The sequence below is a fragment of the Cucurbita pepo genome, chromosome 11 (genome assembly GCF_057944985.1).
Source record: "Cucurbita pepo subsp. pepo isolate OVF chromosome 11, ASM5794498v1, whole genome shotgun sequence".
In the NCBI taxonomy this organism is placed as follows: domain Eukaryota; kingdom Viridiplantae; phylum Streptophyta; class Magnoliopsida; order Cucurbitales; family Cucurbitaceae; genus Cucurbita; species Cucurbita pepo.
This window is the reverse complement of record NC_141808.1, coordinates 11,665,444-11,737,532: the sequence shown is the minus strand read 5'-3', so window position 1 is coordinate 11,737,532 and position 72,089 is coordinate 11,665,444. Positions and strand designations below refer to the sequence as shown.

Below are 72,089 nucleotides of genomic sequence, written 5' to 3'. Positions count from 1 at the left end.
TAAGTCCCTATCCACGTAAAAACAGTATTAGAACTGGAGCCGGGACAAAAATCGAGAAAACAGAAAACAACCGGGCCAAATTGGCCGTTCCACGCGCGCTCACGCGCCCAGCAGCACGCTGGAAGTGAGTGGCCACGCGCGCGGGAAGGCGCCAGCCGCAGGCTGCACGCGCGCCTACCACGCACGCGCGCCTGCCACACGCGCCCGCCTCCGCGTAGTCGCGGGTCGGCCGGTCCAGTCGGCTCGGCTCGCGTCGCGGTTCGGCTTGGCTTGCAGGCGACACGTGTCGACGCCTCGCTGGAGCTGCGTTGCTCCAGCCGATGGTCGACGCGTGTCCGGCGCCTGTCGCAGCCGTCCGGCGCCTGTCGCCACCGTCCGCCGCTCGCCGGCCGACTCCCTTCTTTTTTTTTTTTTTTTCTTCTTTCTTCTCTGCCCTCCGAAAACCGAAACACAACCTCCTTTTCCGATTTTCATATCTTTCGATCCGTAGATCGGATCGACATGATTCCTTCAATAAAGTTTTAGATCGTGTTACTGGCTACGTTCTCGTATATTTTTTTTTTTGTAATTTTCGATTAACTACCGGACGAGTTAAGAAGGTCGGAATTTCGCTCACCGTTCTAGGACGACTCTCGGATCTCCGCCTTCGGGTCGAAGTCTCGGCCAACTTCTTCTCAGATCATGCGTAGAGTTGTTCCTAGATGAATATATCAAGATTTCAGATCTTGATTCACAAAGGAAAACCGTAGATCTGAGAAAACGTTCAAGATCCTTACCTTGCGGGTTTTCTGACTTCTTGATGAAAAATGGGACTCCGGCCACCCACATTCTCTTTTCCCTTCCAAGAAAGTCTCTTTGCATGATCTTCACCTCCTTGCATCATGATCTTCACCGGAATAGACTCCGACGGTAGTTTTCGGTGAGTCTTCCGGCGGTTCATCCTTTCTCCTCTCTCTAGGTTCTCTCTACCCCTTTCTCTCACTATCTCTCTTTTGCAGGATTATGGATGGGGTTTCGTTTGGACCCCTTAGGTGGTTGGAGGGGCAAATTTACCTATTTGCCCCTCTCAACTTTTCCTATATATATATATATATATTTTTTTTTCTTTTTCTTCTTTCTTCGGGTATTACAAATTCTCCCCTCCTTAGGAACTTTTGTCCCCGAAAGTAGCTATCTCTTGGAAGAGTTTGGGATAGGCCTCTCTCCCGTCTTCTTTACGTCCTCGAGTTGCCTCTTCATTAAGGTGGTTACTCCCACGAGACTTTTACTAAGGTGGTCGCTCTTTCATACCATGGTCTGACCCGATAGGGTCTGGTACCCGTATAGGCGTACCATCTCTTTGACATATAACTTATCTCATCGATCTACTCGATAAGTGGTCTCATCTGGGATGAGGTGAGTTGTCTTGGTTGGTCTACCCCAAGTATCCAAATCACGTTACGAGTCTGTTTAGTCTTTGGCAAACCCGAGACAAAACCCACACTCACTACTTCTCATTGAAGGACTGTAGCAATCTTGTTAGGCGCTATTTCGATGACTTAACCTGCTAGCAGCATCGTCTTACGAAACCCGCCATGTCTCTCTTCATTCCCAAGCCACCCATAGTATCTCTTCAGATAACTTCGTACATCCTAGGTGGAACGTATCAGATGTATTGTGGCTTCAGCTAAAATGTCTTTTAGGATTTCCTCGTCTCAGGGAACACCTAGGCAGCCTTGCCAGTGCAAGACCCCGTCTGAGGAGATAGAACACCTAGTTGGCTTTTCCACCCCAGTCTGACTCCACACTTTGTTAAGGTGTTCATCAGATCTCTGGGCATCAAAGACACGTTTTCATAAAGTGGGTTGCATGGTCATCTATGCTATCTTAGCGATATTACCATTAACTGCAACCCCAGTTTCTAGCATTCTTCCTTCCATCTTGTAACTTTGCTTGCTTGGTGATCATTGCAGATGTATGAACGGTTTGTGTCATTCCATCTGTACGACCAAGTACCCGAGGCTCTTTAGTCAGTGTATGCTTGCACTTTTCTCCATGCTCGTAATGTTGCCATGTCACCATGGCAAGCACGGTCAGTGCTAGTTAAAGGTCATGAGTAGGGTAATTTTGTTCGTGCTCTTTCTGCTTTCTTGAAGGGTAAGCTACTGCCTCACCATTCTGCGTAAGCACGCACCCTAAGCCCTTACATGAGGCATTTCTATACGTTACAAGGTTGTCCAGCCCATCTTGAACTGCTGCAGTCACCAACCTTTGCTTAAGTTCCTGGAAACTCTTTCCGCCTACTGGTATTCAATCGAAGGGTTTTCCCTCCTTGGTTAACTGTGCAGGCGCTGCAGAGATCTTGGAAGTATCACGTACGAGTCTTGATAAGCGCCTACACTGCTGGAATTTGCAAAGCTAGAGGTCCTTCTAGAATCCTTGCAAAACGCTCACAGAGAAAGCTAACTTAACGGATTGATTCCAACCAAGAGCTGGTTAGAAGATGAATGACTCTTAGATCGAACTTGGAATCTATGATGGTCACTCTTAGATACCAAGACAATTCACTCCAGAATTAGCTTGATCAAAACTAATTCAATGAATCGGTTTAAACATCAAACCTAAAGTAAGGTTTGAAAAAGAATAACACCAAAAGGGTATCAAGAAAACACAAAGGTTTTTTTTTTCTGTATTCAACAAAATTCCATTACATGCCTTTAAATAGGTCTAAAAGGTAACCCTAACATAATAAAGTTCAGCCACCAACTACAAATGCTATTAAATAAAAATTGAAGCAAATAAGGCATTAATAAATTTCCTTAATTGGTAATTCAACTACCAAAGGCAAGTCTTCTAATTACTTTCCATCCTTAATTGGTAATTCAACTACCAAAGGCAAGTCTTCTAATTACTTTCCAATATCAGCCACTCCATTATCTTCTTGATTTGATATGCTAATGCTATAAAGATTTTTGGGCTCAAAAGACTTTGTTTCAACCTGTACACTAGCTAGCTTTTGAAGATGCAATGTATAGGCCTCTTGAATCTTCTTAACTTTGCTTCTTGTAATCGGTCCTTCGAGTACATGCACGTGATCAGTTGTTGGGTTCATATCAAGTCTTTCGAAAGATTTCTAGAACTTTGTACCTTAGTGACTGTGGTCAGTTTTGGCCACCTCATAGCTACTTCAATCTTAGCGGTGTCTGCGATGAATTCTCCACTTGACACCATATAACTTCGGATGTCATCTCAGACAGCCAAAACTTGCTTTGGGGAACTTAGCGTACAATTGGTGTGTCCTTAACATCATCATAACTTTCTCCCGAGTGTTCCTTGTCAACTAATTCCATCTTGGTGTACAACGACACATTGTCATTGAAGTCGTCTTTGACGATAACAAGAAAATCTCTTAAACATTCGATTAGTCTAAACCTAATCCTTAGCAAGACATTGATCAGGTCGAAAGGCTTATCGAACAACTTTCCTTCCTCGTGATTGCTCCTAATAGTTGCCTTCGATATATCACTCTCCTTGATCCACATAAGAGGTATCCTAAACTTGTCGAGACCCTTACAATCCTTACTACTTCACCAAGAATGGTCTCGTAGCTACCTCCCAATTGGCCAACATAGGTCTTTCCTCATAACGAGATAACTTGTCATGTAACTTGCCTAAGTACTAATACTCATCTGAGCTAAATGCAGGCTCTTTTGAAAATAAAGGTTCCTTGTATAAGTCCTCTGCATTCACCTAGGCCAACTCATGTAGTGTCTTATGATTGATCAAGTCCCATTTCCTTTCGTAGTGATATCTTATATTGGCTCGTGTGTGTGCATCCATCAAGTTCTTGTAAAGGAGCCTATGGAACTCACTAAAAACTCTTGTTTGGTAACCAGTCTTCCTCAAGCTCTGAGGATACTTTTATCTATGTCCAAGGTTTTCCGCAAGACACATTATGTCTTCTGCTCCCCTTACTAGTGCACTATCACTATCTCACTACTCTTCAGGTAGTTTCTAAACTCACGTTATCTAGCATCTCTACCTCTGTCTGAGCATGCTTCACAAGTATTTTGTTACACTCATGTGTGAAACTGGAGTTCTACCCTTTTGTAGTCCAGATCACTTATACAAGGGTTGGTTCTTATTAACGCCCATCTAGACTTTCTTCCTTCAAACGACAAAGGCATGACCATAGCTTGGCCTCTTTTCTTGTTGTTCTCAACCCTGAGGTTCGCTGGACTTACCTTGACAGTTCCACGTCCCTCACCTTGTGAGTATACATGCCCTGACCAAAGGATAGGTTAGAACGCAGTTTCATGGTCCTGATAACCACGTACTGCTTTTTGAACTCGGTCCTCTCCACCAAGGTCCAAAGCGACTTGTCATCCATTAGGTGATCCTTTAGTAGGAATATCCTACACCCCATGACTCATTAGTGGCATAAAGCGCACATCTCACTCATGGAAGTCCATGAACCTGAACTTATATCATGAAGACTCCAACCAACCTGGAAGCCAGGGCCTCCACAGCTTCACTCTCTCTGTTGGTGAATCTTATTTCTCGACTTCCAACTTAACCAAACTCACCCGTGAAAATGGTTTGCTTGAGGGGTGCTTAATTCCTATAGTGGTCGCCCTTACTTGTAAGAACGATATTGTTTGGGTCTATTATGTGGTTTGTGCACCAAGACTGCTCTATACTGTCTAGGCCTACTACGTAGTCTCCACGGAGGCATGCTTGACATCTAGAATTATGGTTGTGGGAGGCTGAGCCATAGGTATACCATCTCTTACTAGACCTTAGAAGGTCTGATATACATTTCTATGGGTTGGACGTCACGCACTTTGCGAAGTCACCCCTTTGTCTTCCTAAGCTCAGTAAGTTATAACGTGAACCCTCTCGGCCTCCTCACAATAACTCGAATCTAGCATCGACAGTAATAGAGTGAACTTTCACTATTAAACACTCTAAAGTGTAATCATAGTTACCACTTTTCCAAGACAAACATCAAATTTTTACAGCCTTGCAACCACTCATATCCTACTAAACAGGGTTAAAATGCATACCTGGTCGCGGCGAGGCGTGTCGTTGAGTTGAGTCACAGAGGTGTACGACTCTCTATCCTAGAAAAAGTCTACAGAATCTAAAACCGACTGCTCTGATACCAATCTGTCACGACCCGATTTTCGAGGCTTCGAAAATCAGACCGTGACTAAAAAGACGAAATCGAAAACAAACAAAAGAAAAATAAAAGAAAAGAAAACCAAAGTAAAAATATAAAAACACTTTGAATTAAAACAAAAGAGAGAAATTTTGTTTGTTAATTATTACAAAAGAAATTGCAAATATAAAATGAAATATAAAAAACTCTAAAAGACCGAAAAGGGACTGACGCTCCGGAACGACCCCCTCTGTGACTGTACAACTCTCAAACGCTCCTCTACCTCGACCAGCAGCCAGTGAACACCTGAGAAAAATAAATGAGAACGGGATGAGTATAAAAATTATACTCAGTAAGCCACCTACTTGTAGGCTCTCTTCGCATCTTAATTTAACAGAACTCCCACGGTTTTCTAATTCGGTTCTAGGACATCGGGTTCTAACCTTAGTCTCTTGGGGCTTGCCCCTTGGGTTTCACCGGTTCATCGTCCTTTCATTAGTCACCTAGAGGTTCCTTATGCCAAGCTAATATGGTCGGTATCTCTCTATGAGGCGCTACCTTTACATGGCTATCTAGAACTACATGGTACCTAGCCTAGGGGTGTGCTGAATACCCCTACGCCCATATAGTCCTCCTATGGGGGGGCGCGACCCAACCCGTTCCCATGCAGCTAATGGGCTGTACGACGTGGGGACACATTTCCCATGCGAAATGGCTAAGAACAGTAAGGACTGATCAGGGACCCTTGGTCCTCCCACGAAGCTATAGATACCGTTCTCACGCTAGCAATCTGTGAACCCTCCTAGGTACTTTCTTACCGTGGTAAACCGCTAAGTTTCTAGGGAAAAATTAAGTCAGGCTAGAGCGGCATTTCGCTCCTAACCAAGATTCCCTAATCTTATCAAAGAAATGGGCCCTAGCAATGAACAGAGGGTGCATGCAATCTTCTTCTAACATCATAGTATGTAATTCATGCAAACTAGGCATACCGGCTCAACGGGGCGATGACCTTCATCAAGCACCCAGAGCACGAAGTTCGCGCTCAATGGGACGAATTCGTCCATCAAGCACCCGAAACCCGGCATACACAACTCTAACATAAATTAAACGCATGCATACGTACAACGGAAGCTTAAGGCATACAAGCAACACTCAGGAAATTCACCCAACACATCATAACAATCCATCTAATTAAGCTCATTCATGGAGAGCTAATTCAAGGCAAAATTACTAACATGCATACATACAATCCAAGCGAACACTACAAGTATTTCTTCCTAAATACCGGGTGGTGACTTACCTGGTTGACGCATGCCCTCTCGCTAGCGTTTCTTTGCCCGTGAGGTGTCCAAAAATACTGATTTCTCTAAATTAAGTCCCTATCCACGTAAAAACAGTATTAGAACTGGAGCCGGGACAAAAATCGAGAAAACAGAAAACAACCGGGCCAAATTGGCCGTTCCACGCGCGCTCACGCGCCCAGCAGCACGCTGGAAGTGAGTGGCCACGCGCGCGGGAAGGCGCCAGCCGCAGGCTGCACGCGCGCCTGCCACGTGACACAATCGCACTTTCGAAGGCAGCGGACTAGCGATTGTGCGGCACTCACTTTCCAGCGACAAGTGAGTTAAGCCAATTTGTTCTTGCGTCGCCTACGGCCAAGCGACGTACGGTCGAGCCTCTAGCCTCGGTTTTAAAAGAAGGTTTTATAAAACGAGGAGAGAGAGAGATTTTTGAAAGAGAGATTTTAGAAAGAGACGTTATATAAGCAAGCAAGAGAAAGATAACAACGGCTTAGCATATATAACCTTGGGTAGGGAGAAGTTGACGACTAGTCATATCCCCCTATAGTACATTCTGGGCCATTTTAGTTCTGGCAGGCCTAGACATGATTTTCTTGAGGTGTCATACGCTCTAGAATTACAAAGGGAAAAACACTAGAATGAAAAGACATGACAAGGGTTTGGCTTGTCATGGGCATGCGGCCATGGGCAACAGGCCCTGAACAGGCATGACCGTGACATCCTCCCCCACCTAATTGGTTGACGTCCCCGTCAACTGACTACTTTCATACCTTGCGATGTGGGTGGCGGCGGAGTTCAGATCTTCGGCGCGTTCCCAGCTTGTTTCCTCTGTAGGGAGATTCTTCCATTTGACAAGGAATTCACGAATCGTCCGTACAGGTCTTCCTATCTTCCTAACCCTGTCGGCTAGAATCTCTTCCACTTCCTTTGTCTCTTTTTGTTTCAGATCGATGCTCGGTCTTGTGGTTGTATTTCAATGGTCGTCGTCTGGATCAGGGTGATAGGGCTTCAAGTTGCTCACATGAATGACGGGGTGAATTTTCATCCATGCGGGGAGTGCAACTCGGTAGGAGGTAGCCCCAATCTTTTTAAGGACTTCAACCGGGCCTTCGTATTTACGAACTAATCTCTGGTCCTTTCGGCTACGAAATCTGATCTGTTCTGGTCTCAGCTTGATAAGGACTTGATCTCCTGCACGGAAATGAAGGGGGCGACGCTTCTTGTTCGCCCATTTCTTCATATGCTTGGAAGCCTTCTCTAAATATGCTCGGGCTATATCTGTCGTCTGCTTCCATTCTCTTGTAAAGTTGTGAGCTTGAGGGTTTTTTCCTGCATAAGGATGATCAATAATATGGGGTAAGGTCGGTTGTCGTCCACTTACAATTTCAAAGGGACTCTTCCCCGTAGACGAGCTTGTTTGACAATTGAAGCAAAATTGGGCGACATCTAACAATTGTATCCAGTTCTTTTGGCGAGCGTCGACGAAGTGACGTAAGTATTCTTCGAGCAAGCAGTTGAACCGTTCTGTCTGTCCATCGGTTTGAGGGTGATAACTCGAGGAGATGTTCAAGGTTGTTCCCAAGAAAGCGAATAACTCAGTCTAGAATGTCCCAATGAATCTGCCATCCCTGTCACTGATGATGCTCGACGAAATGCCCCATAACTTTACAACGTGTTTGAAAAACAGTTGGGCTGTGAGTTCCGCCGAACATAATTTGGGAGTGGGGATGAACGTCGCATATTTTGAGAACCGGTCCACAATAACCAAGATGGCGTCATATTCCCCGACTTTTGGGAGGTGTGTTATGAAGTCCAGAGATACACTTTCCCAGGGTCGTGTTGGCACAGGTAGAGGTTCCAAGAGTCCAGAGACTTTGGCTTTCTCGATCTTATCCTGTTGGCAGATGAGGCACGTCTTGGTGTATTGCATGATGTCGTCTCGCATGTTTGGCCAGAAGTACCCCTTCTTTATTAGGGCGTATGTTCTTTGCCATCCCGGGTGTCCGGCCCATAAGGTGTCGTGACATTCTTGAATGAGCTTCTTCCTCAGTTCTCCCATTCTTGGGACGTACAATCTGTTTCCTTTGGTTATCAGGAGGTCCCCCTCAACCCAAAACTGCCGTGTCTTTCCAGCCTTAGCTAGTTCGACAACGGCTTTGGCCGATGGGTCTTTGTGTAAATGTTCCTTGATGATGTCGCGCATCGATCCATCGATCTTACTTGAATGAATATGGGCTAACATGCACAAGGCCGCATGTTCGCCCTTCCGACTCAGCGCGTCGGCTGCTTGATTACTCTTTCCCGCTTTGTGTTCGAACTTGAAGTCGAATTCAGCCAACGACTCCTGCCACCGGGCTTGTTTTGCTGTTAATTTTGGTTGATCAAAGAAGTGGCAAGTGGCGCTGTTATCCGTCTTCACTACGAACTGCGATCCTAAGAGGTACTGTCTCCAGACTCGAAGGCAATGGACTATAGCCAGCATTTCTTTCTCGGAGACAGTGTATCTTCGTTCGGCATCGTTGAGCTTTCGACTTTCGTAAGCGATGGGGTGGCCTTCTTGAATAAGGACCCCACCGAGAGCAAAGTCGGAAGCATCGGTTTCCACTTCAAATGGCTTTGTGACGTCAACCAACCCGAGGACAGGACCCCTCGTCATGGTTGTTTTCAGATTTTCAAAGGCCATTTGACAATCATTCGACCACGACCAAGGGTGGTCTTTCTTCAACAGCTCTGTCAATGGGGCGGCTCGTCGTGAAAACTCTTCGACGAACCGCCTATAGTAGTTGGCTAGTCCTAAGAAGGACCTCAACTCAGATACGGAAGTAGGAACCTTTCATTCTTGGATAGCTTTTATCTTGTCGCTATCCATACTGATTTGTCCACATCTGACGACATGTCCAAGGAAGTGGATGCATGTTTGTGCGAATGCACATTTCTCCTTCTTCACATACAGCTGGTTCTGCCGGAGCTTGTCAAACACTAACTTCAAGTGCACTTTGTGTTCCTCGAGGGTTGTGCTGTAAACAACAATGTCGTCGAGGTATACTATGACGAACTGATCCAGGTATTCGTAGAAAACCTGGTTCATCAACGTGCAGAACGTAGCTGGGGCGTTTGTCAAGCCAGTCAAGCCAAAGGGCATTACTAGGAATTCGAAGGCCCCATATCTTGTTATGCACGTCGTCTTGGGTTCGTCCCCTTCGGCAATACGTACTTGATAATATCCCGATCGTAAGTCCAATTTCGTGAAGTACTTGGCCCCGTGAAGTTGGTCGAACAAATCAGATATTATCGGCAGAGGATATTTGTTGCGTACTGTCACCTTGTTTAAGGCTCTATAGTCTATGCACAGACGCAACGTCCCATCCTTCTTCTTCTGGAATAGTACGGGGGCTCCATAAGGGGCCTTTGCCAGGCGAATGAATCCCGCCTTCAGCAATTCGTCTAGTTGTTTCCTCAATTCGGCTAGCTCGGGTGGAGCCATCCGGTATGCATTCTTTGCGGGCGGCTTAACCCCGGGGAGGAGTTCGATTTCGTGGTCAATGCCTCGACGAGGTGGTAGTGTTTGTGGTAGACTCTCTGGCATTATGTCGGTATAGCTGTCTAATACATCCTTGATTTCCTCTGGGACAGTCTCTTCGGTGGTTGCCTCTTCTATCAGTGGTATGGCCATGAAGGTAGGTTCCTCTCGTGCGAGTCCCCTTTTCAGCTGTATGGCCGAGATCATCCGAAGATTACCTGGTTGCTTGATGCTTGCAGGTATTACTGTGGGGTTACGGTCGGTGATCACTAAGCATTTTGCCAATGACATTGGGATGACTTTGTGTTCTAGGAGGAACTCCATCCCAAGTACCACATCGAAGTCGTCCATGCGAACCACGACAAGGTCTAGCTCTCCAGTCCAATCCCCTATTTTGAAGGGGACTCCTTTGGAAACTCCCACAATAGGCAAGGCCTCGGAGTTGACAGCTTTCATTTTCCCCGGGTCCTTTCCTATGGTGAGTCCCAATCTTCTGGCTTCTTGATCAGCAATGAAGTTGTGGGTTGCTCCAGAGTCTATCAGAGTGCTCTTGCTCAGTCGAGAGTTTATGGTGGCATCTACGAACATAAGCCCTTTCTCTATTATCTCCTTCGGTTCGACTTTCCGTTGGAGGGCTGACAAGAATTTGAGGGCGCCCATTCGGGGGTTGTCGTGATCTTCTTTCTTGTCTAGCAAAGTCTCGACCCTTGCCTCATTGCTCTCTTGGATGGACACTTGGAGTGCAGTGAGAGAGGCCCGATGAGGACAGTAGGATACCTTGTGGGGGCCTTTACATAGCATGCATTGCAAAGGCGTCGTCGGGTGGTTCTTTTGGTGGTAAGGCCCTCGAGATGTCCCCGCTTGATTGTTCTGAGGAGGTCTATCTGTCCATCCATTCGATCTGTTGGGGCTTCCATTTCGATGGCCTGGTGGTCGGTATGGTTTGCCCCCATTGTTTGGGGCTGGTGTCGCTCTTCTTTGGGATCCTGCTTCGTTCCCACAGTCCACGAGTCTCTCGGTGCAGGCCATTGCGGCAGCTAGGGTTTGGACCCTGTTCTCATGTATCTTTGTTTTGGCCCACGGTTGTAGACCATTTATAAAGAAGAACACCTTGTCCTTCTCTGCTGTACCCCTGATATCCAGCATCAGGGTTGAGAATTGTCTGACGTAGTCCCGTATGTTTCCAGTGTGTTTCAGGGCTACTATTTTCTCCATTGCTATGTGTCCTGCGTTTTCGGGGAGGAATTGTTCCCTCAACTCTCTCTTGAGGTCCTCCCATGAGTCAATGGTGCACAATCCATCCTCGATGTCTTGCACCTTCGTACGCCACCACAGTTTGGCGTCGTCTACGAGATACATCGCAGCTACAGTCACCTTCTTGTCGTCGGTACAAGCCGTTGTGGCTTTGAAGTACTGTTCGACGTCAAAGATGAAGTTCTCCAACTCTTTGGCGTCCCGATTCCCTTTGAAGGCTCTAGGGTCTGGGAACCTTAGTTTGTTGGATCCTGTACTAGTTTGTCCAGCCGTGACACCTTCCACGGCTTTCATGGTAACTTCAATTCGAGTGCTCATGGCGGACATCCTTTCTTGGAGGTCGTCGACTGTTGATCTGAATTCATCAGCCAATCCATTGAACAAACTCATCATTGTGTTTTGTAGTATGTCGAACTCTTCGCCACGTCCCTCTTTGTGTGCGACAGAGCTATCCGGACTATCAGACGGTTTTGGGCTGCTCGTAGGAGCAACTCTTTCTTCGAGCGAGGTCACTCGAAATAACAGTTCTGCGATTGGCAACCCGTCTAGGCGGTTGCCCATTGCGTCGACTTGGACGACTTTCTCACTCAGTTCGGTCACCCGTGTTTCCAAGAAACGGAGGGTGTCAGGGACTTCTTTGAGGAACAGCATTTCCTCCTCTATTAGCGTAAGCCGATCGGCTTGTGCTTTGGGTGTCGACTTTGTCGTCGACATGATTTCGGTCTGTATGACGTTACGGAGCTAACAAAGCTCTGATACCACTTGACACAATCGCACTTTCGAAGGCAGCGGACTAGCGATTGTGCGGCACTCACTTTCCAACGACAAGTGAGTTAAGCCAATTTGTTCTTGCGTCGCCTACGGCCAAGCGACGTACGGTCGAGCCTCTAGCCTCGGTTTTAAAAGAAGGTTTTAGAAAACGAGGAGAGAGAGAGATTTTTGAAAGAGAGATTTTAGAAAGAGACGTTATATAAGCAAGCAAGAGAAAGATAACAACGGCTTAGCATATATAACCTTGGGTAGGGAGAAGTTGACGACTAGTCATATCCCCCTATAGTACATTCTGGGCCATTTTAGTTCTGGCAGGCCTAGACATGATTTTCTTGAGGTGTCATACGCTCTAGAATTACAAAGGGAAAAACACTAGAATGAAAAGACATGACAAGGGTTTGGCTTGTCATGGGCATGCGGCCATGGGCAACAGGCCCTGGACAGGCATGACCGTGACACCACGCACGCGCGCCTGCCACGCGCGCTCGCCTCCGCGTAGTCGCGGGTCGGCCGGTCCAGTCGGCTCGGCTCGCGTCGCGGTTCGGCCCGGCTTGCAGGCGACACGTGTCGACGCCTCGCTGGAGCTGCGTTGCTCCAGCCGATGGTCGACGCGTGTCCGGCGCCTGTCGCAGCCGTCCGGCGCCTGTCGCCACCGTCCGCCGCTCGCCGGCCGACTCCCTTCTTTTTTTTTTTTTTTTTCTTCTTTCTTCTCTGCCCTCCGAAAACCGAAACACAACCTCCTTTTCCGATTTTCATATCTTTCGATCCGTAGATCGGATCGACATGATTCCTTCAATAAAGTTTTAGATCGTGTTACTGGCTACGTCCTCGTATATTTTTTTTTTTGTAATTTTCGATTAACTACCGGACGAGTTAAGAAGGTCGGAATTTCGCTCACCGTTCTAGGACGACTCTCGGATCTCCGCCTTCGGGTCGAGGTCTCGGCCAACTTCTTCTCAGATCATGCGTAGAGTTGTTCCTAGATGAATATATCAAGATTTCAGATCTTGATTCACAAAGGAAAACCGTAGATCTGAGAAAACGTTCAAGATCCTTACCTTGCGGGTTTTCCGACTTCTTGATGAAAAATGGGACTCCGGCCACCCACATTCTCTTTTCCCTTCCAAGAAAGTCTCTTTGCATGATCTTCACCTCCTTGCATCATGATCTTCACCGGAATAGACTCCGACGGTAGTTTTCGGTGAGTCTTCCGGCGGTTCATCCTTTCTCCTCTCTCTAGGTTCTCTCTACCCCTTTCTCTCACTATCTCTCTTTTGCAGGATTATGGATGGGGTTTCGTTTGGACCCCTTAGGTGGTTGGAGGGGCAAATTTACCTATTTGCCCCTCTCAACTTTTCCTATATTTTTTTTTTTCTTTTTCTTCTTTCTTCGGGTATTACAACGATTACACAATCATTTTAATTAGGTTTATAATGATTTCAATTACGTTTAAAATGTTACCCACATTCTTTTCGTTAACATTTTTTTTATTATATTATTACATTTCAATATGTTATATATATATATATATATATATATATATATATATATAAAAGAATTTAAAATGTTTTGAATAATTATTTAAAATAATATATATATATATTTAAATGAAACATGTGGTCTATAATTTTTTACGATAAATTTAAAAATAAATAAATATTATTTTTTCGTGTCGACGTTTTAGTGGTCTACATCAATTCCTATTTTTACAACATTGCTATTTAAACTCATTACCTCTTCCTATTTTTCAACTTGATTGCTATTTAAACTCATTACCTCTTCCTATTTTTCAACTTGATCGCTATTTAAACTCATTACCTCTTCCTATTTTTTAAAAACACAGCACAGAACATTTCATAGTACAATAGACGAAATAGAATTGGAAGCTTTGTTGAGAGCAACAATGGAGGATTTTAAAAAAAAAATTTAGATCGAGGAAACTATGAAACTTGTGTATTGTGAGATGTTCTGTGTGTTGCGTTTTTAAAAAATACGAATAGGTAATGAGTTTAAATAGGGATCAAGTTGTAAAAATAGGAATTGATGCAGACCACTACAACGTGGACCACGAAAAAATAATATTTATTTATTTTTAAATTTATTGTAAAAAATTATAGACCACATGTTTCATTTATATATTATATATATATATATATATATTTTTTTTTAATTTTAAATAAATATTAAAAACATTTTAAATTCATTTTTATTGTCTGTATAAAACATATTGAAATGTAATAATATAATAAAAAAAATGTTAAATCAAAACAATGTGGGTAACATTTTAAAAGTAATTGAAAGTTTTATAAATCTAATTGAAATCATTGTAATTAAAATGATTTTGTAATTTCAAACTGTTTTCTTTTTCAAAATTAGTTTACATAAATGTAAATCATTATAATTTTTTTCCATCCATTTAAAAGTAAAAGTAAGGAACTAATTTTCATAAATATAAATAAAATTATTATAATTCATTTTTCATTATAATTCATTTTTCATTTAAAAGTAACCACTATGTAAATGAAATCATTATAATTTTTTCTATTTAAAAGTAATTGAAATTTTTTATAAATGTAACTGAAATGATTTTATAATTCAAATACTCCTCTGTAATGGAAATCTTTTATAAATGTAATTGAAAACTTCACCATATGTTACCCTACCAAATTTATAAATGTCATACTTCGATTGGTCTCTGATGTCAATTTTGCCGCTGGTTCATTATGTCAATTTTGTCACTACATCATCACGTCAGGTATCTTGAATTTGATTAGTCAATGATGTCAATTTTTCCACCACATCATCACGTCGGGTATCTTGTTTTGACTGAAACTTGTTCGTTTTATATCTAATTTGAGTGAACTAAAAAAGACGTTGAAATCGTTATAACCAACCTTACACTGTAGACAAAATACTGAGAATGGTTAATAATTGAAGGTAGGTTTGTTATCATCAAAATATCTATTAATTAATTAAAGATGAAGGGTCAAAAAGCCAACAATATCCCCCTTTGTTATGACGACAAACCATTTCAAAAAAAATAATATGAAATTCATAAAACTATAAAACTTAAAATAATGTACATATCCAAATAATAATATTGATGCATCATGATAGGCATTCTAATATATTATCATAAATTTGAAATTCACTCAAATTCACATTCTCCACCTATATGAATGCTTTAATGAATTATGAAATAACACAACAACAAAGTGATTCATTAATTATACAATAACAAATTTATAGCATATTTTTCCTAATTTTCTCCCACTTTGTAATCATAAAAAAGAACAATAAAACAATTATAAAAGAATGACATGCTCCCCTAACAACATGCCTATAATTAAGATTATAAAATTCAAGATATATCACACCGAGTACTACCAAATTCAAATTCAAGATATATCACATCGAATAATACCAAATTCAAATTCAACATATATCATACCGAATAATACCAAGTTCAAGTCGATTTTTGCAAAAAAAAAAAAAAAAAAAAAAAAATCATTTAACGGCTTGGTAAAAATATATGCTAATTGATTATTAGAGTTTACAAAATCAAGAATAATATGTCCATTTTGCACCTGCTCTCTAATAAAATGATGTATAAGGTCCATATGTTTAGTTCGAGAATGATGAACAGGATTTTTGGTTAAATTAATAGCACTGGTGTTATCACAAAAGATAGGCACACCATCAAATTTTAATCCACAATCACGAAGAGTTTGTTTCATCCAAAGAATTTGAGCACAACTAGCAACCGTAATATATTTCGCTTTCGTAGTAGATAAGGCAACCGAATTTTGCTTTTTACTAAACCAAGAAATTGACAAGTTCCACCAGTAATTTTACGATCAAGTAAACTTCCCGCAAAATCCGCATCAGAATATCCTACCAATTTAAATTCAACATTTCTAGGATACCACAATCCTAAATTAATAGTCCCAAGCAAATATTTAATTATTCTTTTAACGGCATGTAGATGAGATTCCTTAGGACAAGATTGAAACCTAGCACAAAGACATACACTAAACATAATATAAGGTCTACTAGCAGTCAAGTAAAGTAAAGATCCAATCATACCTCGATAAGATTTTATATCTACACATTTACCTTTTTCATCCCTATCAAGCTTGGTAGATGTACTCATTGGAGTTTTTGCAATCTTACCTTCATTGAACTTGAACCTTTTGAGTAAATCCTTGAGGTACTTCTTTTGATTTAGGAAGAAACCATCTTTAAGTGGTTTGATTTGAAGTCTAAGAAAGAAACTGAGCTCTCCCATCATACTCATCATACTCATCATACTCATCATACATTAATTCTTCCCATAAATAAGGATTAGTAGAACCAAATATAATATCATCAACATATATTTGCACTAATGGCATATCTTTTTCTTTAATTTTAATAAAGAGAGTAGTGTCGAGCTTACCCATTTTGAAATCATGCTCAATCAGAAAATTACTAAGTCTATCATACCAAGCTCTTGGAGCTTGTTTTAAGTCATAAAAAGCCTTTTTCAACTTATAGACATGACGTGGAAAATCAAAATTTTCGAATCCAAGAGGTTGTTTTACATAAACTTTCTCCATAGTATAACCATTTAAGAATGCACTTCTCACATCCATTTGATATAATATAAAATTTTTGTAAGAAGCAAATGCAAGTAACATTCTAATCGCTTCTAATCTAGTAACGGGTGCAAAAGTTTCTTCGTACCTTCCTCCTGACAATAACCTTGAGCTACAAGTCTAGCTTTATTTCTAATGATATTTCCATTTTCATCAATTTTATTTCTAAAAACTCAAGTCTAGCTTTATTTCTAATGATATTCCCATTTTCATCCATTTTATTTCTAAAAACCTATTTGGTTCCAATAATGGAACTACAAATAAACTCATTAGAAATATTATTATAAGATTCATCAAATACCTCATTTATAGATTCTTCTAAAGTTCTCTTATTGAAAACTCTATAAGCTATACTACTAGATGAATAACCAAGAAAAATACCAATATTTGTTTTAGAATCAAATTTTTCTAACTTTTCCTTGGTGTTCAAAATAAAACATTTGCAACTAAAAACTTTGAAATACCCACTATTTGGAATTTTATTATGCCAAAGTTCATAAAGAGTTTTATCTAAACAGGGTCTAATTAAAACTCTATTTGAAAAATAACTGGCGATATTAACCGCTTCCGCCAAAAAATATTTAGGTAAATCATATTCATTTAACATTGATCTAGCAAATTCTTGTAAAGTACAATCATCCGCGAAAAGTACATTTTCAGAGAGAGTACTAGAGTCATTACCTATAGTACCCTTACCAATTATTTTACCTCCTTGTTGTCGCCAACCGTTACTAAGCCACCATCCTTATTGGAAAGACTCACAAACTTGGATTGGTTTCCCGTCATGTGTCTTGAGCAACCACTTTCTAAATACCACTTATTTTTCTTGGATGCTTTCAAATAAACCTATAAACAAAGATATTCAAAATTGGCCTTTTGTTACCCATACTTGTTTGGATCCTAACAAATTAGTTCATAAATTTAGGAATCATGCTTGCATTCATATTAAAAAACTTACCACACCAAAAACAAACAGCATCATGCATGAATTTATTTCTTGGACTAAGTTTATGTATTCTATTTTCAATTGAAAAATTATTTCTTAAAACATTGCTAAATTTTACATTTTGAGAAAATTTTCTTCTCGAAGGAATGTTTTGAGAATTTTTCAATTTAAAGCAATTGGATCTAGTATGACCTTCAACACCACAATAATGAAATATAGGCACAAATCTAGATTTATCATGAGATACAAATTTGCATGTGTTAGGCTTGGGCATAATGGGGGATGGTTTAACAAATATTGTTTCAGAATTTGAAGGAGTAGAACATTCATCAACATAGCCTAATCCTCTCTTATCGCCATAAGGCTTACCTGCTCCAATTATTTTATCTAATTTTTTAGCACCTATAGTTAATTTTTGAATAGGCTCTTTAGCCTTACCAAGTTCTTGCACAATATTTGATTCCTTTTCTTTGAGTAATTTAATTAACTTATCTTTTTCACAACAATCATGCTCAAGAAATTTAATTTTATCAAGTAATGCAGTTTTCTCATCACAATCATTTACATGCTTTTCACAGGGTATATCAAATTTTACAACATTATGATAATTCTCTTTCAAGCAAGAAATTTCATTTAATAAAGACTCATCTTTAATAATTGAAGCTTTATATTTCTTTTGAAGCATAACATACTTTGAACCAAGTTTTTCTAAATCAAGTTGCATCTCCTCAAAAACTTTAAATAATTCATCATAAGAAGGAGATTCAAGAATTACCTCGTCTTCTTCATCCTCTTTGTTACCCTGAGCCATGACTTCATCCTCTTTGTCACCATGAGCCATGAAGTAAAAATTTGCTACTTTTTCATCCCTTAGAGATTCATTTGCATACATTTTGTTATGAGCCAACATGCTAATTTTTGTTTCTTTAACTTGATTTGTTCCCTCGTGAGTTAGTTCAAGAGTTTTCCAAATTTCATATGCTGAACAACACATGGATACTCTATTAAATTCATCATTACTTGGGGCACAATAAAGATAATTTATAGCACTAGCATTAAAAGAACATTTTTTTTATATCATGTTCATCAAATTCATTCTCTAATTTAAGCTCCTCAATGTTATTAACAATTTTTATTGGAATGAAAGGACCTTTACTAACATTCAACGATAATTCATAATCAATCCATTGCAAATAAATTTTCATTCTAACTTTCCAATACCAATAATTTGTTCCATCAAAATAAGGAGGTCTAGAAGTTGATTGTCTTTCTCTAATAGCCCAAAAATAAATAAAGAAATAAACAAATAAAAAAAATAGTCAAAATAATAATAATAATAATAATAATAATAATAATAATAATAATAATAATAATAATAAATTAATTAATTAAATAATTAAAATTAAAATTAAAAAAAAAAAAAAAAAAAATCTTTCCCCACCTCTCTCCACTAACCTCTCATCCATTCCCACAATTATCTCTCACCATCTTACGCCAACTGCAAAAAAAGAAAGAAACAGAAAAACAACTATGGGCAGATTTGAGAAGTAAAATGGCTTTCAACAGATTGTAGATTTAGAGTTTGTCAGTTATTATGGTAAAATAGATTTCCTTTCCCTTTACAGTTATGATTATAAGAAATTAATTTAGTTATGGTTATAAGAAATTAATTTAGGATCAAATCTTATTTCCTTTCTTACCGTCTGTAATAATCAGATCCCATATAGAATTATTAGATTTTTGTTAGCATTTTAGTTATACGAAATAAGGTTATAAGGTTAGATTCAATAAAATTTTAGGTGGCAGATCTATAAACTAAAAGATTGTAGCCTGTACTTAAAATTGGCCAGTAATATTTGTTTACACACCTGAAAAACCTATTTACAAAATAAAAAAAAAATGAGAGAGAGATTGAGGAAAGATTTGTTAAGCAGTATTTAACCATATCCCATATATAATTATTAGATTTTTGTTAGCATTTTAGTTATACTAAATAAGGTTATAAGGTTAGATTCAATAAAATTTTAGGTGACAGATCTGTAAACTAAAAGATCGTAGCCTGTATTTAAAATTGGCCAGTAATATTTTTTTACACACTTGAAAAACCTATTTACAAAATAAAAAAAATGAGAGAGAGAGGGAGATTGAGGAAAGATTTGTTAAGCAGTATTTAACCATATCCCATATATAATTATTAGATTTTTGTTAGCATTTTAGTTATACTAAATAAGGTTATAAGGTTAGATTCAATAAAATTTTAGGTGACAGATCTGTAAACTAAAAGATCGTAGCCTGTATTTAAAATTGGCCAGTAATATTTGTTTACACACTTGAAAAACCTATTTACAAAATAAAAAAAAATGAGAGAGAGAGAGGGAGATTGAGGAAAGATTTGTTAAGCAGTATTTAACCATATCAGAGGGCAGTGAGCTCTTTAGCTCCTTTCAATTTTGTCTGACAGAAACAATCAGAATTTCCTTTCAATTTTGTCTAAAAGAAAATATCATAATTTTTATCGTTTTATGAGAGGGCAGTGAGCTTCTTTCAATTTTGTCTAACAGGAAAGGTGAGAATTTTAAGATGGCCAATGTAAATTAGAGAAATAATTTTATAGAGTTCAAACTTGAAACTGATGTCATGAGCTCATATAGGTTGACTCGGATTTCAAAGGATGGAATCGAACTTTCATTAAAGATATATTTGTGACATAATTATTGTCTGTGGATCGATATGCTTCCTATATGTTATGTTATGTTATAATATGTGGATTGTATGATAATAATTATGGTACGATGTGCTCTAGGAGATGTTTGAGATAGGATACGAGAAGGATGCACAAAACGAAATGTAACGATAGGAGTAAGATACGTTCATGAAATGTTAAGGTTAGGTTACACACTGGAGTGCTATGGATAGGACAGATTGATGAAAGAATACAGTTAGGTTATGGGTAGAAAGGGATAGGTTTGTGATACATTGATAGAACGATGGCGTTAGGATACATTCTGGTGATGATATGACTAAGGTACGTTACGTAATGATATGTCCGTGATAGGTATAAGAACGTTAAGGCTATGGTAAGTTAGAGAACGATATGACTATGAAGTGTTTACGTTATGACTTGTTTATGAAATGATGCATTGTATGCTAGCTTATTGTGCTTAAGTACGTAGTTATGTAAACGTGAATGTATGATTTTAGTCTGATGTGATGTGTAATGCATGTAACGATGTGTGGTCCTTGAACGATTATGGCTTGTTGTATGAGTATTGGAATGTAACTGAATGAATTGTATGACATGAAATACGGTAAATTGCATGATACATAACCCCGCTAGGAATATGTATGATATGTAACGAAATGAGAATGAGAATGACATGTAAGCATGAAAACGTGACACGGGGTTATGTTCATTAAATGATGACGGTAGGACTAGTGGGACCTCATGCATATTGTGTGATCATGCATTTGGGGGGATACCCCTATCCCATCACGAGGGTACGGATGCGTACATCCAAATGGCAGGACAACGATCGTTATGCCCTGCGTGTTTTTCTAAACTTTATTTTTAGAGATTATGACGAATCTACGTGTTAAAAACGGTTTTTGTGAAAGACAATCAACTTCTGGACCTCCTTATTTTGATGGATCTAATTATACATGTTGGAAAGCTAGAATGAAAATTTATTTGCAATCAATTGATTATCAATTATGGTTAAATGTTAGTAAAGATCCTTATATTCCCATAAAAAAATTGTTAATAATATTGAGTAGCTTAAAATGGAGGATTATCAATTATGGTTAAATGTTAGTAAAGACCCTTGTATTCCCATAAAAAAATTGTTAATAAACTGTCTCTATTGTGTCCTAAGTAATGATGAATTTAATAGAGTATCTATGTGTTCTTCAGCCTATGAAATTTTGAAAACTTTTGAAGTAACTCATGAGGGAACAAATCAAGTTAAAGAAACAAAGATCAGCATGTTAGTTCATAATTATGAACTATTTAAAATGGATGCAAATGAATCTATAAGTGATATGTTCACTAGATTTACGAATATTCTAAATGTTTGAAAAATCTTGGAAAAGTATATTCTACTTCCGAAAATGTCAGGAAAATTCTTAGGTCTCTACCTAAAAGTTGGGAAGCAAAAGTGACGGCAATTCAAGAAGCAAAGGATCTCACAAAGCTTCCTTTGGATGAACTTGTTGGTTCTCTCATGACGCATGAGATTACCATGAAGGAGCGCATGGAAGAGGAGGAGCGCATAGAAGAGGAATCCAAAAAGAAGAAAACTATAGCCCTAAAGTCCATCACATCAGAAGTTGACTCCGACGATGATGAAGCCCTTGATGAAGATGATGTTGCCTACTTCACACATAAGTGTAAAAATTTCATCAAAAGAAAGAAACAATTTAGAAAATATTTCACCAACCAAAAAGGTGAGAAGAGCAAACATGATGAGATAATATGTTATGAATGTAAAAAGTCGGGTCATATAAGATCGGATTCTCCTCAAATTATCTAAGAAATCCAAGAAGAAAGCAATGAAGGCTACTTGGGATGTTAGTGATGAAAGTGCAAGTGACGTAGAAGTCGCAAATTTTTGCTTCATGGCTCATAGTGACAAAGATGATGAAGAAAATGAGTGGTTTCTCAAGACACATGACGAGAAACCAATCCAAGTTTGTGAATCTTTCCAAGAAGGATGGCGGCTTAGTAACTTTTGGCGACAACAAGAAAGGGATGATTTAGAAAGAAATTTTGGAGATTTACCTGTTAGTGACAAAGGAAAGGAAACTCTTTCAAGTAAAGAAGAAGTGAGCTTTAAATGAAAAGAAGGAAGAAAGTTCTTCATCAGTGCCAAAAGTATGGAGGTATGCCTCATCTCATCCCAAAGACTTGATTATTGATGATCCCGAACAAGGTGTGAAAACTCGTTCCTCTATTAATTTATTTAATAATCTTGCTTTTGTTTCTCAAATTGAACCAAAAAGTCTTAAGGATACCGAAAATGATGAGTTTTGGATTTTAGCAGAAGTGAATCAATTTGAAAGGAATAAAGTTTGGGAATTAGTCCCTATACCCTCTAATATTTCCATTATTCGAACCAAATGGGTTTTTAGAAATAAAATTGATGAAAATGGGAGTATCATTAGAAATAAAGCTAGACTTGTAGCTCAAGGTTATTGTCAAGAGGAAGGTATAGACTATGAAGAAACTTTTGCACTCGCTAGATTAGAAGCTATTAGAATTTTACTTGCATTTGCTTCTCACAAAAATTTTATATTATATCAAATGGATGTGAAAAGTGCATCTTAAATGGTTATATTATGGAGGAAGTTTATGTAGAACAACCTCCTCGATTTGAAAATTTTGATTTTCCACATCATGTCTATAAGTAGAAAACGACTCTTTATGACTTAAAACAAGCTCCAAGAGCTTGGTACAACAGACTTAGTAATTTTCTTATTGAGAATGATTTCAAAATGGGTAAGCTCAACACTACTCTTTTTATTAAAATTAAAGAAAAAGATATGCTATTAGTGCAAATATACGTTGATGATATTATATTTTTTTCTACTGATCCTTCTTTTTGGGAAGATTTTTCTAAATGTATGCATAATGAGTTTGAGATGAGTATGATGGGAGAGCTCAGTTTCTTTCTTGGACGTCAAATCAAATAACTGAAAGATGGTATCTTCCTAAATCAAGAGAAGTACGTCAAGGATTTACTCAAAAGGTTCAAGTTCAATGAATGTAAGATTGCAAAAACTCCAATGAGCACATCTACCAAGCTTGATAAGGATGAAAAAGGTAAATGTGTAGATATAAAATCTTATCGAGGTATGATTGGATCTTTACTTTACTTGACTGCTAGTAACCTTATATTATGTTTAGTGTATGTTTTTGTGCTAGGTTTCAATCTTGTCCTAAGGAATCTCATCTACATGCCGTTAAAAGAATATTTAAATATTTGTTTGGGACTATTAATTTAGGAGTGTGGTATCCTAGAAATGTTGAGTTTAAATTGGTAGGATATTCTGACGTGGATTTTGCACGAATTTTACTTGATCGTAAAAGTACTAGTGGAACTTGTAAATTTCTTGGTAGTTCATTAGTTTCTTGGTTTAGTAAAAAGTAAAATTCGGTTGCCTTTACGGAAGCGGAATATATTGCGGTTGCTAGTTGTTGTGCTCAAATTCTTTGGATGAAACAAACTCTTTGTGATTTTGGATTAAAATTTGATAGCGTGCCTATCTTTTGTGATAACACCCGTGCTATTAATTTAACCAAAAATCCTATTCATCATTCTAGAACTAAACATATTGACATTAGACATCATTTTATTAGAGAGCATGTGCAAATGGACATATTATTCTTGATTTTGTAAACTCTAATAATCAATTAACAGATATTTTTACCAAGTAGTTAAATGAAGAATTTTTTTGCAAAAATAGGCTTGAGCTTGATATTATTTGGTGTGATATATCTTGAATTTGAGTTTGGTATTAATCCGTGTGATATATCTTGAATTTTATAATCTTAATTATAGGCATGTTCGTAGGGGAGCATGTCATTCTTTCATTATTGTATTATTGTTCTTTTTTATAATTACTAAGGGGAGAAAATTAGGAAAAATATGTTCTAAATTTCTTATTTTATAATTAATGAATCATTTCGTTGTTATTTTATAATTAATGAATCACTTTGTTATTGTGTTATTTCATAATTCATTGACACACTAATATAGGCGGAGAATATGGATTTGAGTGAATTTCAAATTTATGATATTATATTAGATTTCATACTATTTTTCTTGAAATAGTAATAGTTTGTTATCATCAAAAGTGTGAGATGGTTGGCATTTTTGGCCCTTAATCTCAAATTAATTAATTTTAATTAATTAATTAATTAATGTTTCCATGATAACAAATCTACCTTTAATTATTAACTATTCTCAGTATTTTGTCCACAGGTTAAAGTTTTGTCCACAGGGTAAGGTTTGGAATAACGATTTCAACGTCTTTTTGGTTCACTCAAATTAGAGATAAAACGAAGAAGTTTCAGTCAAAGCAAGATACTCGACGTGATGATGTGGTGGCAAAATTGACATTATGGACCAATCAAATTCAAAACAAGATACCTGACGTGATGATGTGGTGACAAAATTGATATCATGGACCAGCGGCAAAATTGACATCATAGACCAATCGAAGTATGACATTTATAAATTTGGTAGAGTAACAAATGGTGGAGTTTTCAATTACATTTATAAAAGTTTTCGGTTACTTTTAAATGGAAAGAAATTATAATAATTTCATTTACATTTATGAAAACTAGTTGTTACTTTTAAATGAAAAAAAAAATAATAATTTCATTTACACGCCACTGTGGAAGAGTAATTTACAATTTTCTCACACTACAATAGACCTCTGTCTGAGAATAAGATAAACTATAGATTTACAATTTTCTCACCCTACAATAGACATTTCTCACCCTACAATAGACATCTCTCTCCGAATAAGATAAACCAGAAATAAAATTGAAAACTTGGAGAGAGCAATCACAGGCTTTTCAAAAAAAAAGTTTAGATAGAGGAAATTATAGAATTTGTGTATTGTGAAATGTTTTGTGGGTTGTGTTGTGAAAAATAGGAAGAGAATTGATACGGATCACTAAAACATGAACAAACGTGGACCACGAAAAATAATATTTATTTATTTTTAAATTTATCGTAAAAAATTATAGACCACATGTTTCATTTATATATATATAAATGTACCATGTAATAATATAATAAAAAAATGTTAATGAAAACATGATAGGTAATTGAAAAGTTTTATAAATTCAATTATAAATGTAATTGAAATGATTTTGTAATTTAAATAATTTTCTTTCTCAAAACTAGTTTTCATAGATTTCACATCATTTTTTCACATGATTTTTTTTTTTTAATTTAAATAATTTTTTTTCTCAAAATTAGTTTTTTTTTTTCATAAAGTAAATCAAATCATTATAATTATAATTTCTTTCCATTTAAAAGTAATAACTAATTTTTATAAATGTAAATGAAATCATTATAATTTTTTTTTCATTTAAAAGTAAATAAATGTAAATGAAATCATTATAATTTCTTTCCATTTAAAAGTAATCGAAAACTTTTATAAATGTAATTGAAAACTCCATCATTTGTTACTCTACCAAATTTATAAATGTCATAATTCGATTGGTCTATGATGTCAATTTTGCCACTCGTCCATAATATCAATTTTGTCACCACATCATCACATCAGGTATCTTGTTTTGAATTTGATTGGTCCATGATGTCAATTTTGCCGCCATATCATCACGTCGGGTATCTTGTTTTGACTGAAACTTCTTCGTTTTATCTCTAATTTGAGTGAACCAAAAAAGACGTTGAAATCGTTATTCCAAACCTTACACTGTGGACAAAATACTGAGAATGGTTAATAATTGAAGGTAGGTTTGTTATCATCAAAACATTAATTAATTAATTAAAATTAATTAATTTGAGATTAAGGGCCAAGAAGCAACACTAAGACACCTCAAGAAATTAAGGATATGAGACATATTCTCTATGTATCAGCAGTCGGTAGTCTGATGTATGCCATGTTGTGTACTTGACCCGACATATGCTATGCTGTGGGAATTGTCAGCAGATATCAGTCCAATCTGGAACATGTTCATTGGACTGTCGTTAAAAATATCCTCAAGTATCTCAGCAAAACGAGGGACTATATGCTAATGTACGGCGCTAAGAATCTGATCCTTACAGGATACACTGACTCAAATTTTCAGACCGATATCGATTCGAGGAAATCGACATCGGGATCTATTTTCACTCTGAATAGAGAAGCAATAATATGGAGAAGCATAAAGCAAGGTTGTATTGCTGATTCCACCATGGAAGCTGAGTATGTTGCTGCTTGTGAAGCAGCGAAAGAATCAGTATGGCTTAGGAAGTTCTTAACTGATTTGGAAGTCGTTCCAAATATGCATTTGCCTATAACTCTTTATTGTGATAATAGTGGAGCAATTGCAAACTCTAAAGAACCAAGAAGCCATAAGCGAGGAAAACATATTGAGCGCAAATATCATCTCATAAGGGAGATTGTGCAACGAGGAATGTGATCGTCACACAGATAGCTTCTGAGCACAATATTGTTGATCCATTTACAAAGCCCCCCACGGCTAAAGTGTTTGAAGGGCACCTAGTGAGTCTAGGACTATGAGTTATGTAATCTAGAGCAAGTGGGAGAAAATGCATGGGTATGTGATGCCCTAGTTCATTGTACTTATGTCTTTCTGTCTACTCAACATTATAAAACCCCACTAGAGTTTTAGTCCAAGTGGGAGTTTGTTTAGTCCAAGTGGGAGTTTGTTGGGTTTTATGTTCTAAAACTCATAGTTTGTAAACAAAAACATATTCTATTTTCAATAAAATTATTATTGATGTTTATTAGTAAAGATTGTTATTGAATAAAGTGAATGTTACCATCATTAATATAAATTCAATAAACTAAGAACACTATGGCTATAGTATGATTACTTGAAATATATGTAGAGACATAAGAGCGGATCAAGTTCAAGTATAAAGTCAAAATTATCTATAGTACAGGGATAAGACTGAGTACCTTATTCTGGAGACACTATGGATGCGGCCCAGTTTTGTATATAATATAAACAATGTGATCACTAAATTGTACATGTGGAGACATGTGAGTGGGGGCATCCTATGCAATGAGTATTGCATAAGATCAGACCATGAAGAAAACCACTCTCACTTTATAATGTCATTTACTATTGAGACTAATTTTTTTCATTCGATGACCTAGGTAACTCAATCTTAATCGTGAGCTAACTATGAACTCCTGTTTATTTGGAATTATTTTTAGATTTGCATGGGTGAGAGTGGCCCGAGTTCGCCGACTCAATAAGCCTCCCATTTCAGGGGGTAAGATTGGGTGAATAGTTGGGGACTCACTCCTACCCGCTTTTAGGGATAGTAGAGAGGTTGTTCCCTTAAGTACTAACTCCAAGTCTTGAATAAGGGACCCCACCCTCTCACTGGCCCGAGAGGGATTCGGTTTAGTGATTGGACCACAAACCAATTGTTCATTAGAGGATCAGTGGGACTTAAGGACCAAGAAGTAACTTTAGGGGTAAAATGGTAAATTAACCCAGCTCTAGTTACAAACAACCTGTGAAGGATCGACTTACTAATCATGGTTATAACAAATGGACAGAAATATATCTATAGTGAGGGGAGTGCAACTACTAGACTATAGTTGAGTGTCCTCGTAGTTAACGAATGTTGGTTAACAAGGTTAATGAGTTTAGCTGGTTAATCTAGGATTGTTGGAGCCCATGATCTATAGGTCCATTAGGTCCCCCTGCTAGCTCGTATCGGACTAAACCTTAGAACAGTGTGACGAGTGAGTTTGAAGTGTTCGAATCCAAATTAGGGTATACAGCTAAATATATAAAATATATTTAACCGCATTTTGTTTTAATTATGAATTAAACAAAAAGAGAGAATTGGAGATATTTAAATAAGATTTAAATATTTTAATTATGAATAGGGATTCATAATTAATATGTGCCGGAATTCATTAGGATTGACATTTTATTTAATGTAAAATATTAATTAAATTGTTTATTTAATCATTTAATATTATTTTGATTTGAAATTAATTGTTGAATTAAAATAAAGAAAGTCAAAAGGTTGACTTTACCTAATGAAAAGTACATGCTTGAGTTAGTGGAATATTGAGCGTCAAAATTTGGTTTAACCAAACATGCATGTTTGCCAAATAAACCCCATAAATTTGAATGAAATTTTGAGTGTCAAAATTTGGTTAACTTAATCCCACCAATTTGAGTAGAATTTTGAGTGTCAAAATAGAGTAATCAAGTTGCATGCAAAGTTTGCATGAAAAACCTTGAGAAAATCTCTCTTCCTCCACATTATCCTGATTCTAAAGCACAAAAATTATAAGCCATGGTTAAATTAAGTGTAATAGCCAAATAATAATAATAATAATAATAAAATAAAAAAATAAACAAATAAAAATAATTATATAAAAAAAATATATATGTCAAAATAATAATAATAATAATAATAATTCATAAATAAATAACTAGAAATGATTACTTAAAAATAAAAATAAAAATAAAATTTACCCACCCCTTCCCCACAAAACCATAAATAAATAACTAAAAATGATTACTTAAAAATAAAAATAAACATAAAATTTACCAACCTCTCTCCACTAACCTCTCATCCCAATCACATCCTCTTTCCTCCACCCCACAATATCACAAAATGGCATATTTAAGAAAAAGTAAAATGTGTTTCAACCAAAGTAGATATGATGCAGATTTACCTAGAGAGATTTTGGTATGTTATTACGGTAAAATCCTATCTCATTTTTTTTTCCTTTGTATATAGTTATGGTTAAAAGAAATTAATTTAGGATCAAATCTTTTTTCATATTTTACTAGATAATCGTATCCCATATTCAATTAATTAGATTTTTTGTTAGCATTTGGAGTGATAGGACATAATGTTAGAATCAATAAAATTCTAGTTGGCAGATTTATAAATCTATAAGATGGTAGCCAAACAATCGATTAAAATTGGCCAATAATATCGGTTTACATAATGAAAATAAATATAGGGTTAGAGTAATATCTTGTTTACAGACTTGAAAAGGTTTACAGAATTGAAAATCTATTTACAGAATGAAAATAATTACAAAGACGTAGGAGGGAAGATTGAGGAAAGATTTGCCGAGCAGAATTTAAAAATAAAACAGGAAATATGGGCATGGAACTCCATCAATTTTTGTCTAACAGTAAATATAAGAATTTTAGGATGGCCAATGTAAATTAGAGAAATAATTTTATAGAGTTCCAACTTGAAACTGATGTCATGGGCTCACATAGGTTGACTTGGATTTCAAAGGACGGAATTGAACTTTCATTAAGGATATATTCGTGACAACGACTTAAGTAACCAGGTAAGTGGCCTTACTATCGGAATGGTTATATTTGATGTTGACACGTGCCTGTGGTTCTGCACGTGTCATATATACTGATATGTGTGAATTATCTGTGAATCGGTAGGCTTATATTATGTTTGTGTTATGTTATAATATGTGAATTGTATGATAATAAGTGTGGTACGATGTGTTCAAGGATATGTTTGAGATATGATACGAGAATGATGCACAAAACGAAATGTAACGATAGGAGTAAGATACGTTCATGAAACGTTAAGGTTAGGTTACATACCGGAGTGCCATGGATAGGAGAGATTGATGAAATAATATGGTTAGGATATGGGTAGAAAGGGATAGGTTTGTGATAGATTGATAGAACGATAGCGTTAGGATACGTTCCTGTGATGATATGACTAAGGTACGTTCACGTAACGATATGACTGTGATAGGTATAAGAACGTTAAGGCTATGATAAGTTAGGGAACGATATGACCACGAAGTGTTTACGATACTCAATGTTTATGATACGATATATTGTGATGTGATGTGTCATGTTTAGATTGTTTTGTGTGACCATTGAGGTAATTGTTGTATGAATTGCACATTATGAAATGACATGTTAAAAGCATGGAGTGTTATGTTATGTTTTCTAAATTGTATGTATACAGCATGTTATGAATGACATGATATCACAACAAATGAAATGAAATGAAATGAAATGTAACCCCGTTAGGATTATGTATGATACGTAGACTGAAAATGAGAAATGACATGTTAAGCATGAAAGATGATAGTGGGGTTATATTCATTAATGATAAAAGTAGAAATATTGGGGACCCCATGCATTATGTGTTCTCATGCATTTGGGGGATACCCATATTCCATCACGAGGGTACGGACACGTACATCCAATGGCAGGACAACGATCATTATGTTTGCATAGCGCTGTCATGACGGTGACTAGTTCTAACGAGTGTCCAGCCTAAGGAGCTCCCAAAGTATGCTCGCCGAACAAGGAAAGTGGACCAGCGGTGTGCGAATTGACTTGTGAGCCCATACTCGCATGTATGGGCTGTGTGTAGAGTATATGATACACGTCCAAATTACCCGTTAGAATAGCACCGTAGGAAGACAGATTGAAAGATAGGTCCCATCATCTCATTTGCATGTGATTGTTGCATTTAACTCCAATAATAGGGTCACTTACTGAGTATTCTTTAAATACTCATGTCATGTGCTACTACATTTTTAAGGTTAAGGCAAGGTATTCCTGTACGGCTGACGACGACATCGCAACTCAAGACCATGACACATGCATATGATAGTGGTATTTATTTTCTTAGACTTACGCTAGAATAAGATGTTTTTAACTTAAACTCTTATTTATTTGATTTAGTCGTTTGTTGTGTCGTTTTAAAGATGTTTTCGAAACACATAAGTTCATGATTGTGTTTTAAGATAAAGGTTATGTTTTAAGGAATTGAAATGAAGTCTTCTGCATTCAATGTTTATGGTACATATGTACTAGCGACCTTAAATTCAGTAGAAAATTTCGGGTCGTTACACTAAGAGTGGTAAAAAAGTTGTGATTTAGCTATTGGAAGCAAAATGACACAGGGTAAGACTCATGTGTTTGGGATTGATATGGTGAAAAGTGTTGTGGAAGCTGTTTTTGATTATGGCGTTACTATGCACCTCTATTTATTGTGAAATCTTTGATATAAGTGTTTCACTTCTACAAGCTACAATTTGGAGATGAAACTAACATGAAACAGACCTGCTAAAGATGGAAATACTTGCAGTCTGAATAATATTCAGTTATGGAATTAACATTCCCTTCTTTTGTCTACTTGTAAACTTGTAGAAGCTACAATTTGAAGACAACATGAAACAAAAAAAATTATTATTTTTTTCACCCTTAACTATTATAATTCAAACATAATGAACTAATTATAATTTGTACCTCTAATAAACTGAACTAAAATAAATGAATGTTTGAGTTTTACCTGTTTATAAACAAAGGAGGTGCTCCGACAGTTAGTTATCGAGTTTCTTCCCTTTTGAGGCCACAAGCCATGGATTGTGAAGGAATTTATCCCTCCTCCTACACATTGTCCTAATTGTAAAGCACAAAAATTATAAGGCCACTGCTCGACAAACTAAAAGTTGTTAAAAAGCTGTTATGTAGCTATTGGAAGCAAAATGACACAGGGGAAGACTCGTGTGGGAGCTTTTTTTAATTATGGCGTTACTATGCACCTCTATTTATTGTGAAATCTTTGATATAAGTATTTCACTTGAACAAGCTACAATTTCAATTTGAAGATGAAAATAACATTAAACAGACCTGCTAAAAATGGAAATGCTTCTAGTCGAAAGAATATTCAGTTCTGGAATTAACATCACTCTTCATTGGTCTACTTGTTCACTTGTACAAGCTACAATTTGAAGACAACATGAAATAAGAAAATTATTATTTTTTCCCCTTAACTATTATAATCCAAACATAATGAACTAATTATAATTTGCAGTTACCAAGTTTGTTCCGTTTTGACGCCACAAACCAGTGAATAAATTTATCCCTCCTCCTACGCATTGTCTTGATTATAAATGTAACGACCCTAATCATAAATGCGGGTCGACACTCATAAACGATACCTTCGGGTCAATACTATACCTTAAATGCGGAATTTGCATTAAATGGGCCCTGATCATAAATGCGACTTACACTCGCCTTTTATTACCTCGTGAAAGAGAAAACGAATACAAGAGAAATAAAGGAAAAACAACAATATTGAAATAAAGAAAAAGAAACAAAACTGAAATCAATGTCTTACTTATACTAATGATGCAAACTGAATGCAACCTAGACTACACAATGGAAAAACAACTATCCTATGCATGTGCTACGGTTCCGGGGTGTTCGATGTCGCCGTCGATGTCACATGGGTGCCTTGCCCTTATCTAAAAAAGTAAAGTAGCACGAGGCTTGAGTAATACTCACTAAGTGGTCCCCTATCGGGGTTATGCAACAAACACATGCAATGATATGATGGAACTTATCTTTTTGTTTCGTTTTCCCTACAGTGCTGTCCTAACGGGTAAACTTTGTACGTGTACCATATACTCTACTCACAGCCAGTACGTGCGAGTATGGGCTCACCAGCTAGTATGCACACCGCTGGGCCACTTTCCTTATCTGGTGGGCATACTCTGGGAGCTTCTTATGCTAGAACCTGTTAGAACTAGTAACCGTCGCGGCAGCGCTATGCAATGCATAACGGTCGTTGTCCTACCCTTGGATGTACGCGTCCGTACCCTCGTGATGGGATAGGGGTATCCCCATATATGCATGAACACACATAATGCATGAGGTCCCCATTACTTGTACATCTAACATTAATGAACATAACCCCCCTTGTCATGTTCCATGCTTACATGTCATTCTCATTTTCAATTTACGTATCATACATATTTCTATATTTTAAATTGCATTATCTACATGCTTAATTTAATTTTACTTTTAGTTTTATTTTCGTTACGGTTCGAGATTTGAAGCCTCGAAAATAACGTAACGAAAGACTCAATGACTCTTCGTCTAGCAAAAACCGTCTGTTGGACCAATCAACCTAGACCTCTGATACTAAGTTGAGTTCATAAATTGGCTAAATCCAGCATATGACGTGCTCACAATCATTCCACCCTAGTCCTTGTTGATTCGTCCATGTATTTCTTCAATAAAAGTCCAAACAATTAACTACATGCTCAATGTGTGTTCGAGGGCACGGTTCTCGGGCCTATAAGCTCCAAGGCTCTTAAACTTTCACGTAGAGGTCCAAAATGAATCCAGATTATTATTATAAAAATAAAAATTGGAAAGATGGCGTCGCCCAGACTTGAATTGGAGACCTTCAGTGTGTTAGACTAACGTGATAACCAACTACACCACGACACCGTTGGAAGCCTCACTAGAAGGTCAGCCAAACTATAGAGTTAAGCCCAAACTTCCTAGAGCCTAAAGAAAAGCCCGTGGAAACCTACCAGGAACTGGATGCGATGACAGCCTACAAGTAGGCTGCTTACCGAGTACTTTTTTACTCACCGCATTTTAGATTTCTTTTTCAGGTCTTCGCTACATGTCGCTCGAGGTGGGGGAGCGTTCGAGAACTGCATTGTCACTTGAGGGTCGTTTATGAGTGTCGACCCGATTTGTGTACTTCGGGTCTTTTATATTTCGTTAGAAACAGTATCCCGAACTCTTTCTCCGTTTGTAACAAATTTTAACAACACTTGTTTGTGTTGCCTTTCAATTTGTTCTAGTCGAGGTGTTGTTTGATTTTAAATTGCATTATCTAAATGTTTAACTTAATTTTACTTTTAGTTTTATTTTCGTCACGGTTCGAGATTTGAAGCCTCGAAAAAAACGTAACGAAAGACTCAATGACTCTTCGTCTAGCAAAAACCGTCTGTTGGACCAATCAACCTAGACCTCTGATACTAAGTTGAGTTCATAAATTTCTTGGCTGAATCCAGCATATGACGTGCTCACAATCATTCCACCCTAGTCCTTGTTGATTCGTACACGTATTTCTTCAATAAAAGTCCAAACAATTAACTACATGCTCAATGTGTGTTCGAGGGCACGGTTCTCGGGCCTATAAGCTCCAAGGCTCTTAAACGTTCTCGTAGAGGTCAAAAATGAATCCAGATTATTATTATAAAAATAAAAATTGCAAAGATGGCGTCGCCCAGACTTGAACTGGAGACCTTCAGTGTGTTAGACTGACGTGATAACCAACTACACCACGACACCGTTGGAAGCCTCACCAGAAGGTCAGCCAAACTATAGAGTTAAGCCCAAACTTCCTAGAGCCTAAAGAAAAGCCCGTGGAAACCTACCAGGAACTGGATGCGATGACAGCCTACAAGTAGGCTGCTTACCGAGTACTTTTTTACTCACCGCATTTTAGATTTCTTTTTCAGGTCTTCGCTAACTGTCGCTCGAGGTGGGGGAGCGTTCGAGAGCTGCATTGTCACTTGAGGGTCGTTTATGAGTGTCGACCCGGTTTGTGTACTTCGGGTCTTTTATATTTCGTTAGAAACAGTATCCCGAACTCTTTCTCCGTTTGTAACAAATTTTAACAACACTTGTTTGTGTTGCCTTTCAATTTGTTCTAGTCGAGGTGTTGTTTGATTTTAAATTGCATTATCTAAATGTTTAATTTAATTTTACTTTTAGTTTTATTTTCGTCACGGTTCGAGATTTGAAGCCTCAAAAATCACGTAACGAAAGACTCAATGACTCTTCGTCTAGCAAAAACCGTCTGTTGGACCAATCAACCTAGACCTCTGATACTAAGTTGAGTTCATAAATTTCTTGGCTAAATCCAGCATATGACGTGCTCACAATCATTCCACCCTAGTCCTTGTTGATTCCTACACGTATTTCTTCAATAAAAGTCCAAACAATTAATTACATGCTCAATGTGTGTTCGAGGGCACGGTTCTCGGGCCTATAAGCTCCAAGGCTCTTAAACTTTCACGTAGAGGTCTAAAATGAATCAATGTGTGTTCGAGGGCACGGTTCCCAGGCTTACCAAGCTCCAAGGTTCTTAAAATTTCTCGTAGAGGTCCAAAATGAATCCAGATTATTATTATAAAAATAAAAATTGCAAAGATGGCGTCGCCCAGACTTGAACTTGAGACCTTCAGTGTGTTAGACTGACGTGATATCCAACTACACATTTTTTATAAAGAATTCTTTTATATTTGGTCTTGAAAAGATTAAATGTACAAATTATTTTATAAAGAAATACACATTTTTGGTTAATATGTTTGATTGATTTCATGGCTAATGTGATATAAATCTTTAATACTCAAATCTATTTGCCTGTTTGTTGTGATTCTTCTTGATTCTTATAATGTATCTTATAAAAATAATTGTTAGATAACTCCAAAACTAATAAGAAATATGAATAATATTATAGACTCAACCACTCATCGATCTATGGGATTGGAGGCATTGGTAAGACGACTTTGGCCAAAGCTTTATACAACAAAATTGCTCACCAATTTGAAGCTTGGTGCTTTCAATCGAATGTTAGGGAAGCTTCAAAAATGTCCTTGTTCAACTCCAGGAAATCCTACTCCATGAGATCTTAAAGGAAGATTCGAAGATTTTAGTAATCTTGACTAAGGAATCAACATTATAAGGAATAGACTTACGTTCAAAGAAAGTTCTTATAACTCTTGACGATGTGAATAAGCTTGAGCAACTAAAAGCATTGGTTGGTGGACATGATCGGTTTGGCCTTGGTAGTGTAATCATTATGACAACAAGAAGCAACCATTTACGTTCCATCCATGAATTTGATGAGCAGTATGATGACGACACACTTGAACTTTTTAGTTAGCATGCTTTTAAGAAAAATCATCCACCAAGTAATTACTTAGACCTTTCAAAACGTGCTACAAGTTATTGTAAAGGTCTTCCTTTGGCTCTTGGTGTTTTGGTTTCTTTCCTAAGAGACCAAGCAGAGTTTTTTATGGGCTTGAAGAAAAAGTAAAGGAGATTTTCCTTGATATTTCTTGTTTTCGAGTGGGATAAAAAGTTGACTACATTAATAATACTATTTCAATCCAAATTTTGAAATTTTAGTCCTCGAGAATCTTTCCCTTATTACGATTAAAACTAACAAGGTGCACTAAGCTTGAAAAGCTTCCAAGCTACTTCAAGTTAAAATCTCTTAAATATCTTGAACTCTCAAGCAGATCTAATCTCAAAATGTTTCTAAAAATTGCTGAAAACATGAAATTTTTAGTGTCGTTGTATTTGGATTCTATCGACATAAAGAAGCTATCTTCATCAATTGGAAACGTTTATGGGCTCAAGGTCTTAAACCTTGACGGTTGTACGAACCTCATCTCCACTCCTACCACTATTTATTTGTTACATAATCTTAAAGAACTTCATCTTAGTGGCTGTTCTACATTTGAAATGCTCTCCAGTAAATGGAACTCACCAATCCATCCAATATACTCTTCTTCAAATTATGGAAACTTACTGAAAAACCTTATGTTTCCCAGTTGACTTTGTTGAATCTTCAATGTTGCAACATATCAATACATATTTTTTGGAAATTTTATGTGATGCCGCCCCATTCTTGTATAGTCTACTCTTGTCGGAAAATAAATACTCTCATGTATCTATAAGTTCATGTCCTTGTGGAATCTCCAATGGAGGAATTGCAAGTTTCTTCAACAAATTCCAAACCTTCCTCGGTGTATACAAAAAATGGATGCCACTGGTTGTGAATAGTTGGTTAGAAGTCGAGACAACATTTTAGATATAATATGAAGCAAACAGGTTCATCTCTACTCATTTTTTTTTTGTTCATATTGCACTTTTTTCTCGTTAATATTTCCATGTATGTTGATTTTTACGTCATAAGACATTACACGGGTGACTTTACTGGGTGATTTTCCTAGAGAGTTCATTCTAATGAATAGAGAAATCTCAGAATGGTTCAGCTACCAAACTATATCAAAGTCAATAAAGGTTAGCTTTTCGACATGATCACAATATAGAAAGAAATTTAGCTACCTATGCTATGATCAGGGTGGATGGAGATTCATATCAAAGGAAAGCCTTAATTTTATGTAACATATTCATCGGATATAGACTCCAAAGTTCTTTTATGAGAAAATTTCCATCATCAACAACAAAATATACATGGTTAGTAACAACTTCTTCTCCAACATTTAGTAATTCCGAGTAGCGAAAGATTGGAATGATGTTACAGTCTAGTTTGAAGTTGTGAAACATCATAAGGTTAATGTAACTATAAGAAGCAATGGTATCGATCTCGTCGATGAGGTCCATGGGATACAAAACGATGTTAGGGGCCAGGGGTAATGTATACAGATTTTGATGACTAAGAGGAATTGTCAAGCCGGTGAGTGAGCTAAAATGCATGGAATTGTGTAAGAATTTAAGGATGAAGATGGTCAGTTGAATTGTGTAAGAATTTAAGGATGAATTTGAGAGAGTAGACTCCAAAATGCATGGAAATGTTAGAAAGACCCTTAAACCCCCAAGTTGTTTAGTAGAAATGCTTCTTTGGAATAGAAAATCATCCCTAAGGTGATTATTTCCATTTTTTAAGGCGTTGACAATGAGTTTCATGGAAGGAAAGTTTGTTGTAAGTTCTCAGGAAGGTATATTGTCATAACACTCGTTTAGTTCATGACGTTCATATTCTCATTTATTTTGGTTATTAACTCTCATTTAGTTCTTAATCATATTGGTTCATATTCTCATTTTGATACATGAATATCTTAATTCATGCATGAGCATTAATGTTGTTATGACTATATAAAGGTCAGTCTAGTGGTATTTGGTTTCGATGTGGAGCCATTACCATTTTATATTTGTCTAGTTTCATTTACCAACAAGTGGTATCAGAGAATTGAAGGTTATGGCATTAAGATACCACAAGTGGGGATTTGAGATATCGTGAAAGACTTAACCTCATCAACCACTAGACATATTCACACTCACTATCAATTATTGAAGATAAATTTCTCATTTCAAGCCTGCTTATTTGTTCTTGGAAATCATATTTTCGAGAATTCGATTATCTCTATCTTTTCGAATTTTATTGGCTTTGGTTGCTCAATTAATCTTGAGTTTGCACAACTCGATGTAAAAACTGTTTCTTGTATGGAGATTTGAAAGAAGAAATATATATGATGCAACTAGTTGGTTTTCGAGTAGTTGTACACCAACATTTGGTATGTAGATTGAAAAAAATCTTTGTATGGGTTGTTGGTGATGTTGATGATTGTTGGGAGTGAGTCGGGCTAATTTAGGGAATGATCATGAGTTTATAAACAAAAGAATACATCTCCATTGTTAGGAGGTCTTTTGGGGAAGCCCAAACCAAAGCCATGAGACCTTATGCTCAAAGTGGGCAATACAATACTATTGTGGAGATCTATAACATGGTATAGAGCCATGCCCCCTCAAAAAGTAACTTCTTAAGTGTCGAACAAAGGGTTCCAAAGAAATTGTTGGGAGTGATAGCGAGAGTGCTATTTGTTTGTCGAAAAACTAAATCCCTTAAGTGTCGAACAAAGGGTTCCAAAGAAATTGTTGGGAGTGATAGTGAGAGTGCTATTTGTTTGTCGAAGAACCAAATCCCTTAAGTGTCGAACAAAGGGTTCCAAAGAAATTGTTGAGAGTGATAGTGAGAGTGCTATTTGTTTGTCGAAAAACCAAATCCATCATGCTCGTACCAAACGTATTGATGTCCGATTTTATTTTATTCGAGAAATTATTGATGAAGGAGACAATCTTGGTTCATGAATCATCTTAATTCATGTATGAGCATTAATGTTGCTAGGCGTATACAATTGTTTGTCTAACATTATTTTGAGATGTGGAGTTGTTGTCATTATGTATTTAACTAAATTTATGAGATGGCAGGAACAATGTAGTTAAAGTTGTTAGATTGAATGGCACGATGACCTATACGGGTCACGACCTCATGTATTTATAGATGCGTATAATGAAGATTACATTCCAAATCTATGATTTGGTAACAAACCATAAAATCATAGATTTGGTAACAAACCCTTCAAATCATAACAACTAGTAAATCTTAGACTATTTTAGTATATACAATTATGATCTATTTTAGGTTTAACACCCCCCCTCAATCTGGACGATGTACTACTAAGTTCAGATTGCGCCTAAAATAGCTAAAAGAAGGAGCGGGCAGTGGCTTTGTCATGATATCGGCGAGTTGATCCTTAGAAGATATGAGTCGAACATCAAGCTGACGAGTCGATACTCGTTCACGAACGAAGTGATAATCAACCTCAACATGCTTCGTCCGTCGATGAAAGATTGGATTGGCGGATAGGTAGGTGGCACCAATGTTGTCACACCATAGGCTAGGCGCTCGCGCTTGCGAGATCCCGAGCTCACGCAAGAGAACTTGGATCCAAATTAATTCGGCAGTGGCATCAGCAACCGCCTTATACTCGGCTTCCGTACTAGAACGAGAAACTGTCGATTGTTTCCTCGAACTCCAAGAGATAAGATTGCCACCAAAAAAGATCACATAGCCTCCAGTGCTTCGACGATCATCAGGATTCCCAGCCCAATCAGCATCTGAAAAGGCACTCAACAAATCAGTGCTCGACTTTGTAAGACACAAACCCATATCAATAGTGTCATGTAGATAACGGAGAATTCGTTTGACTGCCGCCCAATGTATAGAAGTCGGAGAAGACATGAACTGACACACTCTGTTGACACAGAAGGATATATCAGGACGTGTCAGAGACAAAATTGGAGAGCACCAACGACACTTCGATAGCGAGTAGTATCCTCAGGTGAGAGCTTTTCACCACCATTCAATAACAACTTCTCACTGGGAAGCATAGGTGTGGGCACACCTTTGGAGGTGAGCATATTGGTTCTGGCTAATAAATCTCGAATGTATTTATGTTGTGTCAGAATAAGTCCACTAGAAGTATGGCGGACCTCAATCCCAAGAAAATAACTCAAAATACCAAGATCCTTGATGGCAAAATCATCCTGAAGCTGTGTAAGAAGTTTCTCAGTAGCCGTAGAAGATGAGCTGATGATAATAATATCATCAACGTAGATGAGGATATACATCTGAATGCCCATTTTGTTAAAAATAAAAAGAGAGACATCAGCCTTTGAAGGTGTAAAATCCAGCTGTAATAGTTTGGAGCTAAGGCGAGAAAACCAGGCACGCGGAGCTTGTTTAAGGCCATAAAGCGACTTATCCAGCTTGCAGAGATAACCAGGGTGTTGAGAATCCACAAATCCAGGGGGCTGCTTCATATAAACATCTTCATTAAGAAGGCCATGAAGAAAAGCATTTTGAATATCAATCTGCCGAATAGCCCAACCACGAGAAATAGCAAGAGATAATAAGAGTCGAATGGTAGTGGGCTTAACAACTGGACTAAAGGTATCATCATAATCAACGCCATACTGCTGTTTAAAACCTTTAGCAACCAGGCGTGCTTTGTAGCGATCAATAGAGCCATCTGGCTTTTGTTTGAGTTTGAAAACCCATTTGCAATCAATAACGTTAAGACCAGCACGAGGAGGAACTAAGTGCCATGTCTTATTTTTTTGAAGTGCCTGAAATTCATCATTCATTGCCTGACGCCAGAGGGGATGCTCCATAGCAGTAATATGTGAAGTAGGTTCAGAGGCAGAAGACCGAGCTACAAGATATGTTACTGTTCCATCTGTACGCACCTTGGGTTTCTTGATATTGTGCTTCAATCGAGTACCATACGGATGAGTAGTAGGTGCAGGATCCACATTTGAGGGGACGGCCGTATCAGCCGTTGCGAGGGGAGCAACCGATTGTACGCAGTTGGTTGACCAGCGGCCGAGGATTCGACCGGGCATTGCACAATATCATCTGCTGGAGGAGGAGCCGAGGCCTCAATCATTGGCGGAACAACCAATGCCGATTCGCATGGCAGCGACGCGGAGGATTGTTGCGGCAATTCCGAACCTGATGTAGACACCAAATTTTCTGCATCCAAAGAGTTAGTAGGCCCAGACATATGCATGTGATCATTCTCCAAATTAGTACTGCTATTACCCAAATGCAAGGTGCACAAATCAAGGGCATTATGCGTCGACTGCATGATTGGGGAAGAATTAGGTGAGGCTCTCTTGAATGGAAAAACATTTTCATCAAATATGACATCTCTAGACATATAGACACGACCAGAATCGGTGTCAAGACACTTATACCCTTTATGTGAAGAACTGTAGCCTAGAAAAACACATTCCTTTGATCGAAAAGAGAGCTTTTGTTTGTTATAAGGACGAAGATGAGGCCAACAAGCACACCCAAAAATTTTTAATAAGGAGTAATTTGGTGGGGTATGAAAAAGAAGCTCTAAGGGGCATTTTTTATCGATGACACGAGTAGGAACACGATTGATGAGATATGTGGCTGTAAGAAACGCGTCGTCCCAAAATTTAATAGGTACATGAGCATGAGCTAGAAGGGCTAGGCCAGTTTCAACAATATGACGATGCTTGCGTTCAGCAGACCCATTTTGTTGATGTGTGTGAGGGCACGAAACACGATGACCAATTCCAAGGGAACGAAAAAATGTGTTATGAATTTTCTGATATTCCCCACCCCAATCAGATTGGACCCACTTGATTTTAGTATCTAGAAGGCGCTCAACATGAGCTTGGAATTGCAAAAATATACGAGGAGCTTCTGTACGATCATGCATCAAATAGATCCACGAAAATTTACTGAAATCATCAATGAAACTAATATAATATTTAAAACCCCCAACAGATGGAGGTGCAGGGCCCCAAACATCCGAAAAAATAAGTTCCAAAGGTGACGAAGACCTATGGGAAGAACTAGTATATGGTAATCGATGACTCTTTGCTAACTGACACGCATTACAAACTGACAAAGATGACTCACTAGCACACGAAATATTATTTAGACGCAAAATGGATTTTATTACTTGAGATGAAGGATGTCCAAGACGTGCATGCCATTGGGCGTGAGTAGTAGATCTGCTCACCAAGGCGTGCTTGAGATTATCGACATCGGATGGCTTAATAGGATAAAGACCAGATTCACACCTCCTATTTAGGAGACTTTTCCTCGACTGTCGATCCTTTATAGAAAAATGCCAAGGATGAAATTCAAAGAATACGTCATTATCACGAGAAAATTTATGAACAGAAAGAAGATGTTTGGAAATTTCAGGCACATGCAAAATATTACGCAACGCAAGAGGACGAGTAGCAGTATTAATTAGAGAATGACCAGTATGCAAAACACGCAAACCTGCTCCATTGCCGACTTAAACTTGTTCACCTCCATGATAACGTTCACGCACAGCGAGACGATCCAGGTCACTGGTGATATGGTCCGTAGCGCCTGTGTCGTTGTACCAATTTGGGTCAATCTTGTAAGAGGAAGTAGCCGCCAGTGCCGTAGGAGGAGCAGAAGAAGGTTCATCTTGATAGGACTCATCCATCCTATGCCAGCAGCGGATAGCAGTATGCCCCACTTTGCCGCAGATCTGGCAGGAAGGACGAGCAGAAGGGCCACGACGATCACCAGCAGAACGAGAGGGTGCATAACCTTGAGAACGACCACGACCGCGATCCCTACGCCCACGATTCTTCTGCTGACCACCACGACTAGCATAATTGGCAGAAGATCCAAGATTTAACTGAAGTTCAGCCTGGTGTTGTAGTTGGCGAGCTTCATACGTCATTAGATGTGCAAACACATCATCAAGGGTGAGGGCTTCACTCTTGGTAGTCATTGAGGTGACAAAGGGATCATAGTCAGGGCCAAGACCAGCGAGAAGATACGCGATCACATCATCATCCTGCAAGGCAGAGCCGGCGGCGGCCAGCTCAGTGGCTAGCCCTTTGATCTTACAAAAATAATTTGCAGCAGATTGATCTCGTTTCTTGGACGTGGCGAGCTCAACACGAATCTGAGTAGTGCGAGCACGCGTTGACGATGAAAACATCCGCTGCAGGGTATCCCACGCCTCCTTGGACGTAGTAGCAGCAACCACATCATGAAGAATCTCCTCAGACATGGAGGAGAGAAGGCCGCTAAGGACTTGTTGATCCTGATCATACCACTGATTATAGGCCGGATTAGGGACCAGCTCAGCACCAGCAGCAGTTGAGGAAGGGATCAGCTTGGCAGGTGCAACATTGGTGCCATCGAGGTAGCCCATAAGCTTCGTACTCCGTAGGTAGGGGAGGAGCTGGGCACGCCATATGATGAAGTTGTTTTTGGTTAGACGAATTGTGACAACATGGTGTAGAGGGATTGGATATTGTTTAAGGCCAAAAGTCGCCATGGTAGTCGAATCGGCGTTGGAGATGGTGGATGGAGATGAGGAAGAAGACATGGTGAGGAGTTTAAAAAATAAACCTTGGCTCTGATACCATGTTAGATTGAATGGCACGATGACCTATACGGGTCACGACCTCATGTATTTATAGATGCGTATAATGAAGATTACATTCCAAATCTATGATTTGGTAACAAACCATAAAATCATAGATTTGGTAACAAACCCTTCAAATCATAACAACTAGTAAATCTTAGACTATTTTAGTATATACAATTATGATCTATTTTAGGTTTAACAAAAGTCATAAAGTTGCATAATCCACCCGCTTTTAAAAAAATTAAAAATTTAAGATTGCTCATTACTTGAAAGGCAAGATTTTCTACTAATCTTAAATATCTACCAAATAACTTAAGGTAAAATCTTGTTGGATATATTATATTTACAACATGGCCGCCTATTAAATTTGGAAAGGATGGAAGGTAATTATATTTTCCCTAGAGTGATGGGAAGTTTCTTCTTAGATTTTAATTTTTTTTTTTTTTTTTTTTTTTTTTAGCTTAAAAAAAAGTACAAATATATATTTATGTAATAATAATAATAATAATAAATAAAAGCTATTAATATGATGAAAAAAATTTTAAGGAGCTTAAATAATTGTATTTTATCTAAATTAGGTTGGACTAATATTTATTTATTTATTTTATTTTATTTTTGTTCCTTTTCCATTTATGTTAGGATTGTAAAATGTTGAAGCTTCATGATCTTAGTTACTCTACTTTTATTAGAGTAAATCCGTGACTCCTATGCGCCATCAAGTCTAGAAGAATGGTATATTATTCCTACTTCAGTTGTTTCTTTTGGTAAGCTTGTTATCTTTGACCTTCACTTATCAAACTTTAAAAAACTTCCAAGCTACCTCATGTTGAAATCTCTTAAAACCGAAGGAAGAAGAAGAAAAAAAAACTTGAAGAACTTTAAAATTAATATGCAGTATTAAACCTTTAAAACTTGTATCTCAATAACTGCACAAATTTAAGAGCGATTTATGAATCTCTGAATGAACTTGTTACCTTGAACCTTGGAAAATGCTCTAACCTTGAAAGGCTTCTAAGCTGCCTTACACTCAATTCTCTTAAATATTTGAATTTCGCTCCTTTCAAGAAGCTTGAAGAGATTTACTATTTTATATTTTATAAATAACCCTAAATTCTAAACCATAATTAGTAGAAGAGTGATATTGTCTGTGCCAAAATTAAAATCATTTTTAAAGTTTTGGTCGAAGAAATTTTGGTACAAATATGTGCTAAAATTACTTTTTAAAAAATAACTTATTTGCAAAAGACCTTTGTTAATAAAATTTTTGTAAGATTTTTTTATATAAAATATTATTATAGGTATAAATTGCTTATATATGTAGTCACGAATTAAATGAATAGAACCACGAGTAAATCTATACGGTTACGAATGGAGAAAATTTAATGTCATGAACGGAGGGATCTCAAATCCATCTTTTGACGAATTTCAATATTTTCATAAATGTTTAAGAATCCAAACAATCTATGATGTGGATTTGTCAATGAGCGGTATTCTCACTGTTTAGTCTATATTACCGACAATCTCCAACACAAACATTTGGACCATAAGTTTAAATTAGTTCCATTAATCAAAATCATAAATTTAACGCTAAAACAATGTCATTAGTAAATAAATATTTTTTTATAAGTTTAACATGTTTATTTGGTAAGTCTTTTCAGTTTACAATGTGAAACAATGCCTATTTTATAAGTTTACAACAGTGAACAATTAACTATTTTCAATTTTTTATAAGTTTCATAAATATATTTTTTTTTTTTTATAAATGATTGATTGAAAAATAATTAATAAATACACTATAGATGTATTTATACACTATAGATCTAGACTCCAGCAAGAGCACATCTGGGTATATCTACACTATAGATGGAACAGCAATAAGTTGGATGTCCAAGCTTCAGAAATGCGTTGCTCTTTCATCTACTGAAGCTGAGTACGTGGCCATAGCTGAAGCTGGAAAGGAGATGATATGGATGACAGAGTATCTAGAAGAATTAGCCGGAAGCAGTGCAAGAAGATCCTTTATACAGATAGTCAGAGTGCCATACAGTTGGTGAAAAATCCAGTCTATCATTCAAGGACAAAACACATTAGAAGACGGTACCATTTCACTCGCAGGTTAGTGGAAGAAGGCGATATGTGTTTGGAGAAGATAGAGGGTGCAAAGAATCCAGCAGACATGTTGACAAAATGTGTTGATGTTGAAAAATTAAGGCTATGCAAAGCCCTAATTGGTATGGTGTAGGATTAGTCTCCAAGTCGGAGAATTGTTGAGTTATGGAGTCTGCTCCCTATATTTATAGCTTGGTCAACGGCTATATCCGATAAAGCTATATTTGGTAAAGCCATACATGGTATAGTGCAATTAAACCATTTGTTTACAAATAATCAGGAGTTTGACATTATTTTTTTTATAAACTATAAAATTTATATACAATGTGTTGCACATAAAAGACTAAAATAGTTTTTTTTTTTTTTTTTTTTAATTTAGTTAGTCACTTTTAGTAAATACAAATGTCGTCCATAAATTTATATGATATAATACTTTGTAAGTTAGACAAATTTAAAAAGAAATAAATTATGTAAGAGAAAGTTTCTAATTCTTAATGGAGGTTTAAGTTCTTTTGTTTTTTTTTTAATTTTTTTTTTAATTTTGATGAATTAATATAAATTGATATAAATTTATGATGAATTAATTTTAATATTTATTATCATCCATGTAAGAAAGATTTTAAATAAAATTTTTGTATGTTTTTATTATAATAATTAATATAGATAGATAGGTAGGTGACATTGAAAGTTGATAAATAAACTATATTAAATTTATTTATAATTTTTTAATTTAAATTTTCTATTTCAATCATACCTCTATATATATATATGGTATTTCTTATACTTTTATTATTATTATTACTATTATTTTGTTTAGTTTTTTTTTATAATATTTTATTATTTTTAGTTTCTTTTTTATTATATTTTTTAAATAAATTTTAAATTTCTTTTTAAGTATATTAAAAAAAAATTAATATCCCAATACATTATTATTTTCTTTAGTTTCTTTTATAATATAATTTTTTTTATAGTTTTTTTATTTAATTTTTTTAAATATATTTTAAATTTCTTTTTAAGTATAACAATAGTACAAGTAGGTGAAGAGTTAATTTATGTATAGGTAGGTAGAGTCAATTTAATACACTCTAGTTTTTTAATATATTTTAAATTTCTTTTTAAGTTTATATAAAAAAATTAATGTCGTAAGTAAGTGAAGTTAATTTATATCGTAGGTAGAGTTAATTTAATACACTAACAATAATTTTTTTTAATATATTTTATTTTTTTTAATTTTTTATATTATTTTAGAGTTAATACCATAGTACTTTTTTATTATTTTATTTAGTTTATTTTATAATATTTATTACTTTTAGTTTCTTCCTTTCCCCTCAATAATTTGAGTTAAATTTCCCTTCCATTTCTCCTATTTCTTTGTTATTTATTAAATTTACTTCTTAAATTAAATTATCCTTATCGTTTTGCCTTCTTCAAGTTTATCATTAAATTACCCTTTTCCTTTAACCATTTTAACCCATAGCTTATAAAAATTAATATATTTTAAGTTTCTTTTCTAGTGTATAAATATATACTAGAAAAGAAACTTAAAATATATTAATTTTTTTAAAAAAATATAACGAAACAAAATAATAAAAAGAAAAAATGTATTATTATATTAGCTCTAAAATAATATAAATATAAAAAAAAACTAAAATCCTTTTTTTTGGTGGCCAACAACAGCCCAATAACAGCTGATAAAGATTGTTGTAGAATTAACAAGGTAAAGATGGTTATGGAATAACCATTCTTTTCTTTGGTTGCCAGCAACAACCCCCACTCCAATAAGCAGGGTAGAGATGGTTATGGAATTACCCTCTCTTTTCTTTGGTGACCAGCAGCCCCATGACAACAAGTAAAGATGGTTCTGGAATTAGCAGGGTAAAGGATGGTTATGGAATTACATCCCTTCTCTTTGGTTGCCAGCAGCCCCCATTGGAATTAGGAAGGTAAAGATGGTTATGGAATTACCGTCCCTTTTCTTTGGTTGCCAGCAACAGCCACATAACAGCAGGTTAAAGATGGTTATGGAATTACCATCCATTTTCTTTGGTTGCCAACAATAGCCCCCACAAGGTAAAGATGGTTCTGAAATCTTTGTTGGTTCTGGAATGGAATTACCATCCATTTTCTTTGTTGGTTCCATCTTTGTTGGTTCTGGAATTACCATCTCTTTTCTCTGTTGGTTCTCCCCTTTCTCTGTTGGTCCTCGAATTAGCCCATCCATTTTCTTTGTTGGTTTCATCTTTGTTGGTTTTCGAATGGAATTATCATCCCTTTTCTTGGTTGGTTCTTGAATGGAATTACCATCCATTTTCTTTGTTGGTTCTCCCTTTTCTTTGTTGGTTCTGGAATTTGTTGACTCTAGCAATTGGGAGGAAAGCGTAGACGAAAAAACTGGCCTTCGAAAATTTCTTCGAAGGAAACATAACTGAAAGTAAAAGGAGAGAGATTTGCTGAAAACTCGATGATGATTTGATTTCCTTCCGTTGAATACTTTAAATAACAAACTCTAATCCTAAAAATGGAGAGTAGTGGGCAAAAACTTGCGCACAAAGTTGGCCAAAATGGTCAGCAAAAATTACGCTCTTCCATTCAACGAGAGTGTTAATTCAGATTTTTGAAAAAGTAAAAACAACTAACGAAATCTAAGGAAACCATAGCTTTTATTTAACAATCTCCTCCTAAAAGCTGTGGTATATCTACCTTATTATTTGAACTCCGATCTTTGAGCGTAGTGCCTCAAATTTTATCCGCACCAGGGACTTGGTGAAAATGTCTTCAAGTTGTTCCTCTGTTCGGATGAAATCAATCTTGATGAGCCCTTGATCTACACATATAGCATTGGTGGAATCTGATTTCTATGTGTTTGCTCCGGTCGTGCAGAACTGGATTTATTTATCAAGGAAATCGTAGCTTTGTTGTCCACATATAGCATTGGTGGATCGCTTTCTCTTCCGATGAGTTCTTCCATTAGTCGCGCAAGCTAGACCTCCTGTGTTGCCGCCATCGAAGCGGCGATGTATTCTGCTTCGCAGGAAGACAAAGCAACTACCTTTTGTTTTGTTGATTGCCAGCAGATCGCGCCGCCTGAGAGGAAGTAGATCATCCCACTGGTGCTCTTACGATCATCAACGTCACCGGCTATGTCACTATCACTGTAGCCGACCAGCTCAAGCTTCGTCTTTTCTTTCCTTACGCTGCGCTGTATCTCACACCCCAGCCACATAACGCAGGATGCACTTGGCAGCCACAAGATGCTCCTCCCGAGGTGCTTCCATAAATCTACTCACATATCCAACTGAGTAAGTAAGGTCAGGGTGTGTGTTTACCAGATAGTGTAGGCTACCGACAATGTTGTGGTAATTGGTGGCGTCGACTGTCGTCGTAGTGCCAGCCTTCCTTAGTTGGAGCCGAGCCTCCATCAGCATCCTTGTAGGGTTACTGTCCGCAAGCCCAGTTGTGTCCAGCAGCTTCTTCGTGTACGCATTTTGGCAGATGGTGATGCCGGTAGTACTCTGTTGCACTTTGATACCGAGGTAGTAGCTGAGTATGCCGAGATCGCTCATCTTGAAGTTCTTTGACATCTCCCTCTTGAACCTTCCGAGGACTTCCATGTCGCCTCTAGTTATTATGAGGTTGTCGACGTACACTCCCAAAATCAGTCGCTGCTCGCCGTGGTCGTGCGTGTACATGCCATGCTCAGAGGCACAACACTTGAACTTCAGTGACTGTAGGATACTATCGAGCTTCGCGTTCCAAGCTCGTGGTGCTTGCCGAAGCCCGTAGAGTGCCTTGTGCAGGCGCAATACCTTACCAGGATTGTCGTTGTCCAGGAAGCCAGGTGGTTGTTGGACGTCGATGGTCTCCTTCAGCTCTCCGTTAAGGAAAGCGGACTTCACGTCCATGTGGTGGACCTCCCAAGAGCAATGTGTCGCGATTACGAGCAGAAGGCGGACAAATTCTAACCTTGTCACCGGCGCAAATACCTCTTCGAAGTCCACTCCTTGCTTCTGGATGTAGCCCTTCGCCACCAGATGGGCCTTGTGCTTCACAACTTCTCCCTTCTCAATGCGCTTCAGTTTGAAGACCCATTTGAGCCCTATGACTCGGTGTCCCGATGGCATATTCTCTAGACTCCACGTCTGGTTCTCGGTGATGGATGTCATTTCCTCCTACATTGCCTTCAAACAGCATGGGTTCCTTTCTACTTTGGCGAAGGTGTTCGGTTCATCTGCGCTGATAGCATGCAGTTCGGTCACTTCTTTGAGCTCGCGCGTCGCCAGTCCAGGTGGTTCACCTCCTCCCACTAGGTCGTCCATCCTTCGATACCTGGCCACCAGATCATCATCGTGATCGACATCCAGCTTCGAATCCGCAGTCCGTGGTGTTGCAAACTCCACTGGTTCAGGAGTTGCAGCTGCTGATGTTGGTGACAGTTCTCGATGCTGCGCTCCTCCTTCTCCTGGCTCGGTGATGAGGTACTCTACCGTGAATTGATTTGGGTTCTGGTCTACCTCGATCACATCATTCTATTGCCAGAAGTTGCTTTCGTCGAAGATGACGTCGCGAGACATGTGAGCTCGACCCCTGCAGGATCATAGAGTCTGTATGCCTTGCTCCTGGGTTCATAGCCGATGAAGACGACCTTCAGGCCCCTAGGATCAAGCTTGGCGAGGTGGGGATGCGCTACCTTCATGTATGCGATGCAGTCGAACACTCGAAAATGATGTACCGCTAGCTTTTTGTTGTACCAGGCCTCATATGACGTCTTCCCGTAAAGGCGTTAGGTTGGTGATCGATTGACCTTACTATCCCAGGCATCCCAACCGTCATCATCAAAGACCTTGCTGTCCCGACGATGGTCTGATTTTGGCGTTCCACCACTCCGTTCTGCTGGGGGGAGTAGGACGCCGTTAGTTACCGTTGTATACCGAACTCATCACAGTACTTACCGAAACTTGTTGAAGTGAATTCTCCGCCTCAGTCTATGCGCAACACTTGCATCTTCTTCCCGCATTCGGCCTCCGCTCGCGCTTGAATGCGCTTAACCGCCTTTGCTGCCTCACTTTTCGCTTGCAGCAGGATCAGCCACATGAAGCGGCTTTTGTCATTGACCAACAGGAGGATGAGGGTCTTACCGCCTAGGGTCGCCGGCTTGATGGGCCCACAGATATCGCTGTGTACAAGCTTCAACGGCTCATCAGCGCGGTAGGATGTCCGAGATGGAAAGGGGGTGCACCTCTGTTTGCCGATGAGGCACTCGTCGCACGGCTTGTTCACGCCTTTGATTGCCGGCAAACCGTGCACCATCTTCTCCTTCTGTAGTTTTTCTAGGGCAGAAAAGTTTAAGTGCCCATACCAAGAAAGTTTAAGTGCCCATACCAAGAAAGTTTAAGTGCCCATACCTTGCGTGCCACCTCCAAGATACCTCTTCGGTCTTGGCCGAGAGGCTGACAGGTTGCTCTATCTCCAATTCCAAGATGTAAAGACGGTTTGATATGCGCCAAACTTGCGTGAGCAGACGTCGTCGATGGAAATGAAGCAGTCGACCTCATTGAGTTGACCTAGGCTCACAAGGTTAGCCTTGAGCCTCGGGATGAAGTAGACGTCGGTCAGCTTGCGATGCTCGCCTCCCTTGCTGATGAACAAGATGGTGTCGCGCCCTTCGATCTCAACGACAGAGCCGCGCTGAATTTCACCGTCCCGCAAATTCTCGAGTCGAGCTCGGAGAACGTTGATCTAGCCCTCTAGTCATATGGTTTGTTGCCCCTATGTCTTGGACCCATCGTCGGTGCTCATGTTGCTCGTCCCTCTCGCCGATCTGAGCGAACACTCGCTCCTCCTTCAGTTGAATTGGCTCCCCAGCTGGTATCTTTGCTACGCTGGAGCTCTTCCTCGGGTTCGACGCTCACTAGAGGAGCAGTTACGCCATCATCGATTGCCTCCACCTCCACCTCCAAGATACCTCTTCGGTCTTGGCCGAGAGGCTGACAGGTTGCTCTATCTCCAATTCCAGGATGTAAAGACGATTTGACGTGTGCCAAACTTGCTTGAGCAGCCGGCCTGATCGAGTTGACCCAGGCTCACAAGGTTAGCCTTGAGCCTCAGGATGAAGTAGACGTCGGTCAGCTTGCGGTGCTTCGCCTCCCTTGCTGATGAACAAGATGGTACCGCTTGTCCAAGGCGTGTTGCCCATGCCCGCATGCCCATGACAAGCCCAACCCCTTATGTCTTTTCATATTCTAGTGTTTTACTTTTATATTTCTAGGAAGTATGACGTTTCAGAAATATCATGTCTAGGCCTATCAGACATGAAATGCCTCAGAATGTACTATAGGGGGATACGACTAGTTGTCAACTTCTCCCAACCCAAGGTTATATATTGTAAGTCGTTGTTATTTCTCTCTTGCTTGCTTATATAACGTCTCTTTCAAAAATCTCTCTTTCGAAAATCTCTCTCTGCCCTCGCTTTCTAAAACCTTCTCTTAAAACTGAGGCCAGAGGCTCGAGCATACGTCGTTTGGCCGTAGCGACGCAAGAACGAATTGGCTTATCTTACTTGTCATTGGAAAGTGAGTGTCGCACAATCGCAAGTCCGCTACCATTAAAAGTGCGATTGTGACAAGTGGTATCAGAGCTTTGTAAGCTCCGTGAAATAGCAAAGACCGAGAACATGTCGACGACAAAGTTGACACCCAAAGCACAAGCCGACCGACTTACCTTAATAGAGGAGGAAATGTTGTTCCTCAAAGAAATCACTGACACCATCCGCTTCTTGGAAGCACGGGTGAAAGAATTGAGTGGAAAAGTCGTAGAGATCGATGCAATGGGTAACCACCTAAATGGGTTGCCAATCGTAGAACTGATGTTTCGAGTGACCTCACTCGAAAAAAAGGTTGCTCCTACGAGCAGCCCAAGACCGTCTGGTAGCCTCGATAGCTCTGTCGCACACAAGAAGGGACGTGGCGAAGAGTTCGACCTGCTACAAAATACAATGATGAGTTTGTTCAATGGATTAGCTGACGAATTCAGAACAACGATCCATGACATGCAAGAAAATTGTCCGCCATGAGCACCCGAATCGAGGTGACCATGAAAGCCGTGGAGAATGTCTCGGCTGGGTAAACTAATACAAGATCCAACAAACTGAAGTTTCTCGAACCTAGACCTTTCAAAGGGAACCGGGATGCCAAAGAGTTGGAGAACTTCATCTTTGATGTTGAACAGTACTTCAAAGCCACACCGGCTTGTACCGACGACATGAAGGTGACAGTAGCCTCGATGTATCTCATAGACGACGCCAAACTTTGGTGTCGTTTGAAGGTACAAGACATCGAGAATGGATTGTACACCATAGATTTGTTCTGTATTTCATGAAACGCTTAAATATAGCTCATCGTATTCAAAGATAATATTCTTATCTCCTAAAAGATTGTTATGAGTGCAATACAAAATGCATCCTCAAATAATTTCAAAATTCTCATTTTTCTTAATGAAGTCAGCTGGTTAATTTCAAAAGGTGCATTGATGTTCAAATCTGCTTTGCACTCTGTTGTTATGATCTATTTAAGTTGTATTAATCATTTGGTCACGATTATTTCCAAGCTTATAATTTTTTTAATTCTTTTTTCCAATAGAATAACTCCAACATGCTAATTTAATTCATAATCTCTTGATCACAACATAAAAGAGAGAAAAGTAACACACTAACAACACTTTCTTTTAATAGAACATGAAGAACATGAAGAAGGAGAAAAGACAAACACCTTAAAAGTAGAAGCAGAGAATAATGATATTATAGAACACAAAGACCAAAAAAAAAAAAAAAAAAAAAAAAAAAAAAAAAAAAAAAAAAAAACAGACTTGTGAACCAGCTACTTAGGAGCAACAAAAAGGGTCATGCAAGAGTAGGAGGGCAATTGGTGCTAACAAAATTGGCACAATCATAGTCGTCCTCCATTAAAAATTTGTTGTTCGATTTTAAGTTTGTTCTATGAACATGCGATTTTAACTTTATTGTACAAACATGAGATTTTAAGTTTGTTGTTCTAAGAACAGGAGATTTTAAGTTTGTTCTATGAACGGGCATTTTTAAGTTTATTGTTCGAACATGAGATTTTAAGTTTGTTTATAAACTGACTGCTTTAAGTTTGTTATAAGGGAAATTTAAGTTTGTTGTACTAATAGTGGATTTTAAGTTTGTTGCTTTACAAATTGGCGAGTTTAAGTTTGTTGTTCGAATATGAGATTTTAAGTTTGTTCTATGAATCGGTGATTTTAAGTTTGTTGTTCTACTTAGGAGCCATTTTAAGTTTGTTGTTCTACAGGCGATTTTAAGTTTGTTCTATGAACATATAATTTTAAGTTTGTTTATGAACCGATTGTTTTAAGTTTGTTCTACTAACAGAAAAATTTAAGCTTGTTGTATCGAACAAAATGAATTTTAAATTTGTTCTACTAAAACATCTTATATTTTTACTCAAAAACATATTTCTATTATATTTTTTTTACTCAAAATAATATTATATATTTTTTACTTAAAATAGGTTTATTATTTTTTTATCCAAAATAATATTGTTTTTACCCAAAATATTTATATATTTATTATATGAATACTATGAATCATTTGTTAGGTGGTGAATTTAATTCCACCTGGGGTTGGTGGAGTGTAAATACACATTTGAACTATTTTGTATTTTATAAATACCTTCTAATTCAAAACTAAACATTTTATTTGTTTTTACAAGGTCACAATGGCTGAATTGCTAAGATTGATGGTGTTCCAGTACTCACTCATCTTTGGGGTCACCTCCAGTTCATGCCAATCGATTTTGTTAAAGTCTTACTACAACTTCCTTCTCATTTTCATCCTTCACTATTCAGATCTGAGATGGGAGGTGTTATGGTCATATTTCTATGTTTTGTATTGTTTTATAACAAAAGTTCAATATTAATATGAGTAGCTGTGGTCTATTATTTTCGACAATCACCGCCATCCCAGAAGTCACGAGTAGAGACAAAAAAAATAAATAAATAAATAAAGCCACTTCGAGTTTGTAATGGTAAAGAGAGAGAGAAACAAGACATTAACCGCCATTAGAGTGGTCGCGTTTCCAACAATCGCCTCCATTAGAGAAGTCACCAGTAGAGACAAAAATAAAATATAAAGCCACTTAGAGTTTGTAACCCTGAGGAGAGAGAGAAAAAAGAAGATAAGCCAGAGTTTGAGTGGTGGTGAGGAGAGAAAAAAAATATCAAGACATGTTTTAAGTTTTTTTTACCAGTAATTTTAAAATTGAGATTTTAAGTTTGTTCTAATAGTGAATTTTAAGTTTGTTTGAAGTATAAAAGATTTTAAGTTTTTCTACCAAGATTTTAAGTTTGTGGCAGGAACAAAAATGTTATTTTAAGTTTGTTCTTGGATTTTGAGTTTGTTTGGATTTTAAGTTTGTTGTATGAACAAAGAATTTAAGTTTGTTCTACAAGAAGGGATTTTAAGTTTGTTCTAGGAGCAAGTGATTTTAAGTTTGATTTAAGAATATGTGCTTTTTAGTTTATTTGACCAACATGTGATTTTATATTTGTTCTAATAATAGTGATTTTATAGGTGCCTTTTATATTATATTTGTTCTAATAATAGTGATTTTATAGGTGCCTTTTATATTATATTTGTTCTAATAATAGTGATTTTATAGGTGCCTTTTATATTTGTTTGTTATAAGAACATGAGATTTTAAGTTTGTTCTAAGAACTTATTTTAAGTTTGTTCTAAGAACTTATTTTAAGTTTGTTCTACGAACCTGAATTTTAAGTTACATATAATTTAAGTTTGTTCTACCCAGAGGGATTTTAAGTTTCTTCAAGTAAATTAGCTAGTTACATATAATTTAAGTTTGTTCTACCTAGAGGAATTTTAAGTTTCTTCAAGTAAATTAGCTAGCATGTTAAAAAACATTCAAACTAAATGGGTTTGAATACTAGTGTCTTCCCTACTAAATGGGTTTGAATACTAGTGTCTTCCCTACTATTCTCCGGGCTTAGAACAGGATTGTGGAATCCTGTGATTTAGTATAGGTAAAGAGAGAGTTTTGAGAGATTTTCTCAAAGTTTTTCAAGCAAACTTTACATGCTGATGATTTAGTATAGGTAAAGAGAGACTTTACATGTTGATGATTTAGTATAGGTAAAGAGAGAGTTTTGAGAGATTTTCTCAAAGTTTTTCAAGCAAACTTTACATGCTGATGATTTAGTATAGGTAAAGAGAGACTTTACATGCTGATGATTTAGTATAGGTAAAGAGAGACTTTACATGCTGATGATTTAGTATAGGTAAAGAGAGAGTTTTGAGAGATTTTCAAAGAGAGAGTTTTGAGAGATTTTCTCAAAGTTTTTCAAGCAAATTTTACATGCTGATCGATGCAAATTTGAGATTATTACCAAATTTTGACACTAACAGTCTACTCAAATTTGTGGGATTACGTGGCAAGCATGCAAGTTCGTTAGGAATCACAACTCTCCACAATGGTATGATGCATGCAAGTTCGTTAGGAATCACAACTCTCCACAATGGTATGATATTGTCCACTTTGAGCATAAGCTCTCATGGCTTTGCTTTAGGCTTCCCCAAAAGGCCTCATACCATTGCGGATTACGTGGCAAGCATGTCCACTTTGAGCATAAGCTCTCATGGCTTTGCTTTAGGCTTCCCCAAAAGGCCTCATACCATTGCGGATTACGTGGCAAGCATGCAAGTTCGTTAGGAATCACGACTCTCCACAATGGTATGATATTGTCCACTTTGAGCATAAGCTCGATATTGTCCACTTTGAGCATAAGCTCTCATGGCTTTTCTCATGGCTTTGCTTTAGGCTTCCCCAAAAGGCCTCATACCAATGGAGATAGTATTGCTTCCCCAAAAGGCTGCAATGGAGATAGTATTGCTTCCCCAAAAGGCCTCATACCAATGGAGATAGTATTCCTCACTTATAAACCCATGATCTTCCACTAAATTAACCTGTGGGACACTCCCAATCCCAATAATCCTCAACAATCCTCCCCTGAGGCTTATGGAGCTCTCGAATAGCCTCCCCTTAATTGAGGCTCGACTCCTTTCTCTGGAGCCCTCGAACAAAGTACACCATTTGTTCGACACTTTAGTCACTTTTGACTACACCTTCGAGGCTCGCCATTCTTTGTTCGATATTTGAGGATTTTATTGTAAACCCATGATCTTCCACTAAATTAACCAATGTGGGACACTCCCAATCCCAATAATCCTCAACAATCCTCCCCTGAGGCTTATGGAGCTCTCGAATCCCAATCCCAATAATCCTCAACAATCCTCCCCTGAGGCTTATGGAGCTCTCGAATAGCCTCCCCTTAATTGAGGCTCGACTCTTTTCTCTGGAGCCCTCGAACAAAGTACACCATTTGTTCGACACTTTAGTCACTTTTGACTACACCTTCGAGGCTCGCCATTCTTTGTTCGATATTTGAGGATTTTATTGGCATGGTTAAGTTTAGGGCATGGCTCTGATACCATGTTAGGAATCACGACTCTCCACAATGGTACGATATTGTCCACTTTGAGCATAAGCTCTCATGGCTTTGCTTTGGGCTTCCCCAAAAGGCCTCATACCAATGGAGATAGTATTCCTCACTTATAAACCGATGATCTTCCACTAAATTAACCAATGTGGGAAGTTAACCAAATTTTGACACTCAAAATTCCACCCAAATTTGTGGGGGTTTTTTGGGCAAACATGCATGTTTGGTTAAACAAAATTTTAACACTCAAGCATGTAGTTTTCAATTACGTGAAGTCAACATTTTGATTCTTTATTTTAATTCAACAATTAATTTAAATAATTAATTTCAAATCAAAATAATATTAAATGATTAAATAAACAATTCAATTAATATTTAACATGAAATAAAATGTCAATCCCAATAGATTCCCACGTATTGATTATAAATCCCTATTCATAATTAAAATATTTAAATATTTCCAATTCTCTCTTTATGTTTAATTCATAATTAAAACAAAATGCAGTTAAATATATCGTATAGCGTGTATTCCCTAATTTGAATTCGAACACTTCGAACTCACTCGTCACACTGTTCTAAGGTTTAGTCCGATATGAGCTAGCAGAGGGACCTAATGGACCTACAGATCATGGGCTCCAACGATCGAAGATTAACCGGCTAAACTCATTTACCTTGTTATCCAACATTCATTAACTACTAGAACACTCCACTATAGTCTAGTAGTTGCACTCCCCTCACTATAGATATATTTCTGTCCATTTGATATAACCATGATTAGTAAGTCGATCCTTCACAGGTTGTTCGTAACTAGATCTGGGTTAATTTACCATTTTACCCCTATAGTTACTTCTTGTTCCTTAAGTTCCACTGATCCTCTAATGAACAATTGGTTTGTGGTCCAACCACGAAACCGAATCCCTCTCGGAACAATGAGAGGGTGGGGCCCCTTGTTCAAGACTTGGAGTTAGTACTTAAGGGAACAACCTCTCTACTATCCCTAGAAGTGGGTAGGAGTGAATTTCATCTTACACCCTATGTCCCCAGCTATTCACCCAGTCTTACCCCTGAAATGGGAGGCTTATTGAGTCGGCAAACTCGAGCCACTTTCACCCATGCAAATCTAAGAATAATTCCGAATAAACAGGAGTTCATAGTTAGCTCAGGATTAAGATCGAGTTACCTAGGTCATCGAATGAAAAAATTAGTCTCAATAGTAAACGACATTATAAAGTGAGAGTGGTTTTCTTCATGGTTCGATCTTATGCAATACTCATTGCATAGGATGCCCCCACTCACATGTCTTCACATGTACAATTTAGTGATCACATTGTTTATATCATATACAAAAGTGGGCCGCATCCATAGTGTCCCCAGAATAAGGTACTCAGCCTTATCCCTGTACTATAGATAATGTTGACTTTATACTTGAACTTGATCCACTCTTATGTCTCTACATATAGTTCAAGTAATCATTCTATAACCAGAGTGTTCTTAGTTTATTGAATTTATACTAATGATTGTAACATTCACTTTATTCAATAACAATCTTTACTGAATAAACATTAATAATAATTTTATTGAAAATAGAATATGTTTTTGTTTACAAACTATGAGTTTTAGGACATAAAACCCAACAAACTCCCACTTGGACTAAAAATCTAGTGAGATTTTATAATGTTGAGTAGAGAGAAAGACATAAATACAATGAACTAGGGCATCACATACCAATGCATTTTCTCCCACTTGCTCTACATTACATAACTCATAGTCCTAGACTCACTAGCTGCCCTTCAAACACTTTAGTCGTGAGGGGCTTTGTAAATGGATCAGCAATGTTGTGCTCAGAAGCTATCTGTGTGATGATCACATCTCCTCGTTGCACAATCTCCCTTATGAGATGATATTTGCGCTCAATATGTTTTCCTCGCTTATGGCTTCTTGGTTCTTTAGAATTTGCAATTGCTCCAATGCTATCACAATAAAGAGTTATAGGCAGATGCATATTTGGAACGACTTCCAAATCAGTTTAGAACTTCCTAAGGCATACTGATTCTTTCGCTACTTCACAAGCAGCAACATACTCAGCTTCCATGGTGGAATCAGCAATGCAACCTTGCCTTATACTTATCCATATTATTGCTCCTCCCTTCAGAGTGAAAACAGATCCCGATGTCGATTTCCTCAAATCGATATCGGTCTGAAAATCTGAGTCAGTTGTATCCTGTAAGGATTAGATCCTTAGTGCCGTACATTAGCATATAGTCCCTCGTTCTCCTAAGATAGTTGAGGATATTTTTAACGGCAGTCCAATGAGCATGTCCCGGATTGGACTGATATCTGCTTACAATTCCCACAGCATAGTATATGTCGGGTCAGGTACACAACATGGCATACATTAGACTACCGACTCCTGATACATAAGGAATATGTCTCATATCCTCAATTTCTTGAGGTGTCTTAGGACTTTGTTCCTTCGACAAATGAACTTCATGCCTGAAAGGTAATAATCTTTTCTTGGAGTCTTGCATCTTATATCGAACCAACATTTTTTCGATATATGATGCATGAGACAATGCTAGTGTTTAGTTCTTACGATTTCGAACAATTTGGATTCCAAGAACAAACTGAGTCTCTCCCAAATGTTTTATTTGGTATTGTGTCATTAGCCAATTCTTAATGTCAGTAAGAAATCCCACATCATTCCCAATGAGTAGGATATCGTCAACGTACAACACCAGGAAAACTACTGTAGAATTGACTATCTTCTTGTAAACACAAGGTTCGTCAACATTTTATTTAAAGCCATAAGATTTGATCGCAGTATCAAACCTTATATTCCAAGATCGAGGTGCTTGCTTCAACCCATAAATGGATCTTTTAAGCTTGCAAACCTTTTGCTCGTGATCCTGTTCAATGAACCCCTCTGGTTGAGCTATATAGATACTCTCCTCAAGATTTCCGTTTAGAAAGGCTGTCTTGACATCCATTTGCCAAATTTCATAATCATAAAATGTGGCAATGGAAAAGACTATTCTAATTTGTTTAAGCATAGCAACAGGAGAGAAGGTTTCTTCATAGTCCACCCCTCTCTTTGGGTATAACCATTTGCTACAAGTCGAGCTTTAAAGTTCTGTACCTTACTGGCTTGGTCTCGTTTCCTCTTGTAGATCCATTTGCAACCAATAAGTTTTACCCCATTTGGTTGATCTACAAGTTCCCAGACTGAATTGAAGTACATTGACTCCATTTCAAGATTCATCGCTTTGATCCACTGATCTATATCTTCATCATTCATTGCTTGTTTATAAGTCAATGGATCCTCAACGCCATCATCAGGTATGATGACCTGTGTTTCTACAAACCCAAGTAACGATCGGGTTGAGTTATAACCCTCCCACTATGTCGAGGCATTCTCAACTCTTGAGAAGGATGTGATTGACCAGAAGTGCCAGCTCCATCAACAACTCTTGTTGAAGGACCTGCCTGATCAACAACTCTTTTTGTTTTTATCAGTAGCTTCTTTAGAAATCTCACTCAATACTAGTTTGTTGCGAGGTTGATGATTTCTTACGTGGTCTTCCTCTAAGAATAGCGTTTGTTGATACAAACACTCTGTTTTCTTGAGGGTCATAAAATAGACCACCTTTCGTCTCTTTGGGGTTATCCTATGAATAGGCATAATTTTGAATGACGTTCTATTTTCTTAGTGTTTTGCACCAACACATGTGCTGGGCATCCCCACATCCTGAAGTAACGTAAACTACCTTTACGCCCTCTCCATAACTCATAATGCGTTTTTCAAACACTCTAAATGAACCATGTTCAAAATGTATGCAGTAGTCTCCACTGCATATCTCCAAAACGAATCAGGTAGTTGAGTGAAACTCATCATAGAATTGTTCTAATAAAAAAAAGATAGATATTAGATTTCTTTTTATTCTAGGAACAAAAAGTACATTATCTAATATAATGAATCTATCTCCAAAAAAAACACAATTTTAAATTTCCTACTGATCTTGCTGAGACAACATCTTCTGTTCCAACCCTAAGTGTTATCTTGCCTTCCGCAACCATTCTCTAGGAACTAGTTTCCTGAAAAAAAAAAAAAAAAAAAAAAAGAACAAATATGATTAGTGGCCCCTGAATCCAGTATCCAGGTTGAGTGATCATACTCTACTAAACATATTTCTACAACTAGTAAATCAAATTTACTTTGTTGTGCCTTTTCGGCTTTCTTCTCTACAAGGTATTTTGGGCAGTTTCTCTTCCAGTGCCTGTTTTCGTTGCAATGGAAACATTTTTCTTTATCTGCTTTTTGAACCTTGTGTTTGTGGTCAGTAGGAATCTATTTTTCCCCTTACCCTCCTTTAACAAAACATTTTTAGAAGTTGATTTTCGTCGTAGTAATTTCTTAGAGACAACAACATTTGTTTCTCCTATTTGTCCCTTGTTCGTTAAGAGGGACTGATAAGTTTGTAGCTCATTGTGAAGAGCAGTCAAGTTATATTCTATCTTGTTCATCATCGCATTTGTGCGGAACTGGAAGAAGCTCTTCGGAAGAGACTCCATGATAAAACTGACTTGACTCTTCTCATCAATGACAGCTCCATTTACTTCTGCCACATTGAAATGGACCATCACGCCCAGTACATGTTCTCTACCTGAGGTCCCTTCTTTCATACGGCAATTGTAAACGTATTTTATGGCGTCATGTCTAAGGGAGAAGGATGGTTGTCCAAACATCCCTTTTTAGAGATTCCATAATCTCTTTAGCAGTACCCATAACATCGTGTTTCTTAGCCAAAACATCAGATATGCTGGCTAAAGTGTGCACTCGGTCTTTGTCATTTTCCTTTGTTCATCTGTCATATGCATCCCGAACTGTTCAGTTTGCATTTGAGATGGGTTTTGGAGGACATTCCTCAATTTAAACAAACCTTCAATCATCAATTACACGTATTGTGTTTAGGTTTGATTTCCAAGTTGCGTAATTGTCGCCGTTTAATTTCTCAAAAGTGAGTAATTGTACTATTGAGCTTAACATGCTGAGATTTAAAACAAATTCTATTAGTGAATTGACTTAATCCTTTTTAATCCAATCAAGTTTTGCAAATGTAATAATGTACCCAAAATTATTAATTTGCAACGATACTTTAGTGAGTTAGAGCAATTGCTACTGAGGGACAGTCAATCACTCCTTCACTAAACCAAGACATTCTTGACTTAAACACTAATACTCTTATTCCTATAGTGTTTTAGTCGTCGCCACTTTGGTCAAGAATATACTAACTCTTAGTAATTCATTGTAAGTGTGACCCGCTATTTTCAGACCTCAGAGATCGGCTCCAACAATGCTATCGAATGAAAAAGCCAAAGTTGGGAATGGACCTAAGAAATCCTATCCATTTTTGGAGTTTGCGTTGTTCCGACTCTCATGTTATGTAACACCCCAAAAATGAAAGGAATTAGATCCAACTAAAATAAGCCGCCCATGTAAGACCCAAATGATCAAAAAGTGAGAAAGTAAGGATTAATCAAGGATGATGATCTCAAACAAGTTATTCTTATACCCTAACAAGTAATGTTAAGGAGTTTAAGACCTATGGAAAAAGGATTGGAATGTAAAAATAAGTGAAAAGGGCAAAAATGTCATTTTTTCAATTATTAAGCATCTTTCCAGATTTTTAGTTCGAAGAAATTTCAAGATGCTCAAGAAGGAAAGAATGATCAACATGAGATGAAAGATTTTTAGAAAAATTATGGATTTTTCTGGAAAATAATATTAAAATATTCGGATAGTGAAAAATTACCATAATACCGCTGGAAGAATGGATAATTACGAAAATGCCCCTCTGATCAGAATCAGAGCATCTACAGTGACTATCTGAGCAAAATCTCTCAAAACTAAAATATCAACCGTTGGATCTTCCCTAAAATTGGATATGATCTAGAAGATGGACAGATCATCACATCCAACGGCTAGGATTCAAAACCAAAGTCGGTGAGTCTCTGATCGGAGTAGATATTTTCGACGGATTTTCCAGAAAATCCAACCGACAATTCACGACGATTCTGGAGCTCCCAATGTCGGTTTAAGTTTCGCCTATAAATTCTAAAGTTGTGGCAATCATTTGGAACAAGAATCGAGCAAGTTCGAGCTCCCAGTCGTTGGCAATAAGTGTTTAGATTTTGGGTCTCCTACTCTTGGGTTTCTTTTAAATTTGAGAGAAATTCTCCACCATTTCCTTTCAAACTTGTTCCTATAGCTTCTAAACACGATTACCCACAAGTTCTATGAAGGAATGGAGAGCTGAAACGTCATAGAACAAGATACCCAAGAGATCAAAAATCGGAGGTGTCGGGTAACTTGCAGACCGAGAGTGGTTTCTCGAAATTAAGATCCCACACTCAAAGTTGTTCCTTCAAACCAATTCCTTTATCTTGAAGGAAGAATAAGGAAGAGGTTTCGTGAAGAAATCGAGCTTCGAAAACCCCTAGAATCGACTACCCAATAAGAAATCCTCTGTTTTTACTCTGGCGAGAAATCATATTTTGGACGAACTTTGGAAGCAAATATCTTAGGCTACAATCCAAGAAAAGATACAAAATCTATCCCTAGCTCTTCTTCTAACACCCTCTTTAAGTTTCTTGAAGAAATCGAGGGGTGAAACAGCATGATAGGAGCTGGGGAGGGCGAGTTACAGATGGCGGCGCGAACGGTTGCGCGCGTCTTCTTCCCGTCTGGAGGAAGAAGATGATGACGTGGTCGGTTCAGTTGAACCGGCCATGTCAACCCAAAACTCGACCTTCCCCCAGTTTTTCTCTATTTTAACTCCCTTCTAGACCGGTTCTCATGAAAAACTCTATGGTTCCAGAAAGTAGACACAATAAGGAGTCTGTGAAAGAAAAGTTGAAGTAATTCAGGTATCGGAAGCTCAAGAGAAGAGGTCCCGAACGTTGACAACGAGGTAAGTAGCCACCTTGGACTTTTTGTTAAGAAATACTTATAGGAATCGCTTGGACTTCTATATGAACTCTAAACCAAGTATGAAATTAGGATATATGAAAGAAAAAACCCTAGGAACTGTAAGTTAAGACCTTGAATCGAACAAATTTCTCGGGATTTAGGTAACGTTAAAATAACCCACTAGATGAACTCCGCTGCCTATGAAATTTTAATGCTGAGAATACCATAGCATGTTGAGGTAAGTTTGGTAGTCATTGGATAAGGATAAGTAGGTAAACCAAGAAATGGTGCAAAATGACCATAATGCCCCTAAGGACATCTACCTACGGTTCATGACCTAGATGACCTCCAAATGCTATGAAACCCTGAAGTAGATCTTATTTTATGATGTTTGATGATTTGGTGATGTTTGAAAAGCCATTGGAACACGTTAAGTAGCAAAACCAAGAATTAGGTGTAAAATGACCAAAATGCCCCTAGGACTACTTAAGAGATTTCAAGGTCTATACGTGCTTCAAATGATTCGCTACTTCTTATAAGGTCGATTATGAAGGGCATGAAGATAAGTTTGAGGTTTCAAGTTGATTGGAGCGAGTTTGGTACCTAAACCAAGTTAGGACCCAAGAACCACCTAAAGGAAACGCCACAAGACTCTAGACTCTTCTAGAACACTCTAAAGAACTCCCTAGGAATCTATGACCTTATAGAACAACTCACACTAAGATGGGTTCATATGGTTACAAATACAAGTTACAACTTATACCTCAAGAAATCAAGACCTTAGAAACTTACAAGATTAAGAACCAAGAACAACAACACATAAGCTTTACAACTACCCAAGTAAGAAGAATGTTAGGTACCACTCAAGGACGAGGGACCAAGGTCTCCAAATACAAGGAACTCAAGAATGCTAGGTAATACTCTAGTCATGTCCAAAGTTACCCATGACCTCCCACCAAGCGGTGCCCAAGAATTCCTCTTCTAGGTGGGATGCCCTGCACCATGTTTCATTTGCAGGATGTCATGCCTCAAGTTTTCCTCACCTAGAAGAGATGCCCTGCAGACTTGCAAGATGCCATGTTTAAGTATGCACCGAGCAAGTGACCTTTACGGTCTATTAAAGGGAGTAGTCTAAAGTCACGGAGGAACAAGAAGAGAGTACGTTACCTTAGCCACGAATCAAGAACCTTCTAAGACCTCCCACGGTACAGCATGCTCATGAATTAGACTACGCTGCTTGGAACGCATGAAGCCTTGAGCGTATGTTAAGCAGACTGTATTATAGGGCAAGCCCTTGATGCAGTATTAAGACTACATCGCTTGGAACGTAAGAAGCCTTGGATGTAGGTTTTTCAGACTATGCTGCTTGGAATGCATGAAGCCTTGGGCATAGGTTAAGCAGACTGTATTATGGGGTAAGCCCTTGATGCAGTATTAAGACTATATCGCTTGGAACGTAAGAAGCCTTGGGTGTAGGTTTTCAGACTATGCCGCTTGGAACGCATGAAGCCTTGGGCATAGGATTAAGCAGACCGTATCGAAGGGCAAGCCCTAAGATGCGGTAAGACTACGTCGCTTGGAACGCATGAAGCCTTGGACGTAGGTTAAGGCTGTGTCACTTGGAACGCATGAAGCCTTGGACACAAGATTGTCAGGTACATGTCTAGTGCCGTAAATTCTAGGGGGAGTGTCTTGGAGAACGAATCAAGAACAAAACAAGAACCAAGAAAGTACCAAGAACAAGAGAAAGATCAAGGAATAGAACAAGGATCAAGATCCTAGTTCTAAGGACAAGAACCAAGAACAAAGGACTAAGAACCAAAAACCATAGTACTAAGGCCTTAAAGGAAAACCAAGGTTTTAGGATTCAAGGACCAAGGTCATCAAGAAAGATCAAGATAAGAACCCCAAGTCAAGAACAAGAATTAAAAGGGCCTAAGTACTAACAACAAGAACAAGATCAAGAACAAGTAAGAACAAAGAATGTGGTGCCCGAGCATATCAAGGACACGATTAAGAGCCTACAAGTAGGCTACTTACTGAGTCTTGTACTCATTCCTTATTCTCCATTTTTTTTTCCAGGTGATAAGGAGCTGGTCAAGGTCGGGAGCGGACTCTGAAGCAGGTGCCATAGACTAACCTCACCCGCCGTCCTCAAACCTTTGTTTTAAAATGTTTTGCGTCTATTCCTTATTATGTTTTTTTAACTATTATGTTGTATTGCACACTATTTTGATTATAATGTAAATTCTGTTTTAAATTTTAATGGTTTTATCAAGAAGGAAAAATTTACCCGCCTTTTAGAGCCATCGAGTCAACCCGGTCCTTACATGTTACGACCTTCGAATGGGTAGTTGCTCTAGGACAACATGCAGACAGAACATGAGAATCTCACGGTACAACCTAGTGGTGGAGGCCATTGGATGTGTTGATATACTTCCTTCTCTCACTTACTATAAATACTTTATCTATTCACATTGTTATTGACTCGTGCAAATATCTTCCGAATGGAGGCCGCTCCCAGGGCGACATGAGATCGAGCATGAATCTCACGGTGTGAATTTTTCAGAGAGCGTAAAAAGAAAACGATGTATCTCATATATCTTTTTCCTCCCCTTATGTATTTTAGATGTTTGGGTATACTTATTACTTAGGTATATTCCGGCTAATTAAATATAACCTAAGTCTAAGTGATTTTTGCAAGTATACCATTTATACTGGATTTTTACTTATGATGTCTAGGTGATTTTTCATTTTTAAAAAAAAATTCTTACATCACTCACGCATGCTTATAAACTGGGCTAACTAAGCTCAAGTACTAACCTGATCCCCAGGTAGCAGGTGTTCCGTAAACCGTCAACTTAAGTACCTCTAGTCTTAGACAAGATCGTGCCAGGTGAGCTTTCTTATAACCGCAGTTTCACAAGATATCGACTTATTTTAACTATTAAAATTGATCGTGCTTGGTTGTTAACCTTAAGTGAGCATGCATTTATCTGTGTTATAGATTTTAACGTCTATCTCGTTTTATGACGTTGAAAATAACCTATAACATGCATCTAACATGCTTTATATAACAATTATATAATCATTCATTCCATGCAATAATATAACAATTTATATCTATCACTCATGGAACCCTAAACATGCATACTTTACGTTATAACACTTATAACATACTTGTAATGCATGAAACATGCTTAGCCTATGGTGGGATTTTAAATCTATATGACATACTTTATGCATATAGATTTTCTATTTAATTAAAACATACCTTCACAATGCATAATTAATTAAACACACTAAAGTGGACTGGTTTTGGCATCTTAAAGCAAGCAATTAACTAATTATTACATTAATAATTTGAAATTAACGTGAACCGCTCCCGTGGATCATGAATCGATCGAACCAACCCTTAAAAATGTTGAACCGGATCCCAACCAGCAGAAAAACACCCAAACCGCCTCTTCCATCTTCTTTGGTTCAGCTTGCTTTTGTTTCCATTATCGATCAATTACAACCTAAAATGGACTCTAAGGACTCCATAAAAATTATAGACCTTTCTTCACTCATTAAAGCCCATACACATTAGGCCAATTACAGTAATTATATCAAATGAAAGCATAAAAAAAAATGTCAAAATCATAAACATCCACTTTAGCAACCACAAAATTTCATTCATGAGATGGTACCCACCATGCTCAAATTAATGTAAATAAAGTGCCTAAAACTTGCTCTGATACCAATTGATGGTGTTACTATAACACGTGTGGAAGCAATTTGGATCTTAGGCACTCTAAGTACATCAATTATAGTAAATTAGCTATCATGCTCAAAAGCATTAAAACCGAATGAGTTTGAATACTAACCTTTTGTAGTTCAAATTCATTTTTCCTCATGAACCGGTTTCGAACCACCACTAGTGTCTTCCCTACTATTCTACGGCCTTAAAACGGGATTGTAGAATCCGGTGAGTGACTAAACTTGATAGGAATTTTGTATATGCAAATAGAGAGAGAGTTTTGAGAGATTTTCTTAAAGTTTTTCAAGAAGGATTTACATGTACTTGATCACTCTATTTATAGAGTCATATTTGCATGTTCATGCAAATTTGATATTACCAAATGTTACTTAAAATTCCACTCAAATTTGTGGGATTATGTGGCAAGCATGCAAGTTTGAGTTAACCCAATTTTGACACTCAAAATTCCACTCAAATTTGTGAGGTTTATTTGGCAAACATGCAAGTTTGGTTAAACCAAATTTTGATACTCAAAATTCCACTCAAATTTGTGGGATTATGTGGTAAACATGCAAGTTTGGTTAAACCATATTAACACTCAATATTCCATTATAATTCAACCGTTAATTTAAATAATTAATTTCAAATTTTGTTTAATTCGTAATTAAAACAAAAATGCGGTTAAATATATCGTATATATGTAGTGCATATTCCCTAATTTGAATTCGAACACTTCGAACTCACTCGTCACACTATTCTAAGGTTTAGTCCGATATGAGCTAGTAGGGGGACCTAATGGACCTATAGATCATGGGCTCCAATGATCCAAGATTAACCGGCTAAACTCATTAACCTAGTTAACCAACATTCGTTAAATACTAGGACACTCCACTATAGCCTAGTAGTTGCACTCCCCTCACTATAGATATATTTTTGTCCATTTGATATAACCATGATTAGCAAGTCGATCCTTCACAGGTTGTTCGTAACTAGAGTTGGGTCAATTTACCGTTTTACCCCTAAAGTTACTTCTTGTTCCTTAAGTCCCACTGATCCTCTAATGAACAATTGGTTTGTGGTCCAACCACCAAACCGAATCCCTCTCGAGCCAATGAGAGGGTGGGACCCCTTGTTCAAGACTTGGAGTCAGTACTTAAGGGAACAACCTCTCTACTATCCCTAAAAGCGGGTAGGAGTGAGTTCTATCTTGCACCCTATGTTCCCAGCTATTCACCCAGTCTTAACCCTGAAATGGGAGGCTTATTGAGTCGGCAAACTTGAGCCACTTTCACCCATGCAAATCTAAGAATAATTCCGAATAAACAGAAGTTCATAGTTATCTCAGGATTAATGTCGAGTTACCAAGGTCATCGAATGAAAAAATCAGTCTCAACAGTAAACGACATTATAAAGTAAGAGTGATTTTCTTCATGGTCCGATCTTATGCAATACTCATTGCATAGGATGCCCCCACTCACATATGTCCACATGTACAATTTAGTGATCATATTGTTTATATCATATACAAAGTGGGCCGCATCCATAGTGTCTCGAAGATAAGGTACTCAGCCTTATCCCTGTACTATAGATCATTTTGACTATATACTTGAACTTGATTCACTCTTATGTCTCTACATATTGTTCAAGTAATCATACTATAGCTAGAGTGTTCTTAGTTTATTGGATTTAGATTAATGGTCGTAAAATTCACTTTATTCGATAATAATCGTTACTGAATAAACATCAATAATAACTTTATTGAAAATAGCATATGTTTTTGTTTACAAACTATGAGTTTTAGGACATAAAACCAACATGGGTTTAACTCTATAGTTTGGCTGACCTTATGGGGAAACTTCCAACGGTGTCGTGGTGTATTTGATTATCACATCAATCTAACACACTGAAGGTCTCTAGTGCAAGTCTAGGCGACGCCATTTTTGAAATTTTTATTTTTATTTTTATATTTATCATCTGGATTCATTTTAGACCTCTACGAGAACGTTTAAGAGCCTTAGAGCTTGATTAGCCCAAGAACCGTGCCCTCAAACACACATTGTATTGGCTTTTTGGCCCTTAATCTCAAATTAATTAGAAGTTTCAGTCAAAACAAAATACCTGACGTGATAATGTGGTGACAAAATTGATGATGTGGTGACAAAATTGACATCATGAACCAGCGGTAAAATTGACATCATGGACCAATAAAAGTATGACATTTATAACTTTGGTCGAGTAACAATCAAAGTTTTAAGTTAAAAAAGAAAATTATTTCAATTACATTTATAATGATTTTAATTACGAAAACTAGTTTTTAGAGAGAAAAATATTTGAATTATAAAATTATTTAAATTACATTTTAATGATTTCAATTAGATTTATAAAAACTATTCCATTACTTTTTTAAATTGTTACTCTGTTTTCATTAACATTTTTTTTATTATATTATTACATTTAAATATGTATAATATATATAATAAAAATGAATTTAAATTTTTTTAATATTTATTTAAAATAATATATATATATATATAAAAATGAAACATGTGGTCTATAATTTTTTATGATAAATTTAAAAATAAATAAATATTAGTGTTAGTGGTTCAAGTTTCGTGTTTTAGTGGTCCGTATCAATTCCTATTTTTAGGACTTGATCACTATTTAAACTCATCATCTCTTCATATTTTTCGGAACATAACACACAAAGCATAGAACACAATACACAACACCTATAGTTTCATAGTTTCCTCGATCTTAAACTTTTTTTTAAAAGCCTCCAAGTTTCCTCGATCATAAACTTTTTTTTAAAAGCCTCCATTGTTACTCCGAAGCTTCCAATTTTATTTCTTGTTTATTCTAATCTGAGAGAGATGTATATTCTTCATATTTTTTCTTGTTTATTCTATTCGGAGAGAGATGTATATTCTTTATATTTTTCTTCCGAACACAACACACAGATCATAGAACACAATACGCAACTCCCATAGTTTCATAGTTTCCTCGATCTAAAACTTTTTTTTAAAAGCCTCCATTGTCTCTCAAGCTTCCAATTTTATTTCTTGAGAAAAATGTAAATCCACTCCTTCAAAGAGTTGTGGTGTGTGGTGTGTTTCTATAAAGTTTCATAGACAATTGTACCGGTTTGATCCTGAGCCGTGGAAAGGATTGAATTTGCTCTTGAACTTGTAAAAAGAGCGGTGTACCAGTTTGATCCTGAGCCGTGGAAAGAATTGAGTTTGCTCTTGAACTCGTAAAAGGAGCGGTGTAGCGGTTGGACTTTGATCCGAGTAAAGAGTCAAAAGTTTTATTCAAATTTCCAAGAGGCACTTGGGGAGTGGAGTTGGTCGAGTTTGACGAAACCACTATAAAACTACGGTGTTATATTTTCTAACCCTTTTCCTATTTAAATTATTGTTAAGTTTTATTCTATGGTATTGCATGGTATCAAGTTTTATTGTTATTAAAAAAAAAATTAATAATTATATTGTTGAAACCCTATTCACCCCTCTAGGTTGTCCAACAATTATCAAAGCAGTTGCTCTTATTGATTTTTTTTTATATAAACTTTATTTTTAGAGCTTATGTCAAATCTGTGTTAAAAACAGTTTCAACTTCTAGACCTCCTTGATGGAACAAATTATACGTATTGGAGAGCTAGAATGAAAATTTATTTACTTAAATCTTAATAAAGGCCCTTATATTCGAGGAGAGTTAAAATGAAAATTTATTTGCTTAAATGTTAGTAAAGGCTCTTATATTCCAATAAAAATTGTTTATAATATTGATAAAAATTGTTTATAATATTGAGGAGCTTAAAAGAGTGAATAAATTTGATGAGCATGATATAAAATAAATGTATTTAATGCTAGTGCTCTACATTGTCTTTGTTGTTCCCTAAGTAGTGATTAATTTAACAGAGTATCTATGTGTTGTTTAGCATATGAAATTTGGAAAACTCTTTAACTAACTCAAATTTTTGCTTCGTAACAAAGAGGATGAAGTCATGGCTCACGGTAACAAAGAGGATGAAGAAGACAGGTAATTCTTGAATCTCATCTTATGATGAATTATTTAAAGTTGTTAAGGAGATGCAACTTGATTTA

At 37.3% G+C, this 72,089-nt stretch overlaps 1 long non-coding RNA gene, 2 other non-coding genes and 1 pseudogene across 3 annotated transcripts in view; 1 reads left to right on the top strand and 3 right to left on the bottom strand.

The window, feature by feature from the left end:
* LOC111787599 (uncharacterized) overlaps positions 1 to 13,382 on the bottom strand; it is a 14,646-nt gene extending 1,264 nt beyond the window's left edge. Inside the window, exons 1-6 of the long non-coding RNA XR_015422900.1 lie at positions 13,045 to 13,382; positions 12,885 to 12,965; positions 6,441 to 6,519; positions 777 to 5,446; positions 617 to 697; positions 1 to 7 (exon numbers count right to left, since the gene is read on the bottom strand). The exon at positions 1 to 7 is cut by the window's left edge and continues 72 nt beyond it. This is a non-coding gene — a long non-coding RNA (uncharacterized LOC111787599). The remainder of the gene's footprint in view (positions 8 to 616; positions 698 to 776; positions 5,447 to 6,440; positions 6,520 to 12,884; positions 12,966 to 13,044) is intronic.
* An 8,130-nt stretch (positions 13,383 to 21,512) lies between these two features.
* LOC147790280 (uncharacterized) lies at positions 21,513 to 37,377 on the top strand (annotated as a pseudogene).
* TRNAV-AAC (transfer RNA valine (anticodon AAC)) lies at positions 34,339 to 34,412 on the bottom strand. The gene has a single exon. It is a non-coding gene; the product is annotated as a tRNA-Val (tRNA).
* A 5,534-nt stretch (positions 37,378 to 42,911) lies between the features above and the next one.
* LOC147790279 (small nucleolar RNA Z247) lies at positions 42,912 to 43,051 on the bottom strand. Its single transcript, XR_015423036.1, has one exon. It is a non-coding gene; the product is annotated as a small nucleolar RNA Z247 (small nucleolar RNA).
* Between the last annotated feature and the right edge of the window lie 29,038 nt (positions 43,052 to 72,089).